The following is a 72,089-nucleotide window of genomic DNA, read 5'->3' as shown; positions in this document are numbered from 1 at the left end:
GTTCAAAAACATCCGAGTAACAAAGGTAAAGAACCATTGCACTAGACGAGTGATTCTCAAGCTTGGGTCCCAAGAAGTTCTTGAACTGCAACTCCCAGAAACCCTGTCCAGCACAGCTAGTGGTGAAGGCTTCTGGGAGTTGCAGTCCAAGGACATATGGAAAACACTGCACTAAATAAAAGCTGAATGTGGCTAGATTTCTGCTAATGTCACTGAGAACAAACAAATTCACTTCATGGAACCCTGGATAGAGAAACTCTTGCCTTTCCTTTTGGCACAGTTGCAAAAATAATAAGAATCCAAATGTAGGAATGCTTTTCCGTGCTGCTGAAAATGTTGGTTAAAAGCATTTAACCTTCAGTAGAGCCCTATTCAGTTCTGTGCACATTTGAAAGCTAAGGGACAAACTCCAGGTTCCCTGATTTGGTGTGTGACTTGATATAGCTTAAGATAAAGAACATTGCCACCTGGTGGGCTTTGTGGCAAATTACCTCACTTTATCCCTCTCTTGCTTATTCTGTCATTAAACAGAAATTGTATGATGATACAATATTGCTTAACTGTTTGTCCTCACATTTATTCAACTTACAGAAAATGAAACAAAACTTTTATTAACCAACTATGCTTCATAACCGTAAGCATTCATCGTGAACATTGGGTGCTACTGCTTCCTTTGAGTGGAATTCCACTATGGGGCACTTTAGGGGGTGAAGGTAATATTTTCAATTTTCCTTCTATTTCCAGCACCACATTCCTGAACTGTTCTGGAGCTTCCGTTGACCCTCTGTAGCAATTTTTTTTTCATAAGGGGAAGGAGGAACCTGCAAAAGGTTATCCATGCAGAAACCCTCACTGGCATCCTCTGTGCAACTGAAACAAGCCCTTCTGTTTATCAAATGGCAGATGGGGACCTAATACTCATTTTTTAACATGTAGGTTTCATGATATGCAGTGGTAGATTCTAGAACAACTTTAAAGCAGAACCTAAGAACCACATCCTATATCACCCTGAGGGTAAGCACTTGCAGATATGAATAAAGATTAGAAGTAGTAAGTTAACTTATTACAGAGAACCGTGTTATATTTAATTCTTCATTTGTACCAAGGATGTATTTTTCGCTCCATAAGACGCATCTTTCCATAAGACGCACCAATTTTTTAGGAGAAGAAAACAGGAAAATATAATCCTTTTTCTTCGCTCCATAAGACACACAGACTTTCCACCCCCCTGTTTTGTGGGGGAAAAGTGCGTCTTATGGTGCGAAAAATACGGTAGATAGTTACATTTCAAGCACAATATAACAGATAGGAATGTCCTTTATTCTTCATGACATAACCAGTAACATAGTCTAATTATGTTTTAATGTTAATTTTAACATGAATTGTTCAAATTGTATGCTGTTAAACAGTCTAGAGAGTCTACCAAGAGTGAGTAAATGGCATATATGTCACCAGACGTAGGTGAAAAGAAGAGATTCAGCAGTATGGGTTGTTAACTGCCTAGCTTTAGAACAGTCTTCTCCAGCCTTGCTATGGCCCAGATGTGGTAAATCCTACCAGTCAACAGTCAGATAGGAGAAGCTAACATGAAGCTTCTGAGAGACTATTGAAGGAGTTGGCAATAAAGTGTACCAGTTGCAGGCAGTGATGTCTAGCAAAGTTGCATAGGCCATTTTCTCTACCAATTCTATAGTTTGGAGGTGTATGTTGATTTTTAGTGTAAGAACAACTTGCTGAAAATTTCTGCCACCCTATGGCTTGCATTTCTGCATGTATTAATGGCTAAATAAAAATCATTAAACCATGTTTATGAACATCCCAATCTCCATGTATGCAAAGACAAGCATGGAGTGGGTAGGGACAGCTCTAACCTCTCTTACTGCTGCACATCAATCAATCCAAATTGCTACAGGAAAAGAAGGGGGGGTGCTGTAAGATTGTGGAACACAGCAGGCTCAAGATATGCTTGTGTGCATGGCATACACAGGAAGAACAACCAACCCTTTACAAAGCAAAATTATCACAGATCTTACATTGTGATCCTAAGTAATGCTTGAACCATGCATTGTTTCATTTTCCTATCCCTTTATGGCGAAGAATAACTATGGAACCAAAGGTTGGACATTATGAATTGTGTGACGGGGTGTTAATTCTTACCCTGAATCACCATCTGTAAAAAGAACATGCCCTTCCAGAAGTTCATTTCCAGATTTTTTAGAGACTAGTGAATCCAGTGAAAAGCTTTTGGTTTTCATTTGTTAGGGACCAAAACAGTAGGCACAACCCTAATCTACCTTCATTATAATGATGAATGGCCAGTTCTGGAGCCAACGTAAATTAGCTATTTAAAATGTGCTAAGAATCTGGTTTAAATTTTACACTTCCAATATGAAAATACAGCATCTCAGTATAAAATGTAGAATACTATACATTTCCAGGATTGTGATTGCTTCGTCAATTTAAATGAGAAAGTGATTTAGCAATCACAGCATCACTGGCACTGTAGTTCTCTTCTGATCTGCTTGCCGTCTTTTTTCCTCCAACATGCCTGGGTTAGCACATTGAGAAACGTGTGCTTTTACCCCACTTTCTGACAGGACAGCTGCAGAGTCCATTTATCAGAATAAAGCACAGGCAAGGCAGCTCCAGCAGAGAATTCAGCAATTGATTTTTAGGCTGGATTAAGCTTTCTCCTTCATTGCCTATTGACTCGGTGCCTAGCAATAAATTATGATTCCCACATGCTTGGAATTCTTCATATGTACAATTCAGAAGCACAATGGCTTGCTAATTTGCCAATGGCATACAGCAGCATGTGTGCTGGAACTCAAAAGCATTTTAAAAAGAAACCAGTTTGCAAAATGTAAAATGCTGGGCACAGTATAGAACGTAATTTATATGGTTGTTGGCTTTTGCCATGATGCTTAAAGACCGCTACTTAATTGCGTGACTCCAAAATGGCAGACTGAAATCCTTAAATAAGTTGCAAGATACCGTATGATGGGTTCCAAGTAATGAGCCCACATAAAACCAGTGACGTTTCTTAAGCAGAGGAAAAATTGATAAACCAGATGCTAAGATGTGTGTGTGTAGAAGATAACTTTTTTTGTAGGCAGTTGAGCATGGCTTCAGTCCAAAATGGCTTCTATCTTGGTCCACAGATGCAGATGAAAAAAAGACAATTTCATTCATTCATTTCATTTGTATGCCACCTTCTCTCAATTAAGATATCCAAGTTGGCTCACAAGTTGGGATGGGCCGATTTGTATTTTTTTCCCATTGACCACATGATGCAAAAAGAAGTGTGAATGATTCCAGAGTTTTTAACCCACAGTTTGTAGTTTCTGCATCTGCCACAGAGGCTCCTGCTTTTTTTAAAAAAAAAATGGATCTGTTCACATAGTTTCAGGTGGTGTGATTGCTTGAACCAATGCAGAAAAGCCACAGCACCAGTACACACTCATAGGAACAGCAAGCAAAGTCTCTCTCCATCGGTAAAAGTTTCCTTTTAAAGAAAAAGCTGAGGATAATGAGAAGAGGAACCTCTTGTTTACAAATTATTAGGTAGTTCCCTTTTAACTGTGCCCCTACAGGCCCAGAACAGAGCTGGAAACAAGGCTTTCTTCCTATTTCCTTGTACGGCCTGTTAATGTGAACAAGCCAAAAGGGGGCATCCCTATCAAATAGGCTTCTGAAGGTGGCGGGACCATGAGAAATGCCCCTCCAGCAGCTCTTAAAGCCTGGGCAGGCTTGCATGGGAGAATACTGTATGGTCTTTCTGATAGCCTGGAGGCAAGATGTATAAGACTTCATTACCAGCACTTTGAATTGCACCCAGAAATGGATCTGTAGCCAGTGCAGTTGTTGAAAGGGGGGTATTATGTTTCTTGTGACTGGCTCTGGTCAGCAGTCTGGCTATGCAATGTTGGATCAGCTGAGGTTTCCATATACTCTTCAAAGTCTACATGTAGACTGTTTAATGGTGTTGGGGTGTGTGTGCAGGAAGTCATCATGTGTGCTGGAAGAAATCCTAATGTGGCCTGGAAAAACCAAACTGAAGAAAGTAAACATTTGAATTGCTCTCTGTCACTGGGATTGCCAGCATTTATTTCAAAGGAGTTGTCTATGTTTGTTTATCTAAGGACTAGTTCAAAGCAGCTTTTGATATCTATGTTAGACCCCTCTAAAGAAGTTCCTGCCTGCCTGAGAGTATGGCAATCAGTACTAAGGGATTAATCCCCATTAAGATAGCTAGCCTGGGAGACACTTCAAAGGGTTAGCGGCAATGGCAGGTACTCAAGGCATCTGTAACACCGGGGTTTGTTCTGTACAAAGGAGCCTGAGAAATGCAAGACAAGAAGGAGAAGGCAGCATCCTCACATCAGGGGTAAACGCTGTCTCTTTGGAACAGGTATGCTTACACGAGAGTAGACCACATTCAAGTAATGGCACAGGTCAGGAGTGAGTAAGAGCTAGGTTAATGAGAACCTTTTTGTTTTCCTAAGTGTATGTATGCTCTTTAAAAAGACCCAAGATTGATTTTGTAACTTGTAATTTGGTTCTATTTTACTAAGAAGCTTTTGAGTAACTTTCACCTTTTTGCTTTTTACAACAATTTGATCCTTTTTTATTATTCTTTCTTTTTTAAAAAAATAAATAAATATATAACATCGGATTCAAGCATTTGTTGCATTCTGAGTGCAGAGGAAATTTGGGTACTAATTTCTAGTGTCTTGACTTAGAAGTGTCCACTCAGCTACTGGACTTTGTGGCAAGAAGAACATAACTCCAGGATTCTGGAGAGCAGGGTTCAAATCCCCACTTGGCCATGGATACTCACGGAGGGAGAGGGACTGGTAAAACTATTCCATAAATATCTCATTTACTTTGGAAGCCCTATTAGTCTGACTTTACAGCATAGAAAACACACACACATAATAGTAATTGCACTTCATGGGTAATATGCATCGATTCTCTGTTCCATGCTTCAGATGTTCAAAAATTCTGCTTCCATGAATAAGCATTAATTAAAGCAGTGCTTAAGTACCTCTCCAGATGCTGTTCAACTTTCATTCCTATAATTTCCAGTTAGTCTGATCAGTGGTGAGAGATGATGGAGTAGCAGTTTATCTCAGCTGGAAGGATACGGACACACCTATTCTACAGTACCTCCTTCCCATGTTGCTCCCATTCTCATCCTTTTGAGCAGAATAGGATAGGACAGGCTTGGCAAAATCTCACCTGTTTGTTTGCCTCCACAACTCAAGATTGTGAGGTGTAAGCTTCATTTTATCAAACGCAAGATCATTGCCAAGTGGCATTTCTGAGAAGAGAATCAATTTCATGAGTCTGTGTAGGTAGACTGAGCCATTTTGTCCCCCTAATGCATTGGTTCCCAACCTTGGGTCCCCAGAAGTTCTTAGACTACAACTCCCTGAAATCCTGGCCAGCACAGCTAGTGGTGAAGGCTTCTGGGAGTTTTAGTCCAAGAACATACAGGGACGCAAGGTTGGGAACCACTGCTCTAATGGATCACACCATGGATACATGCAAAAAATCCCTATCATCATGTCTTGTTTTGGTAGGGGACTCACAGAGAAGGTTAAATCCAATTAGAAACCAATTTTAGCTGGTGTGCTGCACAGGTGCTGGCATCCTTTGCACTGGTGTGACAACAGGACATGAATGGAAAGGGGTTTGTTGTCCACAAACCTTTTCTTCCCTCGAAAGGTGTCCTAAAATGGGTGAGTTAGTAGGCGTCCATAGCATTCTACAACACAGTTCAGGGCAAGCTACTCTTGTAAATTATTACGCAGATTCAGCTAAAGGACCACTAGCAATCCATTTTAAAATACATAGCTTTTCTTTTCCTTCAAAGAAGCAGTTTGCAGTGAATAAGCAATTTCTAACCATGAACTTCACTGAGGGGGAAAAAAGAACATTTTGTTTCTGAGTACAGTACTTTTATTGGCCTGCAGTTGAAAACATGGATTATGCCTGCACTTGAACTGCCTCCAAAAATATACATCTTCCTCTATATGCTCACCCTCAGCATCCTTTCATTTTATTCTTGTCATCTTAGACCAATCCTCTCATCCTCTCAAGATTCATGATGGCTGCCAACACAGTGGAGAAAAAGAAGAAATAAATCTTAACTGGTAAAAAAATGTGCACTAGCCACCTTGCCCTGTATTTGATTGATAGGAGTCATTTAGGCAAGGAAACATTTTTCACTATTTCCACCACAGAATTTATTGCACTTTTCCTTTACAAGAAGGGCAATGTTGATGGACTGTCAGACTTCCTGATAAGGGAAGTCCATCACATATCTTAGGTGCCCGATCTAGGATGAATTTCAACACTTCCTTCTGGAGACATTTCCAGAAGGGGATTAATCATAACCAGTCCTTTCAGCACACTGGGCACTCTAGTTAATTTTATTTCTCATTCAGTCCAACCTTTCATGAGGAAACCTATTTTGATAGAGTCATTAATCTCTGAACAGGTTTAGTCGGAGCACAAATTCGTCATGTCCCAGGGTTCTGTAGTTGGCCAACTACCCTTCAGTTGATCCATTTAACAAAAATCTTCCCCTTTGTTGTTTTAGAGCTGTTGGTTTCTAGTTAGAAGAAAATTAATTGCTAGTCTTCAGCCTCATACAACAGATGTTCTGTAAGGTTGAATATCCTCAGCTCTTCCACTTTCCCTTGAGTTTATTAGCTGTGGAAACATAATTAACCGTGGAAATTTTCTTCTAGATACTGCTACCAGCTCTTTCAGGCTTTTCTCTCCAGAAAACAGATGCAGTTTTTGAAAGACAATGGCTCTTCATTTGAATGTTACCAGTGAGAACCATAATGTGGACCTACAGTATATTTACAATGTACTCCTATATTTACAAGCCAGAGCCACAGGGCCATGCTATCCGTACAGCCCCATTAGAAAAGCCTACTTAATTTCAGTTACAGTTAGAAGAACGCAGCTTAAATATTTTATGAGTGTATTAGGCTTTCAAATAATTGTGATTACTTTCAGATTAAAAATTCACAAGGGTTCTCAGCACTTTTCTCTTTATTGAATAGAGCATTTGTTGTAAACATTAGGCATTATCCTAAAAGTTTAATGAAGACAAAGTTATGTATGAACTTCCCACTCCCCTTTCTGTGTGCAGCAATTACAACAAAGCATATGGTTGTAGAAATACTTCACATACCTTCCCAATTTAATTGGAAAGATTTAGAAAACAATTAAGAATGCAAGCTGCTGAAAATGCCTGTAAAATTCAGCAGCTGACATCAAGTCTAAATCCAGGTCAAGTGGAAAGTATCATTCTACCTGCTTTCTATCCCCTTACTTGGAAGACCTTCCAGTAACCTTAAGGTTGTCTTCCTTTTCATATTTCAATCCAGATTAGGATCTGGCCATATAATCCTTGCCAGGATGTTGAATAGTGACAAACAACCCATTAAAGAGAGCCTCATGGCACAGTGGTTAAACTGCTGTACTACAGCTAAAGCTGTGCTCACCACCTGGGGTTCAATCCCAGGTAAATGGCTCAAGGTTGACTCAACCTTCTATCCTTCCAAGGTCAGTAAAATGAATACCCAGCTCGCTGGGGGGGGGGGGAATGTGTCGCCTGCATAATTAACTTGTCAACTGCCCAGAGACTGCTTGAAGTGCTATGGGGCGGTATATAAGCAGCACGCTTTGCTTTTTGCTTTGCTTTTAAAGTTACACAAGAAAAATCCTATGTTTACCTGCAGTCTTTATTATTACATATGCAACCTGGTTCATTCTGAGACCACACCACCACTACGGTCCTTATTGGTAACCTTCAAATGTGGTACCAATAAATCTTCTTTCATGGACTGCATTTGCAGGCCATCCTGGAACACAAGAATGTACGCTCTTTTTTCCCCCCAATTAACCTTTAATGATAATTTTAGAAGCATAAAAGGCAGTTCAATAGATAAGCCACTGGGACTGAGGTAGTCATGCCATTGTGGCAGATGGACAAGAGACCAAGAGGGGATGTTTCTTGATGATCTAGGGCTGAGATGGAAAAACTGAAGGTACTCAAAGCATTGTAAGCACATGTATCATATCCCAGGGAACCTTATCAAGTATTGCTTCTGGCATGATAGATGGAATGATGAGGGTAAGATTAAGTAAGATGTGTTTCATGCAAATGCTACTGTACTGCTTACCCTTGGGCAAAAAGGGAGAAGAGAACCACCATCAATGTGTCTCTTTGCTGGAAGCACATTTATCTCCTCCCAAGTGATGAGTTTGCACCATCAACATTTGAGGGAGGGGCACACATTCCCCATCCCTGATCTGAGGGATTAGAGTCACAGATTCAGCAAAGGGCTGAGAAAGTTATTTTTGGACAATGACTTCTTCAAATACTCACCTAATACAGCAACTGCTAGAGTCCACTTTCAAATATTATATACTAAAGATCCTGGATTCTCAGATTTGAAAGGAGGATGGATTGATCTCTGTGTGTATTTTTAATCTGAATCAGTCGCAAACATAAAGTGAAACAGGGAATGGCTGCTGATCTGTGTGATATTTTCCTTCCTTATCCTGCCACTATGAAATAAAATGTGATGCTCTGCATTCATAAACAGTCCATATGTCCACTTACCTGACATGGCACATACCCCCACCTACTCACAAGCCTGTGGCTATTATGCTCCTGCAGTGGGGGAAATCATTACAGTGGTGCCTCACCACATGACAGGGTTTTTTTTTTTTTGCTACACATTGACTTTTTGCGATCACTATAGTGATTCGCAAAACAGTGATTCCTATGGGGAAATTTCGCTGGACAATGTTTGGTCCCTGCTTCACAAACCGATTTTCGCTAGACAATTTTGACAGCTCCCTCCGTGCTCGTAAAACAGTTGTTTTCGGGACCTAAGCTTCGCAATACAGCGATTTAAACAGCTCATCACGGTTCGCAAAGCGGCTTTCCTATGGCCGATCTTCGCTAGACAACGACGATTCTTCCCCATTGGAATGCATTAAACAGGTTTCAATGCATTCCAATGGGGAAATGCTTTTCACTAGACAATGATTTCACTAAACAGCGATTTCAGTGGAATGGATTATCATCGTCTAGCGAGGCACCACTGTACTTGCTATGTAGTAGATCAATGTATGGCCTTTTTTCTGGTGTACTTGTTTTTGTTCTCCCTTTGATTTTGCCAACATGCTAGGAATGGCCTGGTTACTTCTTTGGAAGTTAAATATTTTGTCAGGAGGGGGCGCTCAATGTTATGCTCATAGAAAAGCTGTTGTGAAAGCCATGGAAATATATGGCAGTGTAAGAAAGAATTCCTCTTCTCAACTACCAGTTGTTATTCTTCTAAGGTAGCTGAGTTCTTTCTCCCCCCCCCTCCATTTTTATCTAGGCCAGCTTCAGGACTGATGTTCTCTCCATACGTAAGATCAAGGACCAGGTGAGTTTTGGATTCTTCCAAAGGTGAAAAGGTGAAGGCTGTGGGAGATTCTGGAGGGGAAGGGGGCCTTCAAGTTCAGAGTTCTGTCTCTAACCTCAGCAGGGGGGGTGTCAAACTTCTGCTGTCTGGTACTGGAAATCCAGTTGGTGCCGTGGTAAACAGAATTGCACAGTTTGGGTAATTGTTTTTAAGCAGGAGAACAGTAAAGTTCTCAGTACAAAATTTAAATGAACTGCAGCTCTAAGCCAAAATCAGATAGTATACAGTGGTGCCTCGCACAGGGAGGTTAATCTGTTCTGGATTAACCCTCGCTGTGTGAAAACATCGCTGTACGGATCAAAAAAAGCCATTGGAACACATTAAGCTTAGTTTAATGCGTTCCAATAGCAGCTTTACTCACCATACAGCGATGTTTCTCTGATGGCTGGCAGCCATTTTCGCGCCCTTCCCTCGCTTAACGAGGGCGCGAAAATGCTGTGTGCGGCCATTTTGAAGCGCTTATCGACCTTCTCTCTGCGATTTTGAGCCATAGGGGCCATCAGTGTGCGATCACATTTGCGATCACTAGAACGGCCCCGTTGTGCGGATTCGTCGTTCTACGGTGCACTTGTTGTGCGAGGCACCACTGTATTTTGCTACTGAGCCCCTGTGGGATCTTGACTGTTCTTTCAACTGTAGTCCTTCACTCCCTCTTCCATGGGCACATTTTAAAAATCAAAAGCTCCAGGGATTTTCCTGGCCTTCCAAAGCAAGTTTTCACTGAGCTGAAGGAGTTGCAGAAGGCAGTGGGGAAACTGAATATTCAGCAGAATTATGCTAGTGGACCCTGCCTATATCATCCTTGGTAGGATGTTAATAATTGTCCTTTCTTATCTAGGATAATTCACATGGAAAGGTGAAGCAAGTTTATCTTTCATATTTTTTTTTATCTGAAATGTTGCAATCTCAGTATTAATGTTGCAATCTAAGAAAGTAAGAATGAACTGTGTGTTGGTAACATTGTTTTAGTCATTATCTCGTGTAATGTAAACTAAAATAGTTATAACATATAATGTTTAAAGTACATCATTTTGTTGGTATTTAATCTTGATCGAGTTTAATTGGGCTTTTGGATTGCTGCTGTAAATCCTGAATGCTGAAATCATGTTCTTGGATAGCCGAGGCAAGTTGTTGGCACAATGATTAATAATCATAACAAAGTTTGTGAATCTGCAGCTTTGAATTACCGTTGAGTTATTGATTAGGATCTAATATAACACCAGGTTATCCACTGTCTGCTCAAAAAACAAACAAAAAACCCTTGTACTACTACAGAAACATTCCCCCATTGGGAAGTAAAGTTGTGTGGACTTCTAATTCAGAGCTGACACCCTCTCCAACAATGTGAACATCATATTGGAATAGGCCCAACCGAAGTGGTAAAGTGGTGGACTAAGACAAGTGAATCTTAGTCCACCACTAAAGTGGTGAATACTGGACTAAGACAAGTGAGACCTGTTTTTAAATCTGCACTCAGTCATGAAAACTGCATGACATCCTCTAGGGTAGTGGCCCCCAACCTTTTCCGAACCACAGACCGGTTTAGCAGGGGGGTGGGAGGCGGTGCCCGTGTGTGATGGGTGGGGCACTTGTGCATGCGGGCATGAGCGGGGCATCCGTGTGTGGGTGGCTGGGTGGGGCATCCATGTAGGCATGTGGGGTGTGTGCATGTGTCCATGTGTGCCTGAGCAGGGCATGTGTGTATCCATGCGTGTACGTGGGGGGCATGCATGCATGCATGCAGGGGGCCTGCATGCAAGGGGCGGGAGATCTGTCTCCATGGCCCAGTCCCGCCAAGGCCAGAGCCACGGGCCGGGGGTTGGGGACCCTGGCTCTAGGGTTCCCAAGTCTTGGCATGCTAACTCTCCAGGCAGGAAGACAAAATCTCATCACACATGGTACCGCCCTAGGAAAAACCTTGACATTTGGGTAAGGTTATTTTAAAGCCTGGTTGTTCATCTCCTTTTTCCAGCTAGGCCTAGAGGTCCAAGTTTATTGTATTTGTGTTGTGCTTGTACAACATTGGGTCTCACTGTGCTATTTGAAGGAGTGCAAGGAGTACAGAGGCAGTGTTGCATTTGTGAGCTTTCTTTTTGCAGAAACCCTGAGAGCAGCAGTGCAAGTCTCAATGGTGGGGGAGAACTCTCTCTGGGCTGCTAATGATTGTTCCATAAGCCCCCAAATCACCAGAAGGCCTAAGGAAACTCTCCACATCTCATGTGACTTGTAGATAAGGATGTTCAGGGTGTGAGACCTAGTTAGCACGGTAGCAATCAATGCAGATGGTACTGACACTGTGATGCCAGCTCAGCTTTTCTCTCCTGGCCCTAAGTGCCCATATCACCTAGTTAGCTGGCTTGTACCTGGATTGCCCTCATGCTTCTTTGCATAATCAGCTGACTGAAGCAGTCCTGCCACCTCTCCACAAGCCTTGTGTGTTCTGTCCCTGCTCTTGTGACTTCACAAGGTCTCACCCCAAGTCTTTGTCCTGAAATCTCAGGAAGTGGGAGGTTGTTAACCTCACAGTCCTCCACGAGTTGAAAAGAACATTTCATAAGAAAACCATAGGACCAAGCAATCAATTTCTCATATAAGTTAAATTTTCCAAATGTATTATGCTTTAGAAACTGTCCTCTGGGTTGTTTCTCTTATTTTAAAAACTTGAATCATACCTGGCATGCATTAAGATGTGAACAGTTTATATAAATATATTCATAGATAAAATGAACAAATAAACCCAGGGTTTACACAGCATATCTTGTAACGAGTAGCATTCTTAAACTTGAAAAGCATCGTGATAAAATAAACTAATTATGCACACCCTACTTTTTCTTCTGGATCTTATAAATTACTTTTACAAATTGGCCTTCCATGTACAACATTTTGCCAAGTACTGCTTGTCCTTATCACCATATGATTGTAAGGATGACCAGAGATTGTGCAGACTAGAAAGATATTTTGGCAGTAATAAAATACATTACCAAAAATTAAATGGATTGATTTTACCTGAGAATGCAGAAATGATCACATACCTCTGCATAACATTAAAACAGAAGAACCTAAATCCCCCTTTTTAGCTGAATGGATTACTGCATGTTTTTCTGTGCTTCAAATCTGTGTATGCATTTATTTATACCTTTTTTATTTGGGGAAGAACAATTTAAGAATAAACTGCACATCACCCCTCACCTCTGACGCTATATGCTTGTTTAAAAAAAAAGAACAGCTATTTGGGGTATATCCCTGGTTTAACAGGAACCTGAGAAGAGTTCCTTAAAAGGCTGTGGCAAAAAAAAAGGTGTGTGTGTGTATGTCTGTCTGTGTCTGTGTCTGTGTCTGTGTCTGTGTCTGTGTGTGTGTGTGTGTGTGTGTGTGTGTGTGTGTGTGTGTGTGTGTGAGAGAGAGAGAGAGAGAGAGAGAGAGAGAGAGAGAGAGAGAGAGAGAGAGAGAGAGAAGGGCTATTCTAGATCACCAACGTCAGACTAAGCCAGACCAACAGGGACCTGCTCTGACACAATGACAATGAAGAAGGAAGAGGCAAAAGATATGCCAACAACTCTTCCAGCCACTACACTGCTTTCACTCTCGCCTCTGGCGGCGGCAAGCCCAAAACCTTGCCCTCATTGAAGAAGTTATTGCTCCTTTGGGACTCATGGTGGTCACCACTGAATGACACAAGAGACTCACCGGTGAAGCTAACTAGGGGTTCAAAGCAAACAGAGACTGAGCAGGGGTGAGTGAACTTAATGTTGCTTCTGCAACTGGGTTCATGAGAGACATTAACTCGCGAAGTAGTTGTTCCCCCTTCCCAGTTTCAATAAACCATTCCTGCGTAAGCTGGACAATGTCGATTTTATGGAGATGGGTATGGTCCCAGCCAGAGCCGGCGGGGCTCACAAGAGCTAATTAAAGGTTATATCTAATGGCAGGGTTTCAGGGACTGCTCTCTGACATGGGGACGGTCTGTACCAAAATGGAATTTTGAGAAATCTGCCATGGATTTTAAGTATGTTGAGGCTTTCATGAATGAATGCAATCTTCGCTGTTTTTAATGGAGATCAAACAGGACAGGGGAATATCATAATCGTGGGCCATAAAGGAGCAAGATGTCTTCACCAAATAATAGTGATCTTATATTTTATTGTTAGATAATCTTTAATAAAAGTTCAGTTTGCTCTTGAGCAAGCATTAATGGTGACGAATGGAATGATTAACTCAGTGTGCATCCTCCACCCACCCAGCTCAATTCCTCAGTTTCCTTCAGCCACTCCTGAGGTAACATCTCAATATTTCAAAGCTTCTGTTTACATGGCTTCAAGATTTTTTCTCTTTCTCTTTTGTCCTTTCTTTGTGAGTTTTAATTCTTTCCATGTGTTTTTAGTTCTCTAAAAGAATAAAGTACTGTCAGTTTTCTTTCCATCCCTTCGAGTCTTCATTTTCCCTTCAGGCTCTTTCAAGAAGTGCACCAGTTGCGCCAATAAAGTCCCACTATCAGACAGTGGGATAAAGTCCCACTATCAGACCTCCAAGTGTTTTTACTGACTGACTGACTGACTGACTGACTGACTGACTGACTGACTGACTGACTGACTGACTGTCTGTCTGTCTGTCTGTCTGTCTGTCTGTCTGTCTGTCTGTCTGGGAGAACAACAAAGTTGCCAGTTCTTCAAAAAGTTCACGAAGATGGACTTCAAAAACTGCCAGTCAATACTGAAAACTTGGGACAAATCAATTTATGTGGTCACTGCTATCTCTAAAGAAAAGGTTTCCTCTAAAGTAAACTCCATCATGGAACCTGTACAGTCTCAACCTGCTCCTAATGTCCCTCAGGACAATGTAGCTTCTTGAAATGTACAAGTTCAACAACATGCTGTTACCATTGCAGATGTCTCCCCTTTGACACTGAGACTGCCTAGTACCATACCGCTGACATCAAAGCCTGAGACTTCAACATCAAGGGCTACTAAATCAGTATCCAACAAGAACAAGAATGCTAACTTATCCAAGCCATCAAAACCTCAAAAGGACCACCACGTAAAAAAGAGGCTCCATAACCAATTCATCTGCCTTCAACTGCATCTACAGGCAAAGTTGCTGACAATTTGGTTTGTCTTGGTTCTACTTTCAATGATAATGAAGTTGCTTCTCGGTCTCGATACACTACCTCTTCTCCATTCAGCAAGTCTCTTGCTTGGAGGTCGTATCAACTTGGGCATCCTTGACAAGCTCCCCTTCATCCAGGCCAGCCCAGAGCATCTTAAAGAGAATGTACTGCCTACACACAGTCTGACATCAAGCCGCTCCTGCCAATCTTTATCCAGCTCTGTTTCTACCATCCAGGACATTTTGCTCCTGCCTCATAAGACTCACCAAGACTCAACACATGGGTGATCCTCACCAACCTGCAGAAGTCTACTGCCCTCACTTCTAAGGCTCCATGCCAAGATTTCTATATGGACAAGACTGGTACTATCCACCTTCACAGAGGAGCAGGATTCACATTTCTAAAACCAACCAACCATGTATTTTGGGGCACAGAGACATGCAACACCCCCAGGGAGGGCAAAAATGTCCCACAGCCCCATGGAAGTTACTCACCTCTGATTTAAAATATCAAGAAGCCAAGAACAGTAAATTTTGGTCTTGCAATACAGTAAGAACATCCAGCACCATAAAATCACCAATTGAGTTTGATTCTTCCCTTTTCAGAACAACAGCACATGGAACTGAAATGTTGCAATACATTGTGGCCTGTCTTATAATCTTGCAGTTCTTGACCAATTCTGTTTCTCCAAGTCCACAGTTAAAAAAAACTCCCCTGCATTCTTACCAATGGAGCTTGATGTTGGCCCAATCTCACAATGCTCAAATAGGATGACAAAAAGATACAGTAAACAGTTCAGTTTATTCTTGAGTATCTTCTGTGTGACTAGTACAATTGTTATTGAGCAACAGCATATTAAACATACAGATGATTAAGACAAATAAAATTAACACATGATCTAAGTACTAGTGTTCATACGTTCCCTTCTTTTATTTCATTGAGAGGATACAACCAACAAATAGGCACTGGAAGTTCACACATTTGTTTTCACTTGTATTCTGCAAGACAGGCAAAAACAGGTTCTGTCAGAACATAAGGAAAGCTTGGTCTCTTCTCATATAACATGAGACAGAACTTTATCTCTCCTGAGAACAGAGGTATGTATATGGATTCTCATAAAAACCCAACTGCGTTTCACTTGGACTTCAAACATTTTCACAGGAAGTAAAAGACCTAGGTTTCTCCTTGTCTTCCAGCGAAGCTGGGAAGGACAGGCTTTTATTTTTCCTGGTTGGTAACACAATTATAAGTAAATCAGAGGTTATTGGCTTTTATCTCAAGACTCTCCTCTGCAAAGAGAAGGTATTTCCACTATGGGGGATACCATTCTCTTCCATCAAAAAACAACTCTGAATGGTCCCTCAACTTTTTAAAATCAATTTGAGGCAACAGCGGGTGAAAATCATTGCCAACACCTTCCATTTAGGATAGTGAGAGCTTTGGATCTACGGGACATGAAATGGAAAAGTATACTTGCACCCAAATTTTTTTTAACTCTCACTCTGTTTTATTTTTCAGGGAATAGGCTACAGTTACACCAAGTAGTGAAAAAAATGGTAAACAAGATTATATGAGATAGTTCTAACTGAAGGAAGGAATCTGCATAGACACACTCTCCACTTGGTTGTTTTGGCAAAAAGGAATATAAAGAATTCATTTAAAAAGACAGTAAGTCATGAAGAAATGTTGCCTATGTCACATCCATGTATAGACAATCAGGTTTCTTAATTTCAAGAGTAGTTAATAATAGCACATGATTAACTAATTAACATGATGATATAAAAACAAATTTTACACTTTAGCATTTAAAAATAGTTGAGTAAAAGGCAGCATTAAAAATGCACCGCTCAAGCAATTTATATGTTGGCTCTACCGGGATTACGGTAAACATGTTTAAAGCTGTTTTCAGTTACTATCCTGGTGTGAAGGTGGTTAGGGATCCATGTTTGATTCTCTTCCCCAAAAGCACTTTATGTCCAATTATTGCTTCTCAATAAGATGTTTACTCAGACATGTAGAGACGGTACATAAGAGCCACGATAATTGCAGCTATTGCTGGAATCGCCCAAGTACTCCAAAAACTAGAAGAAATGAGAAGTTATTGTCATACGACATCTAATATCTTCTAAAAAAAGAATGACTGAAAACTTAACTTCAGTAAATCCTCACCATATTTGCTTTCAATAAAGGCAGCAGATTGTAATCTGGCTTATAACCACACCTCTAGCCAAACACAACAGAGTACTGTATACAGTTAAGCAATGAACTTAATTCTTCATATATTGATTAATAAAGAATAATGAAGATGTCACAAACAAAACATGAGCCGAGAGAAGGCATATCTGCATTGAGTCAACACTTGTCACATAAAATAAAGGATTTTTCTTTATTGGACTACATCACTGCTGTAAACAAAAACATGATTTTTTTGGAGTTTCATGGTTTGGTAGAACAGTGGTGAATAAAATGAAGATTTTACTCATAATCTTATTTATGATGTTACTAATAAGAGATAATGGAAGATAAAAGTCTGGCAAAATATGATTAATAAAATTTACATTGGAGATAAAAAGGCAAGGAGTAATAAGAAGAGATTATATAAAGCTCTCAAAGTTATTCATAATTTTTTAAAAAATTTATATGAACACTTTTTTTGGTCAAAAATATCCAAATAAGTTAATGTTCTAAAATGTAAATGATTTGTGCATTTTAATACAACACAAGAGCCTAATGCTCTACTGGTCACTACTTGGGAAAAATATCAACCACTGAATGGTAACCATTGTGTAAATCCCATTGATTCAGTGGCCTTAGTAACTGGACTAAAGGCAAGGCTGTGCTGATGGATGCCTTTTTATTCACAGACTCCAATCCAGCAAAGGCTTCTGCTGAAGAGATGGGTCTTCTAGCAGTCTCTCCTTGCCCTGTCACTGCTGAACCCCTAAGAACCTGGTCCAGAAGGCCAAGAGACCAGCTGGGACAGCATGGGTGTGGTACAAGGGATTACAGAGGAAGGAGCATTAACAACCACATCCTTCCTTATACCTTCTTCCAGCGGAGTATCTCACAAGAGAAACCCTTCAAGGATTTCCAAACCACACAGACTGGCATGCTTGCAATCAGTGGAATAGCACATACCTGAAAATGCCTAAAAAATAATTTAAAAACTGAACCTTAGATAATATGCAATCAGTCCATCGTGTAGTTAATGTATATAATCCAGATAATCTATAGAAACCATTAGGTTGTTAATATAGTACAAGCAAAGCATTTATGTTAAGATAAAAAGCTCTTTAAGAAAGGAAGAGTCTGCTAACAAACAAGACAGACATGCGTGCCCACACACACACACACACATAGAGTCCAATGCAACTGGGCTCATGAAGTTTAACCCCTCTCCCTAAAATTGCTACACAGCAGGTTGGTGTACCCTGCTAAATGAGGTGAGCAGGAGTAGGTAGGCAACAAATCAGGCAGAGACACTTTACATGAGTGGAGCACTTTAGTCCATAGAAAACAGATTTTGGATCCCACCTTTCTCAGATTACATACTGGAAATGCAACAGTAACATTGGGTGAGGACAACCTATCCAGTTTTCAAAAAAAAAAAAAAAACAAACAAACAAAAAAAACCCAAAAGCAACATGCACACACACAAAGCAACATGTTGTTAATGAGCTAAATGTTAATATTAGTGAACTAAATGAGAGCCATATACCTTGAATTAGATTCAACAGTGGTCAGGTAAACCTCCTGCAAAACAAAGTAATTCATTAGCTACAGATTGTAAGTGAACCCTGTTACCTATTCTTCTTCTGACTAACTGGCTCATATAATAGCTGGCATTGTTCCTCTCTTTTCACTCACATTACTTTTCACATTCTGTGATCTCTCACCTCCCATTCATTTTAGCTTACTATTAACTATCAGTACTCACTTGCCAGTGGCATGGGTTACCATGTGCTCACTGGGGCAAATTGAGCCCCAGTGAGCACATGGAAAGCCATGCCACTGGCTTACCATGGGGCAAAGCTTTCCTAACATGGAACCACAGTTGATTAATGAAATGTTTGGGGATCCAACTTAAAAACTGCTCTGGCATAATATCAGCAGCATAAATTTCGCAAATTGAGTGAAATTGCTACGAGTTAAGATGTCAGCCTCCTTCATGGATTGCTGCCTTGTCGTGGCGAAGGGGCTTGAGTAACTCAGAGAAGCTATGGGCTATGCCGTGCAGGGACACCCAAGACGGACAGGACATAGTGGAGAGTTCCGACTAAACGCAATCCACCTGGAGTAGGAAATGGCAAGCCACTCCAGTATCTTTGCCAAGAATGCCCCATGATCAGAAACAAAAGGCTAAAAGATATGACGCTGGAAGATGGGCCCCTCAGGTCGGAAGGCGTCCAACATGCTACTGAGGAAGAGCGGAGGACAAGTACAAGTAGCTCCAGAGCTAATGAAGTGGTTGGGCCAAAGCCGAAAGGACGCTCAGCTGTGGACGTGCCTGGAAGTGAAAGGAAAATCCAATGCTGCAAAGAAAAATACTGCATAGGAACCTGGAATGTAAGATCTATGAACGTTGGGAAGCTGGAGGTGGTCAAACAGGAGATGGCAAGAATAAACATCGACATCCTGGGCATCAGTGAACTAAAATGGACAGGAATGGGCGAATTCAGCTCAGATGATTATCATATCTACTATTGTGGGCAAGAATCCCGTAGAAGGAATGGAGTGGCCCTCATAGTCAACAAAAGAGTGGGAAAAGCTGTAATGGGATACAATCTCAAAAATGATAGAATGATGTCAATACGAATCCAAGGCAGACCATTCAACATCACAATAATCCAAGTTTATGCACCAACCAGCATTGCTGAGGAGACTGAAATTGAACAATTCTATGAAGATTTACAACACCTTCTAGAACTGACACCAAAGAAAGATGTTCTTCTCATTCTAGGGGACTGGAATGCTAAAGTAGGGAGTCAAGAGATAAAAGGAACAACAGGGAAGTTTGGCCTTGGAGTTCAGAACGAAGCAGGACAAAGGCTAATAGAGTTTTGTCAAGAGAATAAGCTGGTCATCACAAACACTCTTTTCCAACAACACAAGAGGCGACTCTATACATGGAAATCACCAGATGGGCAATATCGAAATCAGATTGATTATATTCTCTGCAGCCAAAGATGGAGAAGCTCTATACAGTCAGCAAAAACAAGACCTGGAGCTGACTGCGGTTCTGATCATCAGCTTCTCATAGCAAAATTCAAGCTTAGACTGAAGAGATTAGGAAAAACCACTGGGCCACTCAGGTATAATCTAAACCAAATCCCTTATGAATACACAGTGGAAGTAAAGAACAGATTTAAGGAACTAGATTTGGTGGACAGAGTGCCTGAAGAACTTTGGATAGAGGCTCGTAACATTGTCCAGGAGGCAGCAACGAAAACCATCCCAAAGAAAAGGAAATGCAAGAAAGCAAAGTGGCTGTCCAACGAGGCCTTAGAAATAGCAGAGAGGAGAAGGGAAGCAAAATGCAAGGGAGATAGGGAAAGTTACAGAAACTTGAATGCAGACTTCCAAAGAATAGCAAGAAGAGACAAGAGGGCCTTCTTAAATGAACAATGCAAAGAAATAGAGGAAGATAACAGAAAAGGAAAGACCAGAGATCTGTTCAGGAAAATTGGACATATTAGAGGAACATTTTGCGCAAAGATGAACATGATAAAAGACAAAAATGGAAGGGACCTAACAGAAGCAGAAGACGTCAAGATGAGGTGGCAAGAATACACAGAGGAATTATATCAGAAAGATTTGGATATCCTGGACAACCCAGACAATGTAGTTGCTGACCTTGAGCCAGACATCCTGGAGAGCGAAGTCAAGTGGGCCTTAGAAAGCCTGGCTAACAACAAGGCCAGTGGAGGTGATGGCATTCCAGTTGAACTATTTAAAATCTTGAAAGAAGATGCTGTTAAGGTGCTACATTCAATATGCCAGCAAGTTTGGAAAACCCAACGGTGGCCAGAGGATTGGAAAAGATCAGTCTACATCCCAATCCCAAAGAAAGGCAGTGCCAAAGAATGCTCCAACTACCGTACAATTGCACTCATTTCGCACGCTAGCAAGGTTATGCTCAAAATCCTCCAAGGTAGGCTTCAGCAGTATGTGGACCGAGAACTCCCAGAAGTACAAGCTGGATTCCGAAGAGGCAGAGGAACTCGAGACCAAATTGCTAACTTGCGCTGGATTATGGAGAAAACCAGAGAGTTCCAGAAAAATATCTACTTCTGCTTCATTGACTATGCAAAAGCCTTTGACTGTGTGGACCACAGCAAACTATGGCAAGTTCTTAAAGAAATGGGAGTGCCTGACCACTTTATCTGTCTCCTGAGAAACCTATATGTGGGACAGGAAGCAACAGTTAGAACTGGCCATGGAACAACTGAGTGGTTCAAAATTGGGAAAGGAGTACGGCAAGGCTGTATATTGTCCCCCAGCTTGTTTAACTTATATGCAGAATACATCATGCGGAAGGCTGGACTGGAAGAAACCCAAGCCGGAATTAAGATTGCCGGAAGAAATATCAACAACCTCCGATATGCAGATGATACCACTCTGATGGCAGAAAGTGAGGAGGAATTAAAGAACCTTGTAATGAGAGTGAAAGAGGAGAGTGCAAAAAACGGTCTGAAACTCAACATCAAAAAACTAAGATCATGGCCACTGGTCCCATCACCTCCTGGGAAATAGAAGGGGAAGATATGGAGGCAGTGTCAAATTTTATCTTCATGGGCTCCATGATCACTGCAGATGGAGACAGCAGCCCTGAAATTAGAAGACGCCTTCTTCTTGGGAGGAAAGCGATGACAAATCTTGACAGCATCTTGAAAAGCAGAGATATCACCTTGCCAACAAAAGTCCGAATAGTCAAAGCTATGGTTTTTCCTGTCGTGATGTATGGAAGTGAGAGCTGGACCATAAAGAAAGCAGACCGCCGAAGAATTGATGCCTTTGAATTGTGGTGCTGGAGGAGACTCTTGAGAATCCCCTGGACTGCAAGGAGAACAAACCTATCAGTTCTAAAGGAAATCAACCCTGAATGCTCACTTGAAGGACAGATCCTGAAGCTGAGGCTCCAGTACTTTGGCCATCTCATGAGAAGAAAAGAGTCCTTGGAAAAAACCTTGATGTTAGGAAGGTGTGATGGCAAGAGGAGAAGGGGACGACCGAGGATGAGATGGCTGGACAGTGTCTGCGAAGCAACCAACATGAACCTGACACAACTCCGGGAGGCAGTAGAAGACAGGAGGGCCTGGCGTGCTCTGGTCCATGGGGTCACGAAGAGTCGGACACGACTAAACGACTAAACACACACAAGATGTCAGCACAGGCATTTGCTGCCAAACACCAAGTCATGTGGTTGATGTTCAACAGCAAATGCCTATGCCAACTTAATTTGCTGCCATCCACAAATTACATTTACACCAATGGCATCACACCATCAAGTGTAACTGATAAGATTTTGGCCATTGCAAAAAAGAGACGGTAAAGTCAGTGCATGAAAAATTGCCACTTCAGTACCCAAAGGATTGAACTTCTGAACTGGATTATTTTAAACATATCTCAGCACTGCAGGCAAACTGGGTATAGTGATACATGGCATATAAGAAAGCATGTTGGATAAAAATCAATGGTTTTCTTTTAATCAAATTGATTTAAAGCACAACTGAAATAACTATTTAAATTTTAAAAACAGTTTATTTAAATCATATTTAATTTAAGTTTAATTTAATTTAATTTAAGAAAGTCATTTGTCTTGGGTCGAACTTCTGGTCTGATGCCAACCTACCTAGCATTGCTAAAAAAAAAATGCCTTTGGTTGCTTCCTTCTTTTCACAGCTGAAAGACCACTTTTGCTTTGTACGCAAAAGGTCATGGGTTTAATCTTGGCATCTCAAATTAAAAAGAATAGTCTTCTAAAGTACAACTGCTTGAGAAATCACCTGCCAGTTGGAATAGATACTGAAAAGCTAAATATACCATTAGTGTTGTTTAAAGAAGACAACTACATGTCATAGAAGATGTTTTATTTTTCTGTAGTGTGCACACTCCACAATAATCTGAAGACTAGAGTTAGGAGTGTGGAATTTCCTGGTGTGGTATACTATCCTGCAAGATTTTGTAGAAAATAATCCCTTTGATGTTTCTGCAAATGCATTTTCAATATTACAGTGAACAGCTAAAGACTGCCAGAAACATCTGTTTTACTAATATGGGGCATTGCAGAACAACAAAATCCATGCATCAGGTGGAAGAACAGAATGAAATTACATTTTCCGCTGTTGGGAAAATAACACAAATAGCTAGGGAACGTGCTCAAGAACAGATCCGCTGGTTGCACATGAAGTACTGCGACTTACAGAGGAAAGATGGAGCATGGTTTATCCTTTTAAACCCAAAGTAGTAATTGCCAGAATGGGTACATGTTAGAATTGTTCCAACTTTCCTTTTTTTCCTTAGCACAACTTCCTGAGTGTTCAAAATGTGGTTCTATTTGGTACTTACTGTAAAAAAACAATAAAAACAAAACAAAAGCTATCCACTACAATGTAACACTCTAATTATGGAACACTTTCTCCTCTGGAACCAATTTAGACATCTTTCAGACACCAGGCAAAGACATTTTGCTTTTCTCAAGCTTTGGGACAGTTTTAACAGTCTAACTCAGCAGGATATTTTTTCCTTTTTTTGTTGTTGTGAGTGCACACCTGTTGCCATTTAACACTATTTCATATAGTTTATTATTTTATTTATTGTCCCAGGACCTCTTTTGGTAAAGAAAGTGAGACATACATTTAGTAGATTAAAATAACTTTTTTTTTAGAATTTGAGGAGATTCAATGCAGCACTACTTCAAAATAATGTCATCACATGTATAGCCTTGAAGTCTTCAATTCACTCTAAAATTTAGGAGTACATAGTCAGTGGTATTGGAGGTTCATGACACCAACATTCTCTACAGTTAATAGCCAACATGTCACAATTTGTGTATCACAAATCCTGTGCAGTATCTCAATATATCACAAGTTCTGCATCAATATAATTTGTGTATACTAGTTTTACAAACAGTTCAACCCAGCCAGCAGAGCAGTATGAAACAATAACCTTTAATGTTTAAAAAATATTCCAATACTGCACAGAATTAGGGAAGTATTACAGTATTTAACCCAATGCTAATACTGTAGTATTACTCCAATATCTAAAAGTGCCTTCAAGAAAAAGTTCTTACATTCTACACACCTAAGACAGGGATGGGCAACTACAGAAAGTCTTGGTGGCATTTTCTCACCAAGAACCCAAGAGAATCATATAACCCTTGCCAAACTCAGCAGCACAACAGCCACAGACATAAAAACTCCTGCTTGAATAACAATGTGTGGGTACATTTGTGGGCGCTCACACTGCATCCTGTTTTCGAATGACAATGTGGAGGCATTTTACGTCTGCTGGCACACCATCAACTTGAATTGTTAACAGCAGGAGCCATTAAAATGAAGTGGGGACTACTTAGCCCTGATTTAAGATATCCAACCATGTTTCAGTTTTAGTTCCATAGGCCAGATCCGAAGCTGTTTTTCTCCATTAAGATGCTCCTTTATGTACAGAAGGATTATCATACGCCTTAGCATCCATTGCTTAAGAGGCATAAAACGAAATTGTTGTCCCAGCTGCGCAAAATATACTTCACTTGGTCCATACTCAGATGTGTAAGAACTGCTGTAAAAGTTAACTAGTGTAGTCTTGTGTGGACTCTTGAACCAATGTTCACTAATGGTGTAACAGCAGCAGCTCCAGCCCCAACTCCCTTTTTCTTGTTCAAATGTTAAATAAATCAATTTCCAAGACAAAGAATGTATCTAAATGCTAGACTGGACTGAAAAGTTTAACCATATTGTGGATTTGCAAAATGTCCCCAAAAGTAAATAGATCAACAATCCAAATCTACAGACAATCCTAGGATCATTAACACATTAAAGGGCATCCAATTCATGTAGGGAGACAGAAAGAAAAGATTAAGCTACAATCCCTATCATCATTCAAAAAATCCAAAATCCTTAAGAGAGCAGTTGTAATTATTAGCTGGGTCACATTCATTCAACAAATTACAAACAGTACAGCTTGCTTAGAACCTTACAGAAGCTCCTGCCATTTCTAAACTGCCTCCCAAATATGACAAAATACAGGAATGTTATTAAAATGATAGAATGGACTTGGGGTTTTTAACACAGCCCCACTCAACCACTGGTATATATGTATGGAGCTCAGATGAAAAACAGCTCCACTCCAACCCGGGATCTATCACCTTCCAACATGGGGAGGTTAACAAGTCTGAAGAGGGACACCTCCGCTATCGGTAGAGGATATCCCCAGGAGTTGGGAACTTGAAAATTCAAGAGAGTGCTACAGACAGCAAGAGACCTCCTACCTCATATGTATCATTCCCCGTGTGCAATGTTCCCTCTAATTTTCCAAAGCACTGCACAGAGGCTTTGCCCTGTGTGTGCAGGGTTCCAGCTACAACCGGAAGAAAACAGCTGGCAACACTGGCTTAGCTGTGCACACCTGCACAGTTTAGAGCAAATGCTGCCATGCGTTAGCAGGCAAGGAACTAGGGTGGGGGGAGAGGGACAGAATTAGCACATGAGATTTACATGTGGATACAAACAACTAAACGGGTCTAACAAAATGCTTACGGGTGGCTTCTGAAGTTTTTCCCGGTCATCCTGAAAGGAAAAAAAAGAAACAGTAGTAAACCAGATTAGCCAGAATGCTGGAATTTACTGAGAATAAACCACTTTATAACACTGTGATCTTGTTCACCATACTAGTTTGCAAACATACACAAAACACAGAAAGGGCCATTTCAAGATCATAGTTTATTCAGAGTTCGGTGAACTGACTATTTTGAAGAACAGCTCCCAAAGTCCCTCACTCAGCACGGCTGGCTGTTCTATGTTCTGAACCACATCTTTTTTATATAAAAGGGTTTGCTGATAACTTCTGTCATACTTCTCTATTACAATTTATCCTACCGAGTTCATATTCCATTTGTTTTCAGAAAAGATGTACTGGTTCACTTCACAAGAGAGAACACAAAAGTGAACTGCACAATCCAGGCTATACCCTTTCTGACAGTTTCCTGTTAACATCTAAGCAATCAGACAAGATTTACTTTTTTAAAGTCCTCCAGCAAAACAGAAACAGCTAGGGAGGGATGCTGTACAAAGAACCAGTGGGTATAGCACTATAATAAAAATGATGACAACACACTGATAATTTGCTTCATCCTAGTTTTCAAACTGTCTTGATACTAGCAAAACATTATTGCTTTTTTAGATGGGGCAATGCTATAACTCAGGAATAATACTGTGGCTTTTAGGAATGAGTAAGACAGTACGTAATTGCATATAAAATTTCTTTTGCAAGGTTATGAACTTAGCACTTGCACCAAACACAACAATAAACCAAACATTGGGCAAGGACTAAGTTGCACACAAGGAGGTTGCACTTTAGCAGAAACACCAGGAGCACCTGTTGAAGAGAGGAAATCAAAGTATATGTTGTTAAACCCGTTTAGCTTTTGCTAGATTTAGGCTTAGTCTGGTAGTTTCACAAAGCAGCTCAATCCAGGATGGCACTTTTCATGATGGAAAGAGTCAAGCAATCCCCAACATATTTATCACCAAGGTTATCATCAAAATGAATTTCATTAAACATTGATTAGAATTTCATGAAGATAGTGGCTGAAATCCTATTGCTCAGTGTTGTTAGTCACACTTCATAGTGGCTGCTTGCTAGCACAACATTAGTTTCTTCTATACCCTGCTGCAACCCTCTGTATCCTTCCAGTAACAGCTTTGAAGGTTCTCTTGTTCTCCCAGAACTAACTAGTTTTAGGAATGCTCAAGGAGAAGGAATCAATCCTTCCCAGTTTCTCGGATAGAAACATCCCACTGGACCCTGACTGTTGATTACTTTCGGAAAATTAACCTACAGACACTGCATCTATTAAATACTAGTGAAAACAATTCCGTAAAGTGGGTCTGAATCAAAACTTAGCAGCAATCTTTAGAGCAACTGAAGTTGCAAACATTTTACATATTGGGCCTGGAACTAGCCATAAAATGATATGCATTCAAGCAGAAAGAACATACCACCCTGAACAAGCTGATCTCATCCAATTTTCAAGCTAAGCAGAGTCTTGCCTGGTTAGAAAGATGGGAGGCTGCCAGGGTTCTCCAGGCAGAGCTAGGAAAGAAGGCTACCTCAAACTCTGGAGAGCTGCAGCTAGACAGAGTTGACAATACTAAATCAGGAGGAATACTAGTCTTGAGTCAGGATAGGGCAGCTTCCTCTATTCCTAAATGTTTCTTCAGACAGCATCTTCCTGCTGCCAGAAATAATAAACCTGAACACAAAACACATTACTACTGCACATCCCTTCCTTCCAATTTCTGCATGTGCCAAAAATATAACTCAGGGTGTGAACAAATGTGCCTTTTCTAGCCTGATTTTTTTTTTTTTTTTTTTTGGCATATGACTCTGGTACACTCTCTGTAGAGAGCAACACAGCTCCCAACATCATAAACTTGGATTCCCCTGATCTAAATGATTTTTGAAGGCATGACAAGTATCCAAAATGGATGAATGAGAAATACAAAACTCCTGCCCGTGAACAGTTTACTCACTGGATGAACTTCTCCTATAATGAAAGTTTCAGACAATGCCCTGGCATCTGAGGAATGGCCAACATCTTCAAAATTTTCTGTAGCATCTCCTCCTGCTTGTTCCCTTAGGACTTCTTCACCACCTGGGTGCTGCAAGAGAACAAAACATGAGTATTACCCTCTATGCTTTGATGTAATTCAGCACTTTGAGAAGATGTCGTGTTGTGCAATTCTTGCTGTTCTACTAAAACACCAGTATTCCAGACCTATGTGGGCAGGGGGTGCTAGTCTAGCTTTTCTATTTCAATAACTAACCTATATGTGAAATGACAATTACATTATACGATCTGAAGAGAAACCAGAGTACATTAATCAAATGACAGTTTGGGCCTTGAATTAGGACAACTGCCCAAGCCAAACCCTAACTGCCAAAATGAAGAGCAACAGCATTTTGCTGAAATTGTTTTCAGCAGTATGACCACGCAATGCATGTTTATCCAGAGGAAGATACCCAGATGGTTCAACAGCATGGACTTCCACATCAGTATGATTAGGACAGGGTCTTAGTATTCTAAGGGTACTGCTTTATGATCTTTGTGTGTTCACAGATGGTTAAAGCGGAACACCACCCCTTCTTTTATAAGTATTGTCTTGTTGTACAAGTGGACTGCAGTGGCAAAAGATTGGAGCTGTGCTTCTGGACTGCACATAAATCTTCAATTTTGTTGGACACCTCTTTAAACTGTTATAATTATTATAGTAAAATATTAATATAAATGTGTGCAGGAAATGTAAGAATTTAGAGATGACAAACTTGGTGTTTGTTTGCTTGTTTGCCAATATGAACTGGATTAACTCTATGTTTTTGCAGGGTTTGGGGTACCACTCTACTCTCAATGCAGGTCCTCTCCTGCCCTACCAATGTCTGACCAACATCAGCTCCAGCTCTTGCTAGTTTTCTTCTTCGGCCCTTTGACTTCATCAGCACCAACAACTTCACTGCTGCTAGAGCCTAAACAAATGAGTCACAGCAACTATACGAGCTCCACACTATGCAAAGAGCAATCGTTCTAAAGGATTTGCTTAGGAAGTGGAAGCTATCTGGGCAATGTCACATTTCCTGATGGCAGAAGCACCCAGTGATAGTAGTATTTTAATTTTTCCCTACTTATTTCAGTCTAACTAGAACCAATGACAACTCATGGTGGAGAGGCTAAAAACAACTAGATTTTCCTTCTACTACAAAGTTTAATCAAGTTTATTCCTGCTGGCAGTAGACCCCTGCCAGTACACAACCATATAAATCACTCCAACCTTGAGATAAATCTGCCAATTATGATTTAACAATATTTAACATACAAAAGGGGAAGGATGAAAAATTTATGGCCAGGATCCTTCTATGGATTTACTACCACGATGTACAGTAATGGCTTAAATCATGGTAGTAAATTTCCACAAATTAACAAACTGCCTTTTACATGGCAAGTTGTGCAACTAGGAATGCAAGCAGCAACTCATTAATTAGCAGCAATTCACCACCATGATTTACATTATTACACTTATACCAGTGTAAATCTACAATATGATTCTGGCCAATCTATTACATGGACCAAAATGCTGCTGCATAAATTAGGTTTGCATCACTGGCAAAGGAAGATGATTACCCCGCAAAACGACAAATCTGCATGACGACAAGGTTTTGCAATCGCCATTGCGCTTCGCAAAACAGTGTTTCCTGCACAACAACGACTATTTTCCCCACTGGAACGCATTAAACGGATTTCAATGATTTCCAATGGAGAAACGCTTTTCGCAAGACGATGTTTTCGCTAAACAGCTATTTCAATGGAACGGATTAACATTGTATTGCAGGGCACCACTGTACAATTAAAGACTGCAACATTCTGTCCTGCAGCTTGTCTGACTCATACATAGTCCATTTGAACCGCTATATAGCTTAGTGGTTTAGGTCTTTGGCCGAGGAGCCAGAGGTTGGGAATCTGATTCCCCACTGTGCCTCCTTGACAGAGGCTGGACTCGGTCATCCAGAGTCCCTTCTAGCTCTGTAGTTCTAAGATTACGATATGATGGTGATGATTTCCCTGCATGGAAGCCATGGGAAAGAAGGAGGAGGTATTTAACTGCTCAAAACCTTCACGACCAGATGATATTATCACCAGGGACATTTTAGGTAAATAAAGACTTCCTCCTTCTGTCCCATAGCTCCCACAACATGGAATGGATTATTCACAAACTAGACAAACTGTAGGACAAAATGAGGAAGTTTGTAATCTCCAAAATCTTTCTCTGCTGGTGTCATTATCAGACTTTCATACACATAATTTATACAACAGAATTATGGCCATGATATTTTAAATGCCCCTCAACCTGATACTGTGCATATTTTAGCTATAAAGGAATTCAAAGAGATGTATGCAGAACTTGTTCACTCCAATCCTGTTCCAGAATTAAATTCATGCCAGATCTATGTGATGACTCCTATGGAGAAAAGCAGCCAAACTTCTGTAACAATTCAATAACAGAGAATTAGCAAAACCAAAAAAGGCATCATATTCTTACCAATAGCAGGCATGGAGAACAAAGCAACTTAAATGCAATACCTATGTAGGAATGCAATACCTATGTAGGACAACAGGGAAAAATGCAATGTTTGCAAATACACTGGTCAAAAATCCTGTGGTTTGACATAAGCCAGATAGTAAATTTCAGTTCAAACCTCCCTCATAAACAAAGTACTGTACTGTATTCTCACTGTGATTCTTGGGGAGGGGGTGACCAAACACAAAGCCCCCGAGAAGTGTAGCAAGAATGGTTTGATTACCTGGGAGGAACAGACTGGAAGTTACAATTTGGGTTATGCTATGCAATAGGAATTTGGCTGTAGTGCACTAAGCTAGCTTTAATCAACATACTGTTTTCAGATACACTGGACTGCAGTCTACATTTTTCATGGCCAGTATCTGGGGGTGATGGAGGTCATAGTACAACACATTTGGAACGCATCAGGTTGAGGAAAGTTGAATTGCACACTTTGGCATTGCTTCTTCCAGGAAAATGTAGGCAAAGTCCAGTTGTGTTAGCTTAAAATCTATCTGACACCTATTAACAAATAAAGCATGAATACAGCAAGAACCTAAATCATACTGTTCAGAAAATTAAACAATCTGTAAATGCCTTGGATACTTTCTCAAAAAACTCCACATGTTGGTCTCTTGCATAATGATTAAACTTGTTTCTTCCCACAAATAAAATACTTAGGTTAAGAAAATGACTGCTGCTTATGCACAGTGACTAAGCAAAAATATGCAGACCAAAGATTACATGTAATCACAAAAGCAAAAAAAGGTTAAGGGAGTGCATGCAGAACAGAGATTATGCAAGAAAGAAATGCAAATACTACTGACAAATCCTGGCCTTGAATCAGTTCTAACAGCTACGCCTGCAAAGAAATTGAAGCAAAGGTCTCAACCTAAGTTGACTGCTTTGAGATTTATAATGTGCTCAGCAAACAGAATCCCCAGAACAGGTTGGACAGCAAAACTCGCTTTCACAACAGTACAGAAATGAGTAAATATGCCATTTCAATACAGAGCAGTAATGTATAGCTACAAGGGAAAGTCTTTTTGTGAAACATTTTTAAAGAGAGCAATATACAGTATAAGGTCACACTACTAAATAAACTAGAACAAAACATGTGTTGCTCTATATTATGGGCATAATTCTGTTACAAATAATTATTTTTAAATGGGGGTTATAGAAGAACGTTAGGTCAAAAATCAATTCATTTTTGATATAAAAACTAGAACACAGTATTTGGCTAAGTAAACTTATGGTAAGGCCATAAGCAAAGACAGAAAAATTTACTGGGATGTAAAATGTGTTGAAAGGCAGTTCAAGAACACAATATGCCTTATTTTGAAGATAAGAAGCTTTCAGTCTATCAGATAGTATTGTAATCCAATTCCCAACATCCCCAAATATCGACAACAGCAAGGGAGGAAGGCAGCCACAACCCAACAACATCTTGAGGGTATTACTTGGAAATAACATGTTCAATTCAAGATCATACAAGTGGACGTATTAAGATGCAATAAGCATACAGATCTATTTTAACATATAATTAGTAAAGAGAACGATATAAAATGGCCAGGATTCTACTGATGTACACATAAGGTTTGGGTAACCTGCTGAGAGTAGCTGAAGCTACTAGTCAAGGTGCTGGCATGTGCCTCAATTACTACTTGACTGGACAACCAAGTTGTGTCCCCCGGCCATTATCAATTAGCTGCAATTACCTCTGGCAAGTTATGGAAACTTTGCCAGAACACCAAGAGGATTCCACCAGCCAATATGATTTACAGTGTAAGTATATATTCATAGAGAAAAAGGAAGTCATAGACAACCACATTTGCATAGGCAAGTCTTTGCAGAGGCAACATCGATGTCACATCATCATCATCATCATGTGCCATCAAGTCAATTCTCGTTTATGATGACATTTTCAGTTTTCCAGGTAGAGAAACGGAACACACAGGTTTACCATTCCCTTCTTCTGGGAGAGACCTGGGACTGTGCAGCTTGCCTAAGGTCACACAAACTGGCTCCAGGTGCAGGGGGGAATCAAACAGTGGGGAATCAAACTCCCAGCCTCTGGCTTTGTAGCTAGATATCTAAATCATTGAGCTAGCACTACACTGTACTAAAATTCAAAAACGTGTAGAATTAATGATTAAGTCCTTTTCCTTTCCACATACTCAAGTGCATGCCAAACCTTGGAATCCTAAGCATTCACTAGATGTATTTAGAGGGGTGATGAAACTACTTATCTTCATATAATAAATGGTTGCTTTCAGTGATTAACACGAAGACCAGTTATTTGGCCGATGTGTACTACAGCAGAGAGCGAAAGAACAAAAGATAATGATGGGAAATGAGGAGCAGAAATAGTGCTCCTAACCATTATTTTGGAGCATAAATATTAAATTCATCAGGCAGCTACAACTCCACAAATTGCGGTGCCCTGGCAACACAGATTTACACAATAATTACCAAACAGTTAGGGTCAAGTTATAATTCTGTACGAACAGAATGTACAAATGCCCCTGGCTCCTAATATATTGGCTGAAATCCTGTTACTTTGTTACAAATGTGGAAGGCAGACTGTGTGAATTTCAGTTTTCCAGCATGCAATTAACAAATTGTCACTGGGATTGGGGGGGGGGGGCTCCCACCGGCTTGTTTCATGTTTAATAATCCCAGCACCAATTTGTTAACTGTATGTTAAAAGGCACAAAAAATAACGGTTTGCCTTCCACATACATAATAAAGTAACAGGATTTCAGCTGCCAGCCTTGCATGATTCTTAGAGGCCAAGTACAGTAGTTGGTGGTTTTTTTGTGATCCAATAAAGGCATTTCTAAACCCAGAACTTTGCTTCTCCAAATGTTTGTGTTTTTAAAAAGAAAATGTTCTCTTTAGACTGGGGGGGGGGGGAGATTTTTTTTTAAACTCTCCCAGAAATAGCCATGATGTGTAACAGAGAGAAAAAAAAATACAAATCAGTATATGAATGCAAGTGACTTTTTAGAAGCCTCCTGATGTGCACACATGCCATGAATGAAAGCAATTCACACAAGCATAGCTCCTTACTTTACTACTATGCTGTTGCAGCAGTTTTTAATGTTAACTTTTGACCTGTACGCAATTCACGGATCAGGATGGTGAGAGACTGCACGTACCTGCCTCCTGCTGCACAGAAAAAAAACAGATAGATAAGGCTGTTGACAGAAAAGAGTCTAATCACATGAACTTTCTGTCAAAGCTTTTCATCAAATAAAACAATGCCCTGCTGCCTCCCCCACCATTCCCAAAAGTTAAAACCTCCCTTTTGGACAACAGACAGGTGTTGCTCTTCTTCAGAACTTAACCTATTTTATACTTTATTTTCTTGTTGTGTTTATCCAGGATTACTTCTTTTTAGTTTGCACAGGAGAACATATCACATTACTTTTTAAAGGCCTGGGTGTGTTCTTACTAATCACACCCACGCTGAACACTGAAATGATAAAATGGGATAAAACCAGTACAGGCAAGGAGGTGGTGAAGAGTAAGACATGCATGAGCAGAAAAACTCACAAAACATTTGCTTTATGAACTTCAGCTCTGGTCTACCCATATTTACAGAAGTATTTCCAGTATGAAAAGTCAAGCCCTTACCTCTCTTTAAAATTATAATCTTTTAGACACTGCAAGTGTAAATGGAAAGAGGATTATTTGAGGTGGAGTCAATCTAGGGAAGGAGATTATCAACAATACAAGTGGCAAAACATATGGTGGGAACATATTAATTGATTAATTTGAGTCCCTCAATTTAAAACACACTCTATTCTTAGTTAATTAAAATAACCCACACATTTAGACAAACATTACAGATTAAGACTTCCATGCAGTACTGAAGTCTTACTGGGCAAGTGTTTATATAAATACTCCTTAAAATTGATACAGTATTACCTTAATCTATGATTCCACAATGAATAGAAGATTGATGGTTTGCAGCTGAATTTTTTTCTTCATTTTTTAAGGTTGCCAGTTACTGACATTTTCAAACAACTTTTGATAAGCTTCTGGGTAACCCTAAGATTCCCCCAAACAAATCTTGAAAGTGACATCAGATGAAGTCACAAAACATGAACATCAGTCCACCCCAGAATGTCATGGACACGTCTGTTTTTTGGAGTAGGGCAAAACACATACTAAGATTCCTGCCCCCATTCCTTTAAGCAACTATGGATATGTTATGCATCATGTTACAGCTATGCTACACATAAAACTTTTGTAAAATTACAAGATCTTACAACTAGAAAGTTCTTTTAGTAGGAAATGAATTGCATATGGTCCAGTATATGAGTATCAGGTAAACAGACTTTATGGTAGCAGTTATATTCAACATTAGAAGGAGTTCAGGCATTGTAATTTACTGGGCAAAAGTATAAACAAATAAATTTATTCTAGCTAAAGCACGAGGAGGATGTATGGAAGTGAGAGCTGGATCATAAAGAAGGCTGACCACCGAAGAATGGATGCTTTTGAATTGTGGTGCTGGAGGAGACTCTTGAGAGACGCCTGGACTGCAAAGAGAACAAACCTATCCATTTTGAAGGAAATCAACCCTGAGTGCTCACTGGTTGTTTGCAGAGGAAGCACAGAATCCTGTTGTACTATCCTGAAATTTAGAATAGGATTTCACTCTAGTGCCAGTTTTTCCTTTCACGTGTATAGTGCAGTTGCATTAAGCAGGGAGGTCATATTGTGGGATAAGGTGGAGAAAGTCTAGATTTGTCAGTGTGCCTGCAACACTGCAGTCCTTCAGATCCTGAAGCTGAGGCTCCAACACTTTGGCCATCTGATGGGAAGAGAAGACTCATTGGAAAAGACCCTGATGCTGGGAAAGTGTAAAAGCAAGAGAAGGGGACTGCAGAGGACGAGATGGATGGACAGTGTCATCAAAGCTAACAACATGAATTTGACCAAACTCCGGGAGGCAGTGGAAGACAGGAGGGCCTGGCGTGCTCTGGTCCATGGGGGTCACAAAGAGTAGGACACGACTAAAGAATTTTTAAAAAAAAAAAAAAAAGCAGGAGACCTGTACCAATATAACAATACTGTAGGAAAGCTGGCTAGATAGCTTAGTGGTTTAGATATCTGGCTGTAGAACCTGAAGTTGGGAGTTCAATTCCCTATGGTGCCTCCTGGAAGTACAGCCAGTCTATGTGGGGAAATTGCAGTTGCAGGGGAACACTCCTCAGAAGGATATGGTAAACCACTTCTGAATATTCTGTACCTGAAAAACCATGAAAAAGATTAGCATAAATCAGAATTTATATGACAGCACAGGATGATTATTATATGCTTGGTGGAATCTCATAGGCACATGTTGCACCTGATTGCTGTGTAGAATGTTTGCAGACATCTTTACTCTCAAAAACTGAAGGACTGCAGTGTTGCAGGTACACTGACAAATCTAGACTTTCTCCACCTTATCCCACAATATGACCTCCCTGCTTAATGCAACTGCACTATACACGTGGAAGGAAAAACTGGCACTCGAGTGAAATCCTATTCTAAATTTCAGGATAGTACAACAGGATTCTGTGCTTCCTCTGCAAACAACCCAACATATACACCATATAGAATGAACAGGCCAATTGGCTGAGACAGTTAATCCTGGGGCAGAAAACAGCATACTAACTCAAAACAAATATTCGATTACTGTTCAACAACTAGCTCAGAAATACTTTCCACCCCTTAAAACCCCAGCTTTTCTGATGCAGTAGCTGAAGTACTAATATGTTGCAAATGTTTACACTGAAAACCTGAAGTATAATACACTTTTTTTAAAAAAAGTATTTGCTACAAAAGACTCGGGATCAGTACTATATTGGTGACATGCCAATGAGAAAGTTTCAGTGCAAATGTATAGCTTCTCCTAAAGCTGGCTTTTGACCAACGGGAGGCAGTGGAAGACAGGAGGACCTGGCGTGTTCTGGTCCATGGGGTCACGAAGAGTCGGACACGACTAAATAACAAACAACAAAAAGCTGAATGGTTTCGGACCTGGCTGCAGAAGCCAGAGGTTGGAAATGAATTCCCCACTCTGCCTCCTGTGAATACAGCCACTGGGGAATTAATTTCCAACCTCTGGCTTCTGCAGCCAGGTCCGAAACCAGCCAGCTTTTTGTTGTTTGCTGTTTAGTCATTTAGTCGTGTCCAACTCTTCGTGACCCCAAGCTGTGCAGTCCCAGGATACCCCTAGAATGGAATGGTAAACCACTTCTGATTATTCTCTATGTGGAAAACCCTGAAAAAGGTTGTCATAAGTGACTTCAGAACTGGTTTGATGGCGTCATCGCTGTTTAGTCGTGTCCGACTCTTCGTGACCCCATGGACCAGAGCACGCCAGGCCCTCCTATCTTCTACTGCCTCCCGGAGTTGGGTCAGATTCATGTTGGTTGCTTCGCAGACACTGTCCAGCCATCTCATCCTCTGTCATCCCCTTCTCCTCCTGCCTTGATGGCACATTATTGCTACAGTATTATTAAACTGTCACTTCCCAGATATTTTGACTACAACTTACATCATCCTGACCAACTATTAGTCACTGAAAGTTGACTATTCTGAGTAAGCTAACTAATCATCACAGAATATTAATCAGCTACAGTATTTCCAGATAGGTATAGAGAGCATTCAGCGCTTATTCTTGAACATCTGATAAGTATAAAATATGCTGCTCAACAGATAAGGCCTGAAAGCATCTGATTACAAGATTTCCTAGCAGAGAAATCCAAACATGCAGTGACCCTGCCCTTCCCCCGTTTAAACTGTCTAATTCCCCCATAGCCCCCCTTATTAGGTACTTACTTGTGCATTAAAATGTTACTTTTCAACAAAGGTTCTATCGGAAATGAAGACTATATATGTTGACCTTTTCCGATTTTTAAAAAAAACACACGTAAAGGAACACAAAAACAAACAACAGACACTTTAAAAAAAAAGACAGGGAAGCAGTGCTTTAATAAAAATTTCAAAAGGGATATGAAAGGAATAGCTCTTTAATCTTTGAACCAGTGCCAACTCGCGAGTCGCAGGCTCTTTTACAAGCCTTGCTCTCCCCATCAAGCACGTCTCCAGCCTGCAGATTCTTGCAGACCTAAGTTATTTAGAGCCCCTTTATCAACATTCCCAAAAAAAGATTTAAATCTCCTGCGAACTTCCCCGGGGGGGGGGGATCTACACACCTCCTCGAGGAACTTGGTGAGGTCATAGACGCGGTTGTGCAAAATGATCCAAGTGCTCTGGCTGTGGTTCTTCTGCTTGATCTCCTCCAGCGTATAGTAACGGCCCCGCCACGACTCGTTCCCACACTTGTTCTCGCCGCCCGTCTCCGCCATCGCCGCTGCCTCTCCGCTTCCCTTCTCTTTCGCCTTACCCTGGATTGCAAACAACCAGCCCAACCCCGAGCGCACTCGCGGCCGCTGCCAGACACTCACTGTACCGATCTCAGTGGAAGTGGAACTTCTGTCCCAGCAAGCCTCTTACCACCGCCGCGCACGCGCAGTTGAGGTCTTCGGGCTGACGACAGGGTCAGAACGCAGCGCCCTCTCCTGACGGCAGAAAGGAGGGGCAACGGAACGCTTGCTTGCTTCTCATTGGGCCTCGTGGGACGCTTTCGCCATTCTTTTGACAGCGCGAATACGAGGCGCGCGCGCCGGGTTCCAAGAAACTTGCAGGCTGTCCTCTTTCGATAAAGAAAGCTGGGATGGCGGAATGGAGTCAGCGGGGGTTATCTGCGCTGACGTGAGGAAGCGGACACAAAAACTTAAGATATACTGTACCCGCTGCTATGTCAGCTTAGGGGATATTGGACCCAAATGGTATCCCTTCTGGCGGACTGATTATCTATTCGCCCGTTGTCAAAAAATTCCAAACAAGAGTCCTATGACTTCCTACAAGTTTATTGTGGCATTAAAGGGGAGGGGGGAAAGCTAATATTAGTAGCTACTTTGACGTGCCTGAGAAAGTGGATTTTGATTCACAAAAAGACTGGAATTGAAACAAGTCTACATTGTGCCTTTGCTCCCTCCCCCCACCGGTAGAATTTTTCCTCCCGTTTCCCACCCACCCACCGTTTAATTTTGTCAGTGTGCTGAGACAGACTACACCGCAGGGAAAAGGCGCTTTAAACCGTATTTCTCAAATTAGGTGTGGGCTAGTTTCTGCAGGTAAAATCGCCGTGCCGGTCCGGCTGGCCAAGCTGTGTTTCCACGGACCACTAGAAGCAGAAGCTGCTTTTGATCCGACGAGGGGTTGCTTGCTAATTTGTACCCCTCCTTTTTAATCCCCCCCCCCCAAGTGAGCGATAGTCTGTTGCCCCACTGACTTGAAGGTCTCTTTTTAAAAAAGAAACACCCTCATTGGTGACAACAGAAGCAGACTCCTTAATTAATTACTCTCACAGAGTGAAGGATTGCAGTGTCCCAGACGCGATTAGTCGCCGCAGAAAGCAGAGAAAAGCGATGCCAGCCAATTGGAGGAAAAATAAACCACCCCCGCTGGCTGGAAAAAAAAAATCCTCCACTGGAAAACAAAAATGTGGTTCCAGGCTTTCCCACATTGAGCTTTTTGTTGTATATTTGCCATTTTACAATTCAATTTCATCTGTGCCTAATCTGATATGGCCAATGCATTTGCCGCCTAACACAGCTACCTCTTTGGAAACCAGATTTCTTGGCAAGGTTGGATGTTATGTTTATTAGACCACTAAAAAAATCACAAACATAAGGTAGCTTTCAACCTTGTATAGGTCTTCATCAGGATGGGCACCACAGAGCTAGACGGCAATGCAGAAGAAACATAAACGTTCTAAAATCATGTCCAGGATGTGTAGGCCAGGCTCCTTCATTTAAAGCAAATTTCAAAATGGCAGGCCCAGGTCGGAGGTGTAGGTGTGAGATGTTACCTCTGGTGATGTGAATTAGAATGTTTCTTGCAGTGTTATTAAAAAGAGGATTGTCAGTCCTTCAGCACACCATCATCACCCCTGCCCTATATGGAAACACATGGTTCCTTTTTGACTAGGAACATAGACAAACAGAAACATGGCAATCCTTGCCTTCTGACTGTGTGCATGGCTGGGAACATTGTTTAGAAGTCTTCAGGTGATGGTGCCACAAAATACCTAAAATGTAAGTCTAGTTTATGAATTCTACAGCAAAGTGTGATTCTACAAGACTGCATAGTTATGCTCTTTATTTTTGTACTTCGCTGCCCTACATATTTTGTATAAAACATTTCAAGATACACAGTTCAGTGTTGATTAGTTAAAGGTAAAGGTAAAGGTAAAGGTTCCCCTTGACAATTTGTCCAGTCTTGTCCGACTCTAGGGCGTGGTGCTCATCCCCATTTCCAAGCCATAGAGCCAGCATTTGTCCGAAGACAGTTTCCGTGGTCAAATGGCCAGCACGACTAGACACAGAACACCGTTACCTTCCCACTGTATGGTACCTATTTATCTACTCGTATTTTGCATTTTGCATGCTTTTGAACCACTAGGTTGGCGGGAGCTAGGACTGTAGTATACACTTTACTATATCAAAGTTTATGCTATAATAAATGAAATAGTCTCTAAGATGCCACAAAATGGATGTGTATATTTTTTTCTATCTAGGACTTACTTTTACTGCATGGGGTTATGCAACCTCCACAATTTATAACAGTAATAGTTATATTACTCTCAGTTGAGGAGCTATGAAATTGATCTGTCCCAAAGCTTCTTTTGATTAAACTTTTCTAGTAAATCATTTACATGAGAATAAGCTCCACTGGATTGAACAGGGTTTTTTCTGTGAAGACATGTACGATGGCAGTGAGCAAGTATGGTTGAAAACCCAAATGGCAGGTTAGTTTGTATGATTTTTATATAAAAATATGTGCGCCTCATAACCTGTAATTGCACCCCATTATCAAATTAGAAAATTGATATCACTCAACTATGACATGTGTACTCAAGTCATTTAAATATTTTTTAACTGAGAAGAGCTACAGTATTATTTATTTTATTTATAGGCCACCTTTCCCCCAATAAGGTGACCTAATGCAGCTCGCAATATTAAAAATAATAGAATTAAAAACATAATAAGTTAAACATTAAAAATGATTAAGCTATACACTAATTAAAATACAATTGAGTAATTAAAAGCAAGCAAACATTAAAAACTGTCTTAACCAATGTACCCTCTAATTCTCAGCCCCACTGGGAGGGGCTCTGCCTTTATCGCTCATGACTTTACCCCTGCACGTACATGCACCTATGCCTCACACACACACGAGGTTCTGTCACAACAGGAACCAAAGGGGCTGAAAACAATCACAGTGCAAAGGATAAGGAAAACTGCACAGAAGAAAACAGTCACACAGATGCACACTTAGAGGGAAGCTTGATCTTAACTTTAAAAAGGCATTCAGGGACTCAGTCATGATTGTTAAAAGCCTGCCTGAAAAGATGGGTCTTCAGCTGTTGGCAGAAGGATAAAAGGGAAGAGGCCAACCTGATCTCCCGAGGGAGAGCATTCCACAGTTCATGTCCCCATCCACTATGCCTGTGCTGGCAATGGGACCAAGAGCAGGGCCTCCTCTGACAATCTTAAACACAGAGAAAGCTCATCTGGGAAGATAAAGGTCCTTTCAGGTAGCCTGGACTCAGGTTGTATAGGGCTGCACAAAAATATATACACTTTTCCCTTCAACAATGCTGGGGGCAGGGGAACTGGATCCTTGTGTAGTTCAAAATCCATTTACAACTCTTATGGCTCCAAAAATGTAACTACAAAGCATAAACAGTTGATTAAAGTACACACACACACATACACACAAAGAGAGAGAGTTCCTACAGTGTGTATTTTCTTCTTTCATTTCCCAGCAATTTACACTTTAGGGGAGTTCCAGATGCAGGATGCATGTAACATTAAATGGGTGGCTGCAATAGGCTGAAAATGGGCCTGCTTTATTGTCTGTTCTGCTTTACTTCAAAATCAAAAGTGAAGAACAAAGAAGCAGTATCACCTTGGTGAGATATTTCCCTAAATATCTTTTATAAAAGGATTACAACCAGTTCACACCCAATTGTGCAAGTATGAACTGATTGTTCTACAAGCTTGATTTATTTTAAAGATAACCTAAACATTTTTTATGCCATCATTCATCCTAGGTTGGCTCTGCTTGTATCAGAATTCTGAATGGGAATTTCAAGAAGAATTTGCTTAGTGAAAGGAAATCATGGAACTTTACCTAGCCTAAAAATTTTTTTTCAGTAGGCTGATCAGTGTGTTTACTCTCCCTGGGTTTTAGAAAGGAACAGGAAGTTGTGAAGGAATCAAAAGAGAGTTCCTGGGCATACCTCATATTTTTATTCTACAACCCACCCCCACTTCTGTTTAAGATATGTGCTTCAGAGAAGTATAAAGAATAGCAGGGTCACTGGGCCAGTTTTAAGGTGCATTCACTTTTGCATGATGCTGTTCTTGATCGCATTTATGCTTCATTGTATTCAAGATTTCGTTAGATATTACGCAACCATACGTTTTTAATGTGTGCTTTTCCTTCATCTGCTTACTTCAGCATTAAGTGTTGAGTGATTTGGATGACCTGCCACAGAACAAAACAGTCTTGGAAGAATTTTGACTGCATATCATTTCCAACACAGTTCAGCCATCAGGTCAAGAGAAGAGAAATTGATGCATTTGAAGCAATAATAGCATAACCATGAGAAATCCACACATTTTCTTAATTATAGAGATTGCACAAAGGATATAGATTCTTTTTACATATTGGCCAAAATCCTCTTTTGTAGACACACAAATGGTGCAACTTTTGGAGGTGGATTGGCTCAAACTGAGAAACTGCCACCCCCTCTTGGATGCAAACATTAACATAAATAAATGAACATTGTAAGGGTGCTTGAGTGTGTCTAGAGCAGTGATGGCGAATCTATGGCATGCGTGCCACAGCTGGCACACAGAGACCTCGCTGTGGGCACACGAGCTGTAAGTCGCTGAATCACTACCCCCGGCAGCCAAACCTGAGGTGGTGGTTGCAGCTGCAGTGCTGGCACACCAACAGGCAGTGGGCCAGGATCCAGAGCAACTGGTGCTGACAGTGGCGGGCTAGCCGAGCTATAGGTAGTGGCGGCGTTGGGCACGATTTCTTCTTCTTCTTCTTCTTCTTCTTCTTCTTCTTCTTCTTCTTCTTCTTCTTATTATTATTATTATTATTATTACTACTACTACTACTACTACTACTACTACTACTACTACTACTACTACTACTACTACTACAGTTTGGGCAATCAGGCTCAAAAAGGTTCGCCATCACTGGCCTAGAGAAACCAAGAGCTATCCATATCTGGACTCTTAGTAGGCCACTCTATGTAAAATGGTCAAAATTGAAAATACGAACCTAAGAGGCACCCACTCTTTTCTGGATTAACCAATACATCAGCAGAAAATAATAGATCCAATGCTAATAGGGTGGAAAAACTTCTAAAAGGCAGCTACAGTACTAGGCAACAGTGATAGTTAAAGGTGACACTGGTGGAGGTTCTTTCGTGGACAAGGCCAGGACATTTTGGAAGTTAGTACTCATTCACAAGATTGCCATAAATCAAAGGACAGCACATAACAGATTTCCCATGGTTATGATACCTTATTTTTCAGTACTATGATGCTACAGTTGCTACAAATACATCAATATCTCTTCTCTTGACTTGATGGGTGACTTAGACAATTCAGTATGCAACTGATGATGTCTACAGTAATTTCTTGACTCTGGGCAATTCGTGTTAATGCCAGCATTACTAGGTAAGACGACTTGAGCCGAAAGAAAAAGAAAATCCTGATTTGGAAAATTAAACAATGGAAATGAGCAGCTAAACTCCAAAATGATGGTTATCTCATGAAGAAGAGGGAGGAGCCAATATGCAGTTTACAGCTTTGAAAATTTTCAAGAGAAATAATCTTATAAAATAAGGTACAGCTCTTGGCAAAATGGTGCTAACTTATTAACAGGAACTTCCAGCAAAATGGCTGCACCAGTCAAAGCTTTTTAAAGCTTGTCCTTTCTCCTTTGTTACTGTATTTTCTCTGAGTTTCCCATTGTGGGTGGGACAGTGACAGCAACAAAATCAGGGAAGCAAAAAAGGAGAAACAAAGGGGTTTAGGGGGTAAGAACCATAAGCTGCAAAAGGAATTGGGGGGGATCAGAGGAGAAAGACATTGTTAAGGGACTTGGAATAATGGACATTAGGGGACCAATCAGTGTTGCATGAGTTTCTTTTTTTCTCTCAGAACTCAAGGCCATTAATACTAGCATCTGAAATGTTGTATTTCAGTGTGAGCTTCTGAGGATAAATTAACTTTGTCAGACAAGAAGCCTGAGGCTTGCAAGGACATCTATAATAGAACCAGGAAATACAGTATTCTCAAATTCACAGATATGGCACTGAAGACCAAGACCATTCCACCTAAGGTACATATTCCCAATTGCTATATACCAGAGGTGAAAGCTAGACAAGGAAGGAGGCCTCGTGGCGCAGTGGTTAAAACGCTGTACTGTAGCTAAAACTGTGCTCACGACCTGGGGTTCAAATCCCAGGTAGCCGGCTCAAGGTTGACTCAGCCTTCCATCCTTCCGAGGTGGGTAAAATGAGTACCCAGCTCGCTGGGGGCAATGTGTAGCCTGTATAATGAAATTGTAAACCGCCCAGAGAGTGCTTGTAGCACTATGGGGCGGTATGTAAGTCCAAAAATAAATAAAAATAAAATAAATAATAATAATTAAAAAAAAAAACCCGATTCAAATGTGCTGTTAATGAAGTACTTTATGGGTAGACTAAACAAATGACTTCTGATCAAGAGAAATTATCCATAAAGTCCCTTCCAGCTCTGCAATCCTAAAATGATGATGACTGAATTAAGGCTGAACTCTTACTCGAAGTCAAAAGAGTGCATTGAAGCGACTGTACTTTGAACGTAGCGTCGGAAGACAAGATTCAGCGGGTCCTTTGGGGCTAAGGTCATTACGTGCTGCTGGGCGGTGGAAAAGGGAACGCCTCTCTCTTTCACTTCTTTCAACAGACTATTTGAGCAACTCCAGAGGTGTGCTTCATGAAATGCAAGGAAAGGTTTCACCGAACATTTTGCTAAATTAAGTGACTATCCACTATCCGCCGTGAGCCCCCGTCACGAGCTTTCCTCCTTTCCAATCCAAAGGCGGGAAAACCGAGTCCGGGGGTGAGAAAGGCGCTCCTGCGGTCCTGTCCCGCAAAAAAGACGAGGGGGCAAAGGAAAAGGGGTGGAAAGGTTAAGCATTGTGAGTAACGTGTAATAGTAAAGGAGCTGCTTTTCCTTCTCTTCGTCAGGTCGAAGAGCAAAACCCCTCGCGATTTGGATCCGTTTTCTTTCTTTTCCCTGGCCGCTCGCAGTCTGTACCGTCCCAGAGTTCCCTCAGGCCTCCGCAGGGCAATCTTTCTTGGAAATTGTCTGCCAGCAGCAGGTGCTCGGCGTCTTTGTCCTTCACTTTGTGCCTAGTGCTGCTGTTACATGAGGACATTTTACTGCGAAGTACTGTACTTATATACTTAGAATTCTTATTAGGACGGTTCATTTCATAGACACTGGTTGTTCACCACAAGCTGGCTTTTATTTACTCATAGCACAACTCAGATCCACATAAGATGCCCTGGTGTTTACAATGCAGTCAAACTGGGCAAAGGGGAATGTGCTTTGTTTTATTTTATTTTTTACGAGAACAAAACGAGCATGATTGTTTGTGACAAGCGTCTCGGTTCGAGCACGCGTGTACACTGCATGTTTTCTCTTTTTTGCTTAAGGATTGTCAGCACTGTTGTGTGTGCAAATCGACTCATTTACAGCCATATGCCTCTGTCTCTGTCGTGTTTATCTCTGCAGTGGCTTATCACACACAAATCGTCAATAGGAGTTGCAAAAGTGATACATGAACTGAGAGATTGATTGCCTCAGAGTCATCTTTGTGGGAGAACAAGCCAAACTTCCGTGAATCACTCACTGAAAATAAAAGCAAGTCTTTCAGCTTTTATTTTCAGACTCAAGCAAGTCAAGTCTTTCAGCTTTTATTTTCAAGCAAGTATTTCAGCTTTTCTCCCCTTTTTCTCAGCTTTAGGACAGACGGTAGGGGAGGAAATAATGAGGGAAAAGCTTGCATAAATGTCAAAGAGCTAATTTTGTAATAACATTTACTAATACTGAAATGAGGATGAGGGATTTTCAACAGCTCTTTCATGCCACAGCCTCAAGATAAATGTTCCTTCCAGGCCTCTGGTTAGTTTTTCACAGGAAATAACTTCTAAAAGGACAACACATTAAAACACGCAAAGCTTTTCATCTAGTACTCTTCAGCAAATTGTGGTAATTACTATTAGTGAGAATGTAACCGGTGGTGATAATTACAATGAGAATGAGTGCAAGCAAATAATAATAGGAATGTTCAGTCATCTACAGTATATGCAACATTATTTTGTCATATGTTTAAATACTAACTGTCAGAGCAGGTTTTGGTGCAAGCAACAGGGTAACGTCAGTAAATAGTTCATATATTGCTTTTGTCTCTTATTTGATATATGTAACAACCAGTATGCTGTACTGGCTAAAAGTGTTGAATTAGAACTTAGAAAACCTTACTTCAAATCACCACTTAAACATGAAATTCATTGGACCTGTCACATTTTCTAATCCTGGTCCTACTTGCCAGGGTTGTTGTGAGGATAAAGTTGCAGGAGGAGAACAAATGCGCCTTTGGTTCTTTGGAGTAAAGATGGGATGTGACTAAATAAAGATTATGAAGGAAAGTTCTAAAAACCCTCAAATATCACCTGATGTGAAGGTATTAGATTTCACTTGAAGTAATCCATTTCACCCTGATGAAGCCACATAAAAATACCAGCAGGTCCTCCTATTACATCTAAAGACATTGGAGATTATGTTTGATTAAGAGCTTTGTGCTCTTGAAAAAAACATACGCTTTTTTGCCTTTTTGATTGGCTTAATAGGGATAATGCTGGCTCAGTATGGATTAGGGATTGCTTGATGTTTAACATAGTCGCTTCTGCTTTTGTTTGTTGGACAGTAATCTGACATTTTAATTCCTGGGGTCAGTGGTTAAATTCTTTTACAGTAGTAGGATTCCATGTAAAATAATGAATGAACTGTTGGATGTTTCTGAAGATCATTAATAGAGTTTATTTTACAAAAAATGGGATCAAAATATTTAGAGTAAATAAGAAATACATAGACAGTGAAATATAGGAACAGGAGCATATCTATAATATAGACCTAAGTAAAATAAATGTTACAGCTCATATCTTTTCCCAGCTCCCTTTCACCATTTTCTCTTCCTCTCTCTCTAAATGTACAGCTCAGCCACACACATTCTCAACCTGCTGTCTCTCCTATGTGGCCATTCTAGAGGTTCCTATCAAGCTTGCTCTTAGAGAGATCTTACGAGCTCCATTAAGAAGCAGCCACATCAAAAATTTTGGAAGAACTGAATGAAAGTCAAGAAAGATGGGGAAAGTGGAAGGTGCAATGCCATACCATTGTGTGGCGAGAGCTTAGCAAAAGTCACATACTTTAAAAACCTAGACTTGCTTGATTTTTGAAGGGAAAATTACAATTCCACTTTCAAGTTCCACTTACAAATCCACAGTTACAGTTGCATTGGCAAATTACAGTATGAGAGTGTTAATCTGTAGTTCTAGGAACATTCTACAGTATATAGAATTACCGTAAGAGGCAAACTCTTTTTTCAGGGTTAGGAAAAGGGCATTTTGTAGGCTTTTGCAGGCCTTTTAGGGAGGGAGTAATTTCAGGAAGGGGCAAGAGAAAAAGACTCCATTATCTCTCTCTGGCTTTACCTTACTGTACTAGAAACCTCAGGTTTGGGACAGGCTGCATTTCAACATACAGTATTGAAAATTATTCTAGAGATTGGGAAGCAGGATATTTGGGCTTCTTCTTTTCCTTCCACCTCTCTGTACAGTACAGAATGAGTGATTCCCATATCTCCCCCACCCCTTCCCCCATCCATTGCAGGTCATTCTTAAGCTGTTTTTATTTAATTCTTTAAATTGTAGTTTATAACTGTACATAAATTGTAGTTTATAACTATACATAGTTTTCCCTGTACAGGAACTATTCGCCTGTGTATACAGAATATTACTATATTTTTGCACAGTCCTGTTTTGCTTCCAAACCAATAGGCAGGTATATACGGTAGCTACCCATGTTTGATATTAGAAGGGATCAGTAGAACACACTGGGCTTTACTGGACCATCAGCCCTAGCCAGCATAGCTGTGAGGAAATAGTTCACATAGCTGCCCGGTGTTCTAATATTAATTTATCTTAGAGTCTCATACATTTTTGCTGATCAGTTTATTTTCTTATACCAGGTTACTCTGCAGTGGTTAACAAAATAACATGAATGACGTAAGACGCCAATCTCTGTTTTTCATCCGTCTACCTGAGCTGCAAAAACTTTGTGCTGTGAAGGTGACAGTATGTTCTCAGCTGGCGGTTACTGAAATTAGAACAGCACAGAGGAGGATGTGCAGGTAAAGGAAATAAGCTTATTGCATTATTGCCACATAACAGTCCTGATTAAGGTCAGAGTTGATTCATTAAAAAAAATGAAAACAAGATAATGTATTATTAAGTTACTTACCCATGGTTATATTGCAGCCAGAGACAGGATCCACCTTGTGTTGCTTGCTGAAGCAGAGGAATCAACTGTTCCTTTTCTGTTTTAATTGAGAGGGAGTCACTTTAGCCCAAGTTGTGTTATTCCTTCTACTGAATGCAGACACTTTGTGTACTATTTACAGTCCAAATTTTAATAGGCAGCACTTAGCACCTATATGTATGAAACCATCCTTAGGAATTCAGACAATATCAACCCACATACGTAGACATTGTGTGTGTGTATGTATGTATGTTTTCTCTCCCTGTTAATTTACTACTGACTTTTCATTCCTGTGAGACTATCTGTACTAAGATGTATGGAATCAAAGCCAAACACCTAAATTGTCTTTAATTCAGTTACTTAAAATAGACCAACTGAATTAATGCGACTTTGGTAAGTCAATACTCATGCGAATTCCATTGGATTTCTCCCCATTTTTGCTGAGCACACTTGAAAGACTGCTGAAGATGGCAACAATTTTATTGTTATACATTTCATGTTGTAAATGTTTTCCAATGTTGTACGTTGATATTTTTATTACCTTTCACAACTTATGTTATAAATAAATACAAATATTAGTATGAATGGTTTTAATTCCCAGCAAATGGTAAGAAATGCACCACCATATAGGAAGATCTTAAGCAGGCTTACTCAAAGTACTTTAAGTGGGATGTACATCTTAGTAATTATGGTTATGATGATTGCAATCCCATTAGGAAATCAGAAAGACCTGTAACATTTTTTTAAATGAATTACTTAGACAGATCTTGTTTCTTCATCAAGATGTCCTTTCCTCACCTGTTCCTGGGACACTGAATCAAATTTCAGTGGTTATGACGGTAAGTAATAATGCTTTTAATATGTAATTACTTTACAATACTGTCATCAGGAGAACAAATTCTGCTTCCATTTTAAATATGTCCCTTGGCTCAACTTGTGCTAAGTGTAGGCATAGCTGCATAGGGCAAAATTCAAATTTAGTTATACATTTCTTAGCAAAAGCTGCTCTATTGCCATGGACATGGTAGTGGTTTCCATTTGCTATTTATTTGGCATGGGGCCTCCTGAGAGTATAAATAATGCTAGTTTTTCCAACCACTTCCAGACTCATTACACATTTATTGATGAGAATCTTATGAAATAAAGAATATAGATCAAACAAAAGGCAGTCATTTTCCTATTTCCTATCTTCAAATCCCATAACTGCCCTAATGTACAGTAGTAATATTACTTGAATTCCAACTTGCCATTCATGTTAACCTCCCCTGTGTTTCTCTGTCCCCTCCGTATATTGTCAACATTGTCTTCTGCCTTTCCAGGTTATTGAGCTTCCAACTGATGCCCACCTGCATGCATTTGAACCCTCAACATTTTCCAGATAGGGCATGGATACATATTTATTTTATTTATTTATTTATTTATTTATTTTATATCCCGCCTGTCTAGTCACTTAAGACCACTCTAGGCAGCTTACATAGTTGTGATCTTTAAATCTATTTTTCTTTGCTTTCTGTGTTTTGCAATTCCTCTCTGTCCTCCATATCTTCTGAAATCAAAAGTCTCTATCCAATCTCTTTGCTTACTTCATCACTCCCCATCTCTGTCTTATATCCTCAGTAAGTAAAGTATTTTAAAATCTTTTGTCTGTTTTTTCCTGGATATCTTCTGAGACCAGTTCTTTTCTCAAACTAAATTATCCTACATTATTATTTGTAATTATTTGTATCTGGGACCAGTTATTTTTCTTTAGCATATTAATATTGCATAAGCACTACCAATCCCCTATCAGTCTGTAGTAGAATAGGGCCAAGGTCACTAGCACATGATTTAACTAAGATGTTCTAAGCAGTTCTGTGAGGATTGGTTTACCAAATATATTGAAGTAGTTTGCCTATGTTTAGATACACATGTCCAGAACAAACACAGTTACAATTCATAGATGGTTCGAATGCTCTGACATTGAGCATACTTCCAAATATATTCCATTCCCTAAGACAGGAAGTAAAAAGACCAATTGAGACAAAAGTAGTGAGACCATTCATTCATTCAATTTACAATGGTGCCTCGCTTACCAACGTTAATCCGTTCCAGCGAAATCGCTGTAGAGCGAAATTGTCATCAAGCGGGGGGAAAAACCACTGAAACACATTGAAAACCGCTCAGTGCATTCCAGTGGGCTAAATACCTAATTGTCCAGCGAAGATCCTCCATAGGGCAGCCATTTTCCGGTACCTCTCTTGTGAAAAATCCGTCCTAAAAACAGCAGGAAGCCAATTTAAGAGCTGCTGATCAGCTGTTTTCAGACCATCGTTAAGCGAAAAATCAGTTCCCAAAGCAGGGAACCGATCATCGTTAAGTGAATTTTACCCATTAAAACATCGTTTTGCGATCACAAAAGCGATTGCAAAAACCTCATCGTCAAGCGGATTCGTCATTTTAATGAGGTAATCGTTAAGCGAGGCACCACTGTATATATTGCTCCCATTAGTGCTCAGGTACTACCCTGGGCAGTTTGCAATAAATATAGTATAAAATTTGAACTTGAGATAAAAACGTTAAAAACAATTAGCAACAAACAATTGAAGAGGTGGCTTTGGTGGTATGAGTGAGTAGAGTCTTGATTACCAATTTTGGCATTAGGGCAATCAATACCTTCTTTCATCCACTCTACCCTAAGTCATGGATGTGAGCCCTCAAGAAATAGAAGGCAAAGAATGTAGTATCTCCCCCCACCACCACCCGGGAACACTTATGTTAGAAGGAAGGAAAGTAGGGCCAAGAAATATTGTTGTTTTATTTTATTACATTCATTCGAAAGCATGCAAAATGCAAAAATGCAAGTAGATAAGTAGGTACCACCTCGGTGGGAAGGTAAACAGCGTTCCGTGTCTAGTCACACTGGCCACATGACCACGGAGGATTGTTTTTGGACAAACGCTAGCTCTATGGGTTGGAAACGGAGATGAGCACCGCCGCCTAGAGTTGGACACGACTGGACAAATTGTCAAGGGGAACCTTTAACTAAATTTTAGGATAATCCCTCAAGTGTTCCGCCCTGAACTTGAGGCAGTCATAGGTAACATGAATGCCTTCCCATCTTTGTTTTCATTTTATTCTGTTTCTGACCGTGGTCATTGCCCGTGGAACAAACTACAGTGGTCTTGGCTTTGTCGACATCTCTCCACAGGGCTGAGCTCAGTTATAATTTTTCAGACCTTTCATAATATGTGTCCTGTTTGAAAATCCGTTATCATAGCTTTTCCATTTTCATTTTGTTTGTCTTAGATACCCTTCTACAAATCAGGAAAATTTCAGGCCTACATAGAAAGCTATGGAGCTACAGTAAGTAATGAAAAATTGATAAAATCTTAATTTAAATTACAAATATGTACACAACTTTGCAGTTTAATGCCTTGCTTTTGATCACCAGCCGTTGGAATTCAGGACCCTCATCCCAACCCATTCTGCGTAATGCATATTTACCCTTTATACTGCTACTTCTCCCTCAATTGATTTAAACTTCATGCAGCAAAACAGAAAACCTTGTATCAAGTGAAGTCTGAGTTATTTTTTGATCGCAGTGCACTTAGGGTTAGCAGTAGGGTTAATGCTATGGTATGGATTTAATGTTCTTGTTTTTCCTTACTTCTTTGTGAATTCCAGTACTTTCTCTCTCATGAAGCCAACCTACTGACATAACTTCTCTGCAACATGGTTCATCAAAAATAGCATGAGACTTTTTTTTGTTTTTGTATTACTGGCTGGGGAAAGTATTCCAATGGCAAAAAGCAATAGATTTGTTGGGGCAGGGAGAGAGAGAGAGATCTCCACTTCTATAGCACCACACTCTCTGGGTGATTCATAACAAACAATAAAATCATAAAAAAAACCCACAGTGTACAATGAAAACCCTGTCACAAGTTGGAAGTACCTTTAAATAGAATCACACGAATTAAAACACATTTAAACATCTCAAGTCCGTAGTTCAACATTAGTGTAGAAGGCAGCTTTATATAATTTTCTCTTGATTAGCTTTCTAAAAACAGATTGGGATGACATCTGATGAATCTCTGTAGGTAGCTTGTTCCATACAGAAGGGGCCATGACCAAAGAAGCTTGGTTCCCAATAGTACCTCTTTTGGCCTCCTTAGGTACCAGTCTTTAAAAACAAAGACTGCAAAGAGCAGGTGGAACAGGTAGCTATTTTCTGGGAGACGTGTTCCACTGAGTATCTCCAGCTCTTTTGTTTATTTAAATAAAGCAAAACAAAAATTGTATGAATATTATGTGGGAAGTAGCTGAAACTTTAACATATTGTTTAGAGCAGGGGTCCTCAACCCCTGGTCCGTGGCCTTGCCAGGACCAGGTCATGGAGACAAATCTCCTCTCCCCCCCGCATGTGCAGACGCATGCAAGCCCCTCCCATGCATGCACGGCCCCTCACACACACGCACGGATGCTCCCTCCGTATCCCTGCCCGCACACTAATGGAGGCAAAAATGTTGGGGACCACAGGTTTAGAGCTCTTCCGGAGACAATATGATGACATTCCTACTTTGTAGGACCAATTCCTTGTGAAGTCTGCAAGAAAATATGACACTAGGGAACAAAGTTTGCATAAGTTATGTAGAGACAATGGCAGGTTGAAGTAACTTCATGCATTGTATCTTTCTAAAACAACTGAAGTTCAGATTCCTATCTTCATGTGAAAGCCTTGGGCTCTGTCTAGCAAATCATTATTTATTAGCATTGGTTTTATGGTTATACAAGGATACTGATGATCCTTTCTCACTATATAGTTATGAAGACAATCTGAATAAATCTGGTATAGCCCTCCAGGTACTGTATAAAATAGTATGTTATTAACAATTAATTACAATATTATATGTACTCCTCCAGGTGACCAGATTTTTACACAGTTTTTCAATCACTTGTTATTAAGTTCTAATTTACTTAGTATTAATAAATTAGCAATAGAAATATATTCTTAACCTTTATACAATTTATACACTTTCACAACTGAACATGGAATAGTAGAAAATGGAAGCTCATGCAGTGCAGCCTTGCTGTTGATTTTCTTATTTTAAATAGTCTTTGTCATTGACTAAGTACGTACTAGTTGGACTGGTTTGTGCACATGTTGAGACATAGCCAGAATATCATTTTATACTTTCAGTGCTCAGACATTCTTTTGTTACCTTTACAGGGTAAGTGCATAATATTGCTTTATTAAATTCAGATATGATTGCCATATGTGGAAACTGTGTTGTAATAATGTTACAATCTTGATTACTCATGCATGAGTTTATCACTATGGCTTTTCTAACTTTTTAAGTAAGGATCAGAATTTCACAGAACAAAACTTTTTCACTTTTACTGATAGTTGAAGATGTTGGAATGTGACGTGTATCATAACTAGTGAGAAATAACAGATAAACATTTTGAGTTGGAGTCAGGTTTGCAGTCTGAATTTAAACAGAACCAGTGTAACCTGCTTCTCTTAAGAATTCCACGCATGCCTTTCTCGAAGATGCTCCACCCCCCTCACTTCCCTGGTTGTCTAACCCTTCAAAACAATACCCAACATTCGGTGGCAACTTTGGATGGACTGATAGACTGTTGTGGTGTCATTAGCTCTCTATGCCAGGACTGGCTGCTCATAATTTTAGCAGGAGTAGATGCCTACCCCTATCACTTCAAACATCTCCAATTCCGACCAGAGCTGCCATACATACGCAGAGAGAGAGAGAGAGAGAGAGAGAGAGATATTTGTATTTCTGCCAAGTGTGTGTTTTCCCAAGTTTGCTGATACTTCTTCACTTGGTGAAGAAAATACATAAAGTATCAGAATCATGGACAGTTGACGAAATATGTGCTCAGTTTCAATGTTGCAGTTTTTATTTATGTTCTGTGACCTTTGAATCTTGTTTGAGTATTCTTATTCTAGCAAACTTTATTCAAACTTTGGAAGTGCCTAATACCTGTAATGGACTGGATGAGGGTGAACAAACTGAAGCTTAACCCTGGCAATACAAAAGTGCTCTTGGTCAGTCATTAGGCAGTTTGGAGAATAGGGGTCCATCCTGTGTTAGATGGGATTATAGTCTCCTTGAAAACTCAGGTTCACAGCTTTGGTGTACTCCTGCAGAAGTAGGGGTGCAGCTGAACACGAGGAAGGGAAAAGCTACGGAAGACTTAGTTAACTTCATTGAGAACAATGAAGAAATAGTTAAAGATTGTCTATATCATAAACACAAGAGTAAGAATACATCACTAGAGACCAAGGCCAGGATAATCTATATTGTGGTATCCCTGATTACTATGTATGAACAGGAAAGCTGAATACTAAAGTAAGCTCATAGGGGGTGGGGAATCAGTTCATTCATAATGCGGTATTGGATGAGAGCTTTACAGAAACTGTGGACCACAAAAAGAAAAGAGAAACATATGGATGCTAACCAAATCAAGACTTGAATATTTCTAAAATAAAGTACTGTATGATTAAGCTGAAGCTATCATCGTTTAGTTTGGTCACATTACAATAAGATGACACACAGTAGAAAAGACTACTGTATAATGCTGGACAAATGAAGGCTGTTGAAGGCAGCAGGAAAAGAAGATGGAATAAGAGATAGACTAACTTAACTTAAGCCATGGTCTTAAACTTCCAAGATGTAAACAGGACTGTTATTGATAGGATCTTTAAAGGTCACTAATTCATAGGGTCACCATAAGTGAGAAGCAACTTTACATAACAACATGCATGTGAGATAATTTTTTTAAGCTGATGTGTATGTGATGCATGTTGTTATTGTTAGGCAGCAATTACACACAATGGATGAAAGAGAGAAGACAACAGCACCAGTTGTCAATTGATGAGGCTAGATGCAGAGGGAGGAGAGGTGGATCAGGGCCAGAGCCACTGTCTCAACTACAGTTCTATCGCCCTTACAGCAGCCAACACAGTGCTTGTGAGAGGATTCCTTTTGCTGGCTGTGCAGACAGCTCCAGTGCTCCCTGCTAGTTCTGTGCTGTTGTTGCTGCCTAGCACGGCTTGGTCTCCCAGTCATCCACCTCTATCTCTTTGCCTAGATGTATTTGTTTGTTTGTTTAATAGGCTTCCTTTCTCTCAGAATAGGGAGCCACATTGGTTTGGAATACAGTTAAAACTTGAATAAAAATTCAATAAAATTTCAGATGTTAGAATAGACTTAAACTCATTATATTATTTAAATACAACACAGTGCAGTTTAAATAAAAGTATTTTAGAATATCTTAATTAAAATACTGATATGGCAATGTTTGTCTGACTTAACCTATTGGCCAAATGACTTTTTTTTCTGCCATATATTATTTACACTTTCCAATTGAAAAACTGAAGCTGCTGCCTAGAGATCACCACCATAATTATCAAGTCAAGTGATATATTGCGAGAATGGAAAATTGATCACACATCTGTTAGTATCAGTGGATAGGATGCAAAAGTAGGAAAAGCTCTGCTTGAAGTCCAAACTATATGTGTGAATAGTCATTCATGTCATTATATGTTTTTGTTGGTTTGCAGCTATGGAAGGAGAGTGATCTACGTTTGTCTTAGTAGGGTGGAAGAGAAGGCTCAGTGGTTTAGGAATCCGGCGGTGGAGCCAGAGGCTGGGAGTTTGATCTCCACTGTGCTTCTGTGATGGTCTGGACTCAGTGATCCATAGGATCCCTTCCAGCTCTGCAGTTCTAAGATTATTATTAAGAATTAACCTTTGGGTCCCACAGTAGTGCCTGTTCAGATTTTGGCTGCTCCGTGGCTGCTCTTTGATCTGGGAGAGGCATTGCCACTTGTACTGATGGTAACTTTCCTTTCAGTGCAAATGATAGCCTCACAGTAGTGAGCAGGATCAGTACAAAGGGTTAACTTCCTTCCTTCTTTGTGTGGGTGACCCCAGCCTGTATGTCCCATGTTTGGTATTTATTAAAAGAAGACAGTCACCAATGGCCCCCTAGATAATTATTGCTTCATCTTGCTGGACCATTAACCATTTGAGAGCTGCAGCTAATTGGAATACGTTCTTACCAGGCTAGAGGTATTAGTGTTCCGATTCAGTATAAAACAGTTTCAGAAAGGGTCAGTGTTTCACCTGTTACTGCTTGAGAGTTTTGAAAGAGCAATGTCTGTTTTTCTTTTTAGATGGCAATGCCAGAGAGAGTTCTCCCATCTGTCTTTCAGACCTGTCTTTCTTACTCACTTATAACTAAACTTGCTCCCCATTGGAACCAAGCTGGTCATCTGTTGATACAAGGTATTTATCCAGAGTCGTGCTGTAATAGTGTCATAAATATATGTGTATTTGCTAGTCTGCATTACTTGTTATTAATTTAGACTCTAAATTAATAACAAGCAATGCAGAATGACAAGTACACATATATAGTTTCTTCCTTGTATGGTTACTTTCTATGTTAATGTGAGTTTCTTCTTTGAAAAAGTATTCCATCATGTGAACCCAAGCCTGCAGTCACTAATGTAAGATCTGAGGCTAGAATTACCGCTTCATCTGCAGTTTTGAGAATCAGGGTTCTCTAACTATCACATTAATGTACTTACTCTATAATGAATTTAGATAAATAGCCATCTTCGGAATGGAAATACTGAAAGACAGGATATATATTTCTGAACAAATAACCTGTATGGAAAAGCTAGGATTTTGCGATCCCCTCCAGCCCCACCTCAACTCTAGGCATAAAATACAAGTGGATTTCATAAAACAGCATTTTGAAGTTCGTTTGTATATTAAAGTAAATGGATGTGAGTGTTCATGATTCTTTGTCCTTGATTGCCCACTGGACCATAGCTATGAGTATGACCCAAACATTTCCTTGGCTTTGCTGTCTTTAAAAATATTTATATGATATGTTTTGTATTCAAATTAATGTTAATCAAAGACTAGTGACTCTGCCAAATGGAAGCAATTCTAAACTGTATAACTATCATAGAGAAATGTAGATGCATTTAAACTGGATTATATTTTGTGTTTTTATTGAATTCTGTGTACCTTGTTTAGTGAGAGATTTTTATGAAGTTACATAAATAATAATGTTTATGTTTGTATACATTTTGATTTTCAATTTACATCTGTACCATATGCCTCCATTTTCCCTATAGTGGCTTAAGAAATGCTTCAGTGTACGAAATGCCTTTTTCCAAAATGTCAATTAATATGTACCTATTTCATTTGTTAAGGGAAAGATTTTCTCTCACAACGAGGAAAGCAAAACGCTGTTGGTGAGTATAGTACCAATTAAGAATTTTTTTGGCTCTTTTTGAACTTCCTGTTATCCTAACTTCAAAGCAAGTTTATATGTGCCAGTGATTGATAAATAGTACAGTACAATAGGATATTGTACTTCTATGCGTCGAAGGCAAATCCTGGTTCCTTGGTCACTATGGGTGCAGATAACATAGAGAGACCACAGCCATGTGGCAGTCAAACAGTAAGAGACCTAATAACTGAAAAAAGACCAAAACTCTGCTTTCCAATTTCTGCTTCTGCAAAAATGTTTCAGAATCCTTTCTGAGACGTTTGGGCCAAATCGAGGTCTGCCATCTTCTCAATCAACCTTTTCCCTTCTTCGTTGCAATGCAGGGTCACTATAGATTTACCTATTTAAACTGTGCTTTGTTTGCCTTGCACAATTTGTTACTTTTGCTATAGCAGGAGTGCTACAAACTGCAAGGGGGGCAGTTTTCCATAGGTTTCACTAAACCTATGGAAAACAGTGGCTAAAAGCTAGTGGTAAGTCACACCTAGAATAGGCCCATTAGCTTTCATTGATTTAATGGGCCTAATCTAGCTACAATTTACTACTGGATTTCAGCCATTGGTTCAGCTGGCTGGATAGCTTAGTGAGTTAGGTCTCTTGCTGTGGTGGCAGTTGAGTTCCCTACTGTGCATCTCAGAACAGCCAGCCTGTGGGGCCTTGGGCAAACTGCACAGTCCCAAGGGCCCTCCAAAGAAGAGAATGGTAAACCCCTTCCAAGTTCTCTTTAGCCAGAAGACTCTAAAAAAGGCTGCCATAAGTCAGAATTGACTTGGCAGGATACAATTAATTAATTAATGTACGTATAGCCTAAGTGATTCTGTGGCTAACTTGAATAGTCTTGTATTCTAAACATGGGGGTCATGACTACAATCAAGCTTACACCAGTGTAACTATTGCAATCCTAGGCTACCTCGCCAACATAAAACATCAATTAAGAGCAAGGAAAAGTATAGCGACAGTGACAGATCCTCTTGGTCTCTAGCCTTTCCTTAATCATGGATTCAATTCATTGACAGTTCAGACCATAGGAGATGCAGACAACTCTTGTCAGAGCAAGAGATTTAGTTGTTTAGTGTAGTTGTTAACCTTTTTGATATACCAAGTTGTTACAGAGCAAAAATAAAAATGAAAGAGTTTGGGCACTTTAAAAACCAACTGATTTATTTCCATGTTAGCTTTTATGGATCAGAATCCTTTTCCTCAGATACAGTTTAGGGTTGTGACCCACAACAGCTCACAGTAAAATAAATCAATTAGCCTTTAAGTTGCCCTAACCTTTTTGATTTTGTTTTTATTTTTGCTGTGCATGTTGAAACTGACTAGTATAACTGCCTCCTTGGAAAGTGGTAGAAGCTAGGTAGTAAACATTGTGGGTTGCAGTGAAATGAATCTGAATAATTTTGATTCCATGTACATGTGCTAAAAATAGAATACTGTATAAGTATAGTGGATATTGTGCCTTCTATTACAGCTATGGACATCAATATATCAGACAACCAGCTCTGCATCAGTGTGGAAGTGTACACTATACGTCTGCCACCACCTGAGGTAGAGGAGTAACTAGACTTGTATTTTACTAGATTTGTTGAAGCTAAGGGCTACTTCACAGTGCTTGTTCTGATTAGTTCTAGGAGTGTGTCTGCCATATGTTTGAGCCACACCCCAAGTTTTTTTCATACAGTATGAAGGCTATTGATAGCTATTGAGCAATAAAACATTGTTGTTTAGTTGTTAAGTCGTGCCCAACACTTGTGTGTGTGTGTGTGTGTGTGTGTGTATGTATGTATGTATGTATGTATGTATGTATGTATGTATGTACAGTGGTGCCCCGTATAGCGAGGTTAATCCGTTCCGGATTAACCCTCGCTATACGGAATCATCGCTAAACGGGTAGGGGAAAGGTATTGGAACGCATTAAACTTCGTTTAATGCGTTCCAATACCTTCGTTACTTACCCGTTCAGCGAGGATTCCAGGTGCCGGCAGCCGTTTTCGCGCCCTGCCCTCGCTTTCCGGGCTTCCGGCGGCCATTTTGGAACCGCCGATCAGCTGTTCGGCGGCTCCAAAATGGCCGCCGCAATACCCGATCTTCGCAATGCGGGTTTTCCCCATTGCGAAGATTGGGTATGTTTCCGTATAGCGATCCCGAAAAAGGGATCGCTATACGGAAACATCGCTATACGGTGCACTTGTTAAGCGAGGCACCACTGTATATGTATATATGTATTTAATTCTTATAATTTATGCACACAGCCAAGTGTATACACCATTATCAGCTTGGATGCTGTTGGAAAGGTCTAGGTTTCAAACATCACTAAAGTTTTGAAATTGTGGTCTTTGAGTAATGGGTTATGGTTATCACTGCTTGAAAACATCAGCAGTGACAAGTGTTCTTTGTTTTTTCATTAAATGGGGTGAAGTGAATCAAGTGAACATACGCATGTTCTACTTTTAGCTTTAGAAGACAATATTCTTTTGCTACTCTACCTAGAATAGGCCTCCTAAAGAAATGTGATCCCATTCAGTAATTATTGACTTAACAGGACCCATTCATTAATTAGGTCTACTCTAGCTGAGACTAACGATTTGACTTCATCCACAGTATTTCTTTTAAATATATATTTATTTTAGTGCACTTTAAAAAATGTATTCCACATTTCAGGTTGTGTCAAGGATCAGTTCCAATTCTAAAAACCTTTTAACTTACTGTTTAAATCTTAAACAATTACATTCACATGATGAAGTGATTAGAATCATTATATGAATTTCATAACATAGCTTATGAAATTTTGTAAAGCTTCTGGCCCAAATACTGTTGATGTTTCCATACACATAAGAGCAATTGTGCACGTTTTTTCCCTTGTGGGAGGCCCTCTGTGATGCAATAGGTTGCAACCGGTATGAGTCCAAGTATGTGAAGGGGGCCTGCGAGAAGAGGAGAATGCTTTTACAATTATGTAATCACATAGTAATAATCTCTGTTGCTGTAAACACAGTTGCTGTAAATCTTGAGCAACATGTTTGAATCCAAGTACGTACTGTGAATTCAGATCACTCTGACATATCCACAGCCCTACCAGGCTGCTTCTATTCAGGCAGAAGCGAGGGAAGAGCAACATTTACCATTGTTCCTGTGCAATTTTTTTGAGACATTATTTCGTGGGAGATAAATCATTTAGATCAGCTTCAGACATGGTCTAAATATGTCCCTGTGTTGGGAGCATGCAGAAGGATAGGTGGACTTTGGGTACTGCCTATACAGAGCCTCCCTTGCCATGGCTGCAGAATGTTCTTGATCCTTTGGTTTCTCTACCTCTCCAACATTGGAGCTCCAGCATAGGAGAGTGGCGGGGTGCAGATCTTTCTGGGCAGCCAGGGACAAGGGATCTAGGAATAGGTCTCCTTCTCCAAGGTCAGAATTCATTCTGTGGGATTGGAGCAATTGTGTTTATACTTCAAAATAAGTAAGTGCATGAGATACATCTGATGAAGTGTGCTGAAAATGTATGCCAAGTAAAATGTACTATTGGTTAAGGTGACAAAAAAAGCTGTTTTTTTTTAATTGGGGGGTCAAGCTAAATATAAGGGGAAGACATTATCTTCGGTTACCTTCCCAGGAATGTACTAACATTACTGTCTGGTTTGCCTTAATACTGCTCCCTTGCTCCCTGGAATTTTCAAAATAAATAGAGTTCATTAGGTATAATGTGCCTTCTGGACATATTTCTCAGTTGCTCCTTCCGTAGAATTTTAATTATTTTAATACATAAAATTGCTTTATGTGTTTGTGAATACCTTTGAAAAATCACTATATCAATTTTTTCACCCTATTTTTAGCTGGAGGATTTTGAAATTTCAACAAATGCCTTAAAGAGATTTGATATTGATGATAATGCAGTTATTGAAAAATATTCTATTTTAAGTAACTGGTGCTATGTTTTGCCAAGGTATGTTTTTTTATCTTTTGACAAGAAGTTATACTGACATGAACAAAACCTTTCTTGCAATATAGATAAGTAAAGTTCCAATGGGAACTTTAGAGAATTCTTCTTGATCAAAATGGAACGGAGACTTTCATCTCTGTTAAAAGAAATTCAAAAAGCAAGGAATTTAAAACTGTAGCATATATAAACACAGTTTACATTCATTTTTATGTTTATGCTTTCCAAAACTTTCCTTTCATGTATTATATTAATATTTGCAATTTTCCAAAGGAAAACTATTACATCTACTTGACTTGTCCTATCATGGATTCTGGTCAGAGGAACACCTCACTCCATTGGTGGTGGTGGTGGTGGGGGTTGTATCTTTTTCTGCCTGATGATGAGGTACATGTGGTTTTACCTCATTAAAAAGTGTATCCAACTATGTTTCATGCACGTAAAGGCTATGTTGTCACCTTTTCCCCCTGTGGCTAACTAAAAGATGTTCCAAGATGCTTTAGCAGAAATTTCTGATGCAAAATTATAAATAGACAATGGCAGTTCAGTTTATGAGTTATTCCATCCAAAATAATCAGCTGTTTTACTGATCAAATGAAGTTACACTGCTTACAGTAGTGTAGCTGGCTCATTGGTATGAAAATATAATTGGATTTTCTGGTCCACCTCATATCTGACACGGAAGTTGCTGGCCAGAATTCTATTGTATATTTACACATGCATAAAAGTAACTGTAGACCTTACTGTTACTAATTGGTGAGGAGGAATCACATCCCTGATCGTGCTCCTGATTGTGCAACTACCTTGCACTTGCCCGGAACCAAGTATCTTTTCAAACAGATGCAATTAGATTTGGCAATACCCATAATTTCCTCTTGTCTGCAAATAAACATAAGATACATAGGATATGGGTTACTACTGTATTACTCTTTTATATCTATATTTTATATAGTGTTTGATTAATACTATACTGTACTTACCTCTGTGCAGTATGAAAATGGGCAAAATCATAAACATCAGTCACGTGATACCATCTGACTCTGTCTTTGAGTCATACAGGGCTTTGAAGTTGCACTGGGAAAATCTGGTAAGAGATGCACAGGATTGTTTTCAACATTGTCTGTCACTTCATGCACAACAAATTCTTTACCTTGAACAATGCTGCTTATATATTTTGTCTACAGTATGGCTATATTCTGCCAGAAGATTCTCAGATATATTGCAGTATTTACTTCAAATTGATAGGGGAGAAGCTCTTTACGTATCCTTTACTTATTTTAAATTTCTTTGCGTGCTTAGCTTTTCTGGTTCTTACCTAAGATCATGCAACCTGCATGCATGTTTTGTTGTTGTTATTTGTTTGTCAAGTTGTTTCCAATTTATAGCAACCGTAATATGGCTTTCCAGCTACATGAGCTGTTCAAGGAGTATTTTACCATTGGCCAAGCGCAAATTTGAATGCAAGTCTCCTGAGTCCTGCTTCAGGTTCTGTCTACTATACCACTCATGCAAGCATGTTATTTAGTACAAAAAATAGTTATTATTACTTATATGAATATCTGTAATGTATTCTAATTTTATTTATAAGTCACTGGCCAGAATCCTGTTGCTTAGCGCAGTAATTCACACTAGGGTAGGCCCATTAGATCAATGTGGATTTGGTGAGTTCACCTCTATGTAAGTTCCATTGTTTCAAATGGGCTTACTGTAACTCCATCTTGTTTTAACACAGTAAGTCATAATTAGAGTAGGCCCATTTGAACCACTGGAGGAGGAGTTGATTCAGTGGGCCTATGCTAGTGTGATTTACTACGCTAAGCAACAAGATTATGGTCATTATCTTTAAAGATAATATAAACGTGCAATCAGGACTGTGTATGCTGACCTAACTTACATGATTTTCTCAGTATTCAAACCAAATTTTTGAGATCTATTCTGACTGTACCCCCCTGTACACCTAATGCAGTCCTTCGTTTGGAGTCTGGCCTAATCGCCATAAAAGCATGCGCCATATGTTTAATTACTGGCTAAAGCTTCTCTTTTCTTCAGAAGGCTTGGCACAGATGTCACTTTTTGACTCCTTTCAATCAGAATGGAAACTACAACTTACAAAAGAAATAAGGCAAATGGATTTTTCCACCAACGTTCTCTTGGAGATGGGGCATGTCGGTGCTAAAGTAGCACTGAAACAAAGAACCTGGGACATAGAACTTCAAGAGCATATGAGCCAGTCGGGCAAATACAGTGTTGTTACTAATGATGCCTTTACAATATCTTCATATTTGACGAGCACAATGTCAACAAAGACCAGAAGAGCTTTCACATTAACGAGACTTAATGTTTTACCCTCTAAGCTCATGGAGGAAAGATTTCAACATATACCTATCTCGGATTGCCTGTGTCCATGTAATGACGGCCAAGTGGAAAATGTAGGTCATGTCTTACTGTACTGTATTTTCTATAGAGATCTACGCACCAACCTCCTGAGCCCAAGCATTCTCAGATATCCAGGGAGACCTGATGAATTTTACATCAAACTACTTGTTTCCGACCAAGACTCCCTTACTACACACTCTGCAGCAAAATTTTGAGCCACAGCACAAAACTTACTAGTGTTTTATCTATAGTAATTTATACCAGAATAAAATGTTTAAATGGTAATACTGTTTCTTCCCAGGGGCATGCTGATTTTTGAAGTGATAACCTGTGAAAATTTTAACAGTTATGAGTCTTTCTGTGCAGTCATATAGTTGTCTACTTTTGTGTTTAATAATCAGAAGATTTTTATCCACATTGCTCAAGAAAACTGTAACTTCTGTACAGAAAATTCTAAAAAAATAAATTTCAGTCTTTAACACACATTCAGATATCCTTTCAGTTGCATCAGAAGCCGACCAGTGGAATACTTTCCTAGAGTAGATTTAGAAGGTGTTTTAAATGCTTTTGTTACTGATCTGAAGAATATAATTCCTTCTATATGTGGGTTTCCTCTGAAGATGACAAGTAAAGCATTATACGCCACAAAGTATCTCACACAGTCTTCTGCTCAGGTAAAAAAAAAAAACAGTTTAATTACATACATAAGATAGAGATGTTCTGTTTATGCTCATATAATTTGATAGAACTTTGGAGCAGATGTTTATTTTGCTATGGTATGAGAAGACTTTTTAACCTCTTTTTTAACCAGTGTAGTATCTGAAAAAGTAGAATATGAGCGTGAACAACTAGAAGTTACACCGCACTCATACAGAGGCAAACATCAGCCTTTCTAATTTTTGTGATACTTTTCCTTAGTGCTGCTATATCTGCCAATATTTTTCTGTCTAACATGATTCTAGTTAGTTAAGAGCTTTGACCACTCTAACTAGCTTACTAGTCACTTCTCTGTGGAAACCAGTATTTGTAAGACAGCAAGGCATAATAATTATAGCTTTGAGTGAGGAGTGAGAGATTAGTCTTTGCCATATTTATATGGGGTTGATTTAGTTTTGTCTGTTAATTCTGAGAGTGCTTATATGAAGGATTGCAACTGACCATAACCTTGGGCTCAGTGTAGTTTCTCTACTAAAGGCAAACAAGAAAGAGCTTGAGTACAGGAGGGCAGAATGTTCTACAGTGTTGTAACTACATTTGTGTAATATCTGCCCCAGAGACCAGTTCTTAATGTTTGTTCCAAGTACGTTTAGATACATTGATTAGCCTATGCTGTAAAATCAGGAGAGAAAATTGCATCCTGTTTATATTCTTTAAGTTTGTATTTACCTTTGTAAAGTTGATTGCCAAATTCATCTGATTACAAAGTGGGACTTGGGAAGGCAGATATTGCTCTTGCTGCCATCAATATTATTAAACTCTTCTATAGCACCTACTCTTTTCTAACTACTGCTAAGGGCTCACCCAGATAGTGGTTCTCTGGTTGTTCTTGGGTTGTTGCATTTTTGTTGCAGATTTGAAGAGATCACTCTGTTATTTCTGTCCACACACGAGAAGCAAAACTTTTGCTGGATGTTCTGGAATGCCCTGAAGTTTCCTGGTCCCACCTGTTTGTGTACATCCGGAATTGTTCCCTGACATCTCATCACAGAACAGACTTAACCAGCCGTTTGGCTTATGTTCTTCACCCTTTCTCTGCCTACTTCTCTGCTTCCTCCCTCCCGTCTTTGTTTTATCTGCCCATGGGGTGGGAAGGGTCGGATATTGACCCACCGAAAAATGACCATAAGGAAGCATAACCATTGACACACATACAAAATGCATGGATCATCATGGAGAAGTGCAGTACTAGAGTCCAAATGAACAGATTCTGCACTGAATTGGAGCAAACCAGAGCAAAAATGCACCCTTATCCAGCAATGGTGTAAAAAAATGAAACTAAGGTTTTTTGTTTTGTTTGTTTTTGGTTGTTCTGCATGCATTTTGTTCACACTAGTTTCAGCTCTATGTACTTGGACACCACCGGTATGCCATACCACTATGATGGATGGAAGGAGAGTTGACCAAAATCTCTGTCGATGAGCTCCAACATATAATAAATTAGTCCCTATTAAGCTATTAGGCTCCCAAGATACAATAGAATGAATATGATAGAAAAAGGAGGAGGAATTTGAAAAGATGGGGAAGCAAATACCTGTACATTGGCTAGACAAATGTTGTTTTGTTTTTTTGCCAGAGAGGGGTTGAGGAGCAAGCTCCCTGCAAGTGCTTATTCACAGACCAATCGCTGGGACAAAATTTGGTCTCCTAGCTATGATGGTCCTATTTCTGCAGTGAGAGGCTCTTGCATGAGCAAATGTAGTAATGGAGGCATGACTTAAAACATTCTAATTTCTCTTTGTAAGTGAGTAACACAAAGGTTTGGATAAAGATATCTGTGTCCAACATGAGTGTAAGTTATTCCTATTCTACTTATTTCACTATGAGAAGTATTTAAGGATATTCTTGTGTAAGCGCTTTTGAGAGTGTTTGGCAGCTCCTGTATCTGGAAGGATTGCAACATCTGTTTTCACAGTTCAGTCTTCCATTGTCAATACATAATCCCAGGTTGCTTTCTACATTCCTCTTTGCATCTAAACCAGCAGGCTGTGGTTGTGGGTAAGAAAGTCATAGCATGTTCTGTGATGCTGAGATCTGGTAAATTATGTTTGCCTTTTTTACTTAGGCATTATATGTGTGACATGTGAAACAGGATGATTACTTCTAAAATATCACACCTTATAAAAACACACTGTATATAAATTAGTCATTGATATATAATGTAGCTCTATTGTTCTGTTTGTTTCTCTTGTTTTAGGATGTAAACACAAAACCAGCTAATCTCACTGAAAAAAGAAACTGGAAGGTAACTTTAACTCAAGTAATGCCCAAAAAGGATATATTTAATCCTTCATCATGTGCTACAGAAAACAGCCGCCAGATGGAGCTTCAAGTCAACCAGCCAAAAACAGGCATTTTCTCTAATCTGCATTTACTAGCTGAAGATGAGAACACTAGAGAAGTAGGGTGCAGTGTCTATAATAAGAAACAGTGGAAGAAATCAGAAAAATCTACAATGATGTTGAACTCAAATGAATCTTCCAAATTTTCGAAAGATCCTTTAAGGAGAGACTCCACTAGAGTAATACCCATTTTCAAAGGAAAACTCTTACTTACGGATAGGCAAATGACAAAAAAAAACAATGGAAAGAAAAAATTAAATATTTCACAATATGAGCCATTGAAATCTAATACAGCTTCTAAATCAGTTGTATCCAAGTCCAGTGCAGTTCAGCTTAATAAACCATTACATGATGCTTCAAGAAATTATAGAACTGTTCTTCAGATAGAGATTGGAAAAAGCAAGGCAAAATCTACTAAGCACAGACTGAAAGAGAAAAACAAGGATAACGGATATCTGCCAAATTGTGCTTTCACTAAAACTATAGTTTCATATAGAAATTCGACTAAAATGAAATCTGGAAGACAAAGTTCCTCTTTGGTGTTTGCTAGTGATCAGTCGATGTGTGATGCATCAGTTGTCCATCAGTATATAAATAAACCTGCAAATTTCAGCACAGGCCAGAATGCTAGGAGTACTGGATCAAAGAAATCCCATCTCTGCATGTCTCATCCAGATGTAAATGAGAAAAATGTCAGAATATTTCAGGATGAATTGCAAAGTCCAACAGAAGAATCAAAATTTAAGCCTTACAGATCAGTACATAATAAAGCTAAAAAAGGAAAAAGTCAAAAAGAATCAGTAAGACCTGATAAAGATACTGCTAACATACCCTGCCACCATCTGCAATTTAGCTCTCTACAGGTATGGAAAATAATATAGGTATTACAGTTATTTAAGGCATATGAGCAGAGAATTTCAACATAGAAGTATAAAAAGTGAGAAGGAACAAGCATTTTGTTGTATCAAATTCTTTGCACACTTCGTAAGTATTAATTGTGCTGCCAATTCCCAGTCAGCAGTTTCTGACAATTGTATTGCTTTCCCCATGTGATCTTACATGTACTTGGCTCAGAATGTAGATGGTTGCTATGTGACCTATAGGAATCAAATATGCTTAATTGTTGCAGCTGAGGGCTGCAAAAAGAAGTTTGCAAATGGAGAATGCTCTGAGTACACATAGAGATGTAAAACTTTTCAGAGGTTAGAAAACATAGTTTATGGGCAAACTCTTCCAGAATCCCTGAAGCCAGCATGGTGATTAGCTTATGATATCTGAAAGATTCTAAAAGTCGTCCCCCCAAAAAGTATTTTTATTCTATTTATATCCCACCTATCTGGTCATTGCAACCACTCTAATTTTTCTAAGCTGTAGTTCAAACTAAGCAAATCTCAGACTGGTTAGTGCTTGGGTGGAGAACTTCACTATGAGGAAAATGGTATACGAAATACCTAGATATATTATTTCCTCTTGAATTGGCTTTGGTCCTGGTCTTTTCCTTCCAAAGTTATTGCAAAGTTATCACATTGACTTCAGAATTCATATTTAGTGGCTAAGACACTGGCTGAAATGCAGTAGTAAGTCACAACTAGAGTAGTCTCATTGAAGCAGTGGAACTTACAGATGAGTTGACTTACCGGATCCCCACTGATGCAATGAGCCTACTCTAGTTGTTGTTATTATTTATTTAGCTAGCTAGCTAGCTTATATGCTGCCCCCACTACCCAAGGTCTCTGGGCGGCTTACAACATTTAAAATACAATAAAAAGACAAAACAACTAAAATGCAATTAAAATATAAGTTGCAGCTTACTGCTGGATTTCAGCCACTGTGTTTTGTGTTTTCTTAAATGGAATAAATTACTTAGTTTTGTCTTTGATCATGGCATTGTGTCCTTAAAGCAGTAGTTCCCAACCTTCAGTCCCCAGATGTTCTTGGACTAAAATTCCCAGAAGCCTTCATCACTAGCTGTTTTGGCCAAGATTTCTGGGACTTATAAAATAAGAGTATCTGGGGACCCAAGGTTGGAAACCACTGCCTTACAGGGTAATTCCATTTATGAATGTGGATGTAGATTACATGATACTAACAAATTTTGAGTGAAAAGATGTGTGCAAGCAAAACTTTGTAACACTTAGGAACCTCAAGAAATATATGACCTGCCCTGCTTATCTATCTCCAATTCTCTTCCATTCATAATCAAGCCATCAGGGTTGGTAAGTGGTTTGAAATTTCTACCTTTGGAGGCTATAGCTCCAACCATCACTATTTTAAACCAGTTGTTTTAAACCATTTCCCCCCCCTTTTTTGAAATAGACCCCATTCTCAGTCCCATATTCCACTTCTTCATTTGGAGTTGTAATTTTGTCTAAAACATTGGTTTTCCTTTTAGAATACTATAGCAAAGTACATAAAGTTCTTCAGCATTGTGACTGGAAACATACCTGCTGATTTTTAGTTATAATTCGAAAGAACAGATCATGTCAGATATTATGGTAATCAATTAATAATATTTCATCAATGTGTTCCTCAGTGTTTCAACATAAAATATGTAATAGGTAGGAATGACATTTGTTAGTGTAGCTGTTGGCTGAGTGCTATGCAGTACAAAGTGCTTTTAGTTTTCTTAAATGTAAATGTAATTTGCTTTAATGCTTTAACTTGCTGGCAGGAAGAAGGAGAAAGCTATCCAAAGCTCAAGAAACCAAGAACCAATAAGCCATAAAATGAATAAAGATGGAGAAGAATTAGAGGTACTGAAAGAGGCACGTCGGCAGTAACTGTTTTTACCTTTACTACTAGCATAATTAAACAAAAGTGGCAAGAGTTGCATTCCTTTGTTATAAAGGCAGTCATATTCCTGTTTTATTTCACTGTAACCCAGAGCCTAACTACAGTTTAGTACACAAACAGATCTGCAAAGCATGCAAACAATCCTCTATATGCAGAAAAACCTGAATTAATCTGGGTGTACAAAAGAATGCATGTTCTACTAACCATTTCTCTTCATTAAAATTAATAACGAAGATATTGCAGGTAGAAACATTAATTGGAGCTCCCATACTCTGAATGTGCAAATGGTGATAGACTGTAGGTTAGCACCAGGTGCACAAGTAGAAAAGCACCTCTGCAAATCATCTGTCTTGAATATTCTCAGGCCATCCAGCCTGCTTCTTTACTCTGGGCAGAAGCACTTTGTATTTCCCTGTCTGTGAACATTTGCACTTCTGTTGTCTTTGTGTGTGTGCGTCCGTGCATGTGTGTGTGTGAATACCTATTTTTGCTTATGCCTCTGCCCACCATTGGATGCTGTTGCCTTCTGGCCCCCAATCACAGTGAGCACCAGCCACCACTGCTATTTGCACAGTAAGTATATAGGAGAGTGCAAAGTATAGGCCTGCATTTTGCTCAGATTCCTTTCTGCTTGTACAGATGTTAAACTATGGTTTAGTACTATATTTTATTCCTGCCTAAATACAGTACCCTTAATTATACGCCCCCCATGTTATTATTCTTAAGATGATTGATAACCCAACATTTGGTAAATACTGTGTGAACCTTTATTCTGTGATGTGTGTCTTGACTGAAAAGCTCCATACAACCAATGTCTTTTCACGCAGGTACTACATTTCATTATCAGTTCAGTGGTAACAGCAAAGTACCTTTGTTTTGGGATTGGCTTTGTTACAAGTATGATGTTCTGGCTTGTGTAGTCTCCAGTCCCCACCATGGGAAGGGAAAGAGATTTAAAGTTTTTGATTTGTTTGGAACTGCTTTGTCAAGTGGGAGAAACTGCGAACTGACAAGCTAGAACAGTAAAATAGAGCAGATCTGGTCTGATATTTCAGATTGTAGACTAGCTGTGGTTTAGGAGTGGGGTTGGGAATCTGAGGTTCATGGCAAGCCCATGTTGAAAACAATACATTATAGTTTGTGGTTATGTGTGAATTGAAAACATTTTTGTATACTGCAGTTATATACATAAGAAGAGAGAGTCACAATGTTAAGATTCTGTGTGTTATTTATAGTCAACTCTAGGGCTATAATCTTATATATTGGAGTGAAGTTCCTTTGAAATTGTTGGGACTTAATGCTGAAACAGATACATGCAATTGCTTTTTTCAGAGACATGGTTCGAAAGAGGGATCACTCTTTGTAGTGTGTGTACCTATTTCATTAGTACCTCTGATAAGTAGGTTTTACAGGTTTTTAATGTTTCCTAAATGAGAAAGTACTGTTTGACAAAGGGTAACAATAAAGCAAAATAAATATGTATGTAAATTTGAGAAACAACACTTCTCTCAAATATTTTCAGCTCTTTAAACAATTGTGCTTTGTCTTAGGTCTAGTAACCATTTATAGGGCCAATATATTTGTTTCTGAATATAGTAGCCTCTAACTTGCATGAGCAATCTTCTCAGGCATGGTCCATGGTCTGGGGGGGGGGACCTAAACTTTGAAATTTGGGGTCAACCCTCCACCACTTGAACCATTTGCATCAACATCATCTAAACCACTCTCTGCCTATCTAAGAATTTGTTTTGAAACTCTGTTGTTATTATTGTAGGAACAGTACAAAGCACAGAAGAATTTTTTGAAACTTTCCTGAGAATAAATAGTTATTTTAAGCGTTCCAATCTGCTTTTGAAGATACTTTTTCTCTCAAAATAATATGTTCTCAGCATAACTTTATGATAGTGCTAAATTGCAGATTAGAATGACATAATTACAATGCATAAATAGGTAAATCAAATTAAAAGTCAACAGTGTTTCTTTAGAAGATGGGAAATAGCCTATGTGGTTTATTTTAACTTTTCCATTAATAAAATACGTTACTTTTTTCTAAACAACTTGTACTTTGGTTTCCTTTCATTCTTTTAACACAATCATACATATATAATCCTTACATGTAACTAATATATATGTCTGTGTTCATATGTCTCATAAAGGATATAGAGCACCCTTCCCGTGTATTAGTATATTTTGTACAGTATCTCTTAGGGCACAACTACACTGTTAAATTAAATCAGGAGGTGATCTGGGTTTTTAGAAATCAATTTAACATCATGTGGTTGTTGTGTCAGTGTGTGCGTCCTCACTGAACAACTCGGAGTGTGTTTTGTAAGTTGGGTGGTATATTGGCACTTCAGTGCTCCGGGTCCCAGTTCTTCCTGTTTACTGGGAACAATTCTTCACCTCAGCTGCACCTTCTGCCTTTCTTGAGGCAGAGTTCATCTGCCTTGAGACAGCTGATGCTGGACTCAGCAACTTTTATTTAACAAAGTCAGCATCAGCAACATACAACACAGCCCACAACTCTAACAGCCATTTCCCCTAATTTGAAGTGTTTTTGTAATTATTATAAGAATGCATATCGTTGTTGTATGTTCTACATTTCATTATATAGAACAAAAACAGTACTGTGCATTTAGTATCATTCTATTTAGGCTCATCCTTAATAAATAAACGGATACAAATCACATTTGCTTTTTCATATATACAGGAAGAATGCAACATGTCTTTATACCGTCATCCTCTCATACCTCAGGGAATCTTGCTCTGAAGGATGGCCAATTTTGAGGCAGGGAGGCTTTTAAAATCAATGCTATTGAAAGAAGGAGCTGAAAGGGGGTGATGAACAAGTAGAAGAGGAGGAATAAATAAAAGGATGCCTATAGTATTTTGTATCCAGCCAAGTTTACAGTGGACCCTCGAC

The 72,089-nt window shown here is 39.6% G+C and overlaps 2 protein-coding genes and 1 long non-coding RNA gene across 7 annotated transcripts; 1 reads left to right on the top strand and 2 right to left on the bottom strand.

The window, feature by feature from the left end:
• Positions 1 to 15,392: 15,392 nt before the first annotated feature.
• Positions 15,393 to 37,470, bottom strand: CYB5A (cytochrome b5 type A). Its single transcript, XM_020801807.3, has 5 exons — positions 37,157 to 37,470; positions 27,363 to 27,491; positions 25,368 to 25,397; positions 18,329 to 18,363; positions 15,393 to 16,691 (listed from the first exon to the last, which is right to left on the bottom strand). Exons 1-5 carry the CDS (start codon positions 37,307 to 37,309, stop codon positions 16,613 to 16,615), a joined length of 426 nt encoding a protein of 141 aa, XP_020657466.1. The 5' UTR covers positions 37,310 to 37,470; the 3' UTR covers positions 15,393 to 16,612.
• On the bottom strand, positions 18,631 to 22,483 carry LOC144589249 (uncharacterized). The gene is made up of 2 exons (XR_013545274.1): positions 22,000 to 22,483; positions 18,631 to 18,771 (listed from the first exon to the last, which is right to left on the bottom strand). It is a non-coding gene; the product is annotated as an uncharacterized LOC144589249 (long non-coding RNA).
• A 6,466-nt stretch (positions 37,471 to 43,936) lies between the features above and the next one.
• Positions 43,937 to 71,222, top strand: C4H18orf63 (chromosome 4 C18orf63 homolog). Of its 5 annotated transcripts, none has more exons than XM_020801822.3 (13): positions 43,937 to 44,068; positions 47,400 to 47,561; positions 48,450 to 48,528; positions 50,975 to 51,031; positions 55,869 to 55,980; positions 56,919 to 56,960; positions 58,470 to 58,546; positions 60,835 to 60,944; positions 61,929 to 62,025; positions 62,123 to 62,199; positions 63,805 to 63,988; positions 66,229 to 67,236; positions 69,045 to 71,222. In XM_020801822.3, exons 2-13 carry the CDS (start codon positions 47,428 to 47,430, stop codon positions 69,096 to 69,098), a joined length of 2,031 nt encoding a protein of 676 aa, XP_020657481.3. In that variant the 5' UTR covers positions 43,937 to 44,068; positions 47,400 to 47,427; the 3' UTR covers positions 69,099 to 71,222. The 5 variants fall into 5 exon arrangements, with proteins under 5 accessions (XP_020657481.3, XP_020657479.3, XP_072854851.2 ...); XM_020801820.3 differs by lacking the exon at positions 43,937 to 44,068 and adding an exon at positions 44,100 to 44,282; XM_072998750.2 differs by lacking the exon at positions 43,937 to 44,068 and adding an exon at positions 44,372 to 45,010.
• The last annotated feature ends 867 nt before the right edge of the window (positions 71,223 to 72,089 follow it).

This window comes from Pogona vitticeps, chromosome 4, assembly GCF_051106095.1.
Source record: "Pogona vitticeps strain Pit_001003342236 chromosome 4, PviZW2.1, whole genome shotgun sequence".
NCBI lineage: Eukaryota > Metazoa > Chordata > Lepidosauria > Squamata > Agamidae > Pogona > Pogona vitticeps.
This window is presented reverse-complemented; position numbering and strand designations above follow the sequence as displayed.

Coding starts and splice junctions, on each gene's coding strand:
- C4H18orf63 (XM_020801822.3), top strand. CDS start 47,428: ATGAATGACGTAAGACGCCAATCTCTGTTTTTCATCCGTCTACCTGAG. Junction 60,945..61,928: donor TGGTGCTATGTTTTGCCAAG/GTATGTTTTTTT, acceptor ACCTCTGTGCAG/TATGAAAATGGGCAAAATCA. Junction 62,026..62,122: donor AGTTGCACTGGGAAAATCTG/GTAAGAGATGCA, acceptor TTTTGTCTACAG/TATGGCTATATTCTGCCAGA.
- CYB5A (XM_020801807.3), bottom strand. CDS start 37,309: ATGGCGGAGACGGGCGGCGAGAACAAGTGTGGGAACGAGTCGTGGCGG. Junction 27,492..37,156: donor TCACCAAGTTCCTCGAGGAG/GTGTGTAGATCC, acceptor GTTCTCTTGCAG/CACCCAGGTGGTGAAGAAGT. Junction 25,398..27,362: donor TTATAGGAGAAGTTCATCCA/GTGAGTAAACTG, acceptor TTTTCCTTTCAG/GATGACCGGGAAAAACTTCA.